The sequence below is a fragment of the Stegostoma tigrinum genome, chromosome 24 (assembly GCF_030684315.1).
Source record: "Stegostoma tigrinum isolate sSteTig4 chromosome 24, sSteTig4.hap1, whole genome shotgun sequence".
NCBI lineage: Eukaryota > Metazoa > Chordata > Chondrichthyes > Orectolobiformes > Stegostomatidae > Stegostoma > Stegostoma tigrinum.
The window spans coordinates 36,756,961-36,829,049 of NC_081377.1; the positions used below are offsets into that span (position 1 = coordinate 36,756,961).

At 42.9% G+C, this 72,089-nt stretch overlaps 1 protein-coding gene across 2 annotated transcripts; it reads right to left on the bottom strand.

Moving 5' to 3' along the window:
* Positions 1 to 22,222: 22,222 nt before the first annotated feature.
* Positions 22,223 to 47,617, bottom strand: zmpste24 (zinc metallopeptidase, STE24 homolog). 2 transcript variants are annotated; one of them, XM_048558144.2, is made up of 10 exons: positions 47,240 to 47,617; positions 42,588 to 42,734; positions 40,506 to 40,592; positions 38,181 to 38,297; positions 34,314 to 34,466; positions 33,819 to 33,960; positions 31,221 to 31,414; positions 30,762 to 30,866; positions 28,816 to 28,959; positions 22,223 to 22,863 (listed from the first exon to the last, which is right to left on the bottom strand). In XM_048558144.2, the coding sequence occupies exons 1-10, from the start codon at positions 47,345 to 47,347 to the stop codon at positions 22,639 to 22,641; spliced, it is 1,422 nt and encodes a 473-aa protein (XP_048414101.1). In that variant the 5' UTR covers positions 47,348 to 47,617; the 3' UTR covers positions 22,223 to 22,638. The 2 variants fall into 2 exon arrangements, with proteins under 2 accessions (XP_048414101.1, XP_048414102.1); XM_048558145.2 differs by lacking the exon at positions 34,314 to 34,466.
* Between the last annotated feature and the right edge of the window lie 24,472 nt (positions 47,618 to 72,089).

A 72,089-nucleotide genomic window follows, 5' to 3' on the forward strand; every position in this document is an offset into this window, starting at 1 on the left:
GTTACAACACAGAGTGAAGTGCCAAGCCCGGATGAATCTGAACTGGACATTCATCAAATCAAATGGACAATGAGCAGTTCTCAAAAATTGGAATAAATTATTGAGATATCTTTAGAGGAAAATCAAAATGACCTAAAAGAGTTATCACAATCATGTGGAGAGATATGTGGGAATAAACTGGGCAGTACTAATGTAATTACGCATGATGCTGATATAGGAAATGCTGTTTTGATTAAGCACCATCCTTACAGACTTCTGCCTCTAAAGTTGGGACAGGTCCAAAAAGTTGAAAGCATGCTCAAACACAACATGATCGAAGTTAGTTGCAGTGAACAGGGCTCATCCATAGTGATGGTGCCAAAACCAGATATAACCCACTGATTATGTGTGGACCATCACAAAAGCAATGCAGTTACAAAATCTGATTTGAATCCTGTTCCACTTTTGGAACACTGTATTGAGAAGGAAAGTCGAGCAACTTATATTTCTAAGTTAGATGATGCGGGCAGGTACCCTTATCCAAAAGAGCAAAGGAAATTTCCATTTTTGTGATGGTGAATAGACTTTACCAGTTTCAAGTCATGCCATTTGGTATGAAGAATGCACCAGGCACATTTCAAACACTAACCAATAAAGTCATTTTGGGATTACCCAATTGTGTTGTATACAGAGACGGTCTGTGTCTTGGATCACAGAGTATCCAACGGGTTCTTTTCAGAGTCGGCTAAATGTAGTTAAGAGCAGGCTTGACAACAGCAATTTGCTTAAATATGGGTATTTATTGAGCAATAATAAAAGAATAAAGGAACATTTATTCAGTAAATAAAAAGAATGAAGAGAGAGAGGAAAGAAATAATAAGCCTCACAGTCCTCTGCAGGTCAGGGACCCCTCAATTGACGTCTGATCTGGAGGCTGAGGTTCTTCCTGGCACCTTTCACAATCCTGGTCCAAGGCAACATCAAGCCATTTGAAAGAATCTGTCTCTCTCTCTCTGTCTCTCTCTGTGTCTCTCTCTCTCTCTCTCTGTCTCTCTCTCTCTGTCTCTGTCTCTCTCTCTGTCTCTTACACGGTGTAACAAACAGCCAGTATAGAAAAGCAGATACAGAAAGCAAGCTGCTTGCACATACAAAAAGCAAGTTTTGATTGCACCTTCTATGGCACATACTAGAATGTTCACAGGATTGATTGAAGGTCATGCAGCTGTCGAATATCATTAACTTTCCCATCCTATACAATCTATTTTCTCATGCAGCTGCCAAATATCAGCATTAAGTTTTAGCCCTTTGGCCCATCCTATACAGTCAGGTGATTTTATTTACTCCAGACAGGGAAGGAACATTTGGAACATCTAGCAGAATTATTTTCTTGATTTCAGGAGGCGGCCTTGTGACAAATATGGCTGAGCGTGAGATCACAAAAGCCCAAGTCATGCTCCGAGGCTACATCATTGGATGTGAACGATGGCCCCATGGTATGTGAAAACAAAGGTTATTGGGGAATTGCCCATACCATTGATGAAGTGGTAAGTAATATACTTCATGGGATTGAGTGGGTTTTATTGAAAATTCATACTGGATTTTAGCAGTGTAGTTGGTCCACTAACTGACCTGTTGAAGTGCAAAAAATTTCACTGGACAGAAGAATGTTAGAAGGCATTTGACAGCTTGAAAGCTGTATTAACCGCTGCCTCAGTATTAGCCACACCTAATTACACAAAGCCTTGGAGGTGGCTATCGATATGGGTGTCAGTGCTGTACTCTTACAAGAAGATGATGTGAAGATAAAAAGACCTATTGAGTATCTTTTATAGAAAATTGAATATTCTTTGAAATAAATATTTGAGCATTGAGAAAAAGACCTTGAATTTGGTGTTGGCGTCACATTTCAACAGTTATATTACCAGTAGCGTTTCTGAGACAATTATATATCATGATCATAAACCTTTAATGTCTTCGAAATATTTTGGGGTAAAAATACCAGACTGTTGAGACGGATGTTATGTTGCAGCCATTTAATTTGAAAATGATACACAAGGCAGAATGAGAGACCATAATTGCCAATTCATTGTTATGGCTTTGATGAAAGAAGACGGAGGTGTTCAGTGGCAGAAGGCATGAACTGTGGTATTGAATGCATACTTAGTGTAATGTATGTGTATGTGTGTGTGGAGTAGTAATAGTGAGAGACTAAATCTTTGAAAATGAAGCCATATTTGTGTATTGATGGTTCATTTTTTTTGAAGGGAGAAGGTGTGACAAGATGTGACTTTGAGAGATTTGTCTGCCATGGGTCAGGAGGACAGGTATTGTAAACCTGGTACTGAGATGTCTGCTCTATGGAAAGCAAAGTAAATAGTGTTGGATTTTTTAAAAATTAGACAAAAGAAACATGAGTGGTTGGAGTTAGGCTCTCACACACCTAAGGTTTCGTTTTGCTTTCAGCTATTGAAGTTGGAATTTTTGGACTTGAAACTGCTTTCTACAGCTGCTGCTGCAGAGAGCTTGAGTTCTCTCTCTCTGCTGCTAGATTCATTCTTTCAGTGTTCCTTTTCCTGAACTGGAAATAGCACATAGCAACTTTTGTTCTGTTGAATTTGCCTTTGCCAAGGATGTTTCTGGAATGTTGCTATATTGGTACAGTTGATGGGTAGTAGTTAAATAATATTTTAAGTATTTCAATAGAGTTAAAGTTATCCCTTTTTTATATCTTAATGATGGTGTAAGAATAAAATATGTTTTGCTTAAACCATAGTAATTTGACCACGCGAGTCTCTTCTAGAATGCAACGCCTTACACTTGCCTGTAAATAAGATAAAAGTTTAAAAACTAGGCTATCTCCTTGATATGTTTCGAGGGGGTTTGGCCTGGTCCATAACAACAGTAAAATCTAACAATGAGATAAATAACTTGTTAATATTTTGTTTTCATAGCTGAGGAAGGAATGTTGGCCAACTGTAATTGTTCACATGAAAAGCAGGTGAGATGCCTCGATTTAATTGCTCACGTTGGTGATGAGGCGATGGCCTAGAGGTATTATCACTAGGCTAATAATTCAGATACCCAGGCAACATGATGAGGATGTTGATTAAATAACATATTTGGAATTCAGAGTCTAATGATGCCTATTGTTGGAAAAGCCTATCTGGTTTATTTTAAGAAAACTGCTGCGCTTAACTGGACTGACCTTTATGCAAATCCAGACTCTCAGCAATCTCAATTGCCCTCTGAGGAATTAGGGATGGGCAATAAATGCTGGTAACATGTAAATCCTATGGTTTTGTTTTTTTTTAAACAGCCTACTTTAGATTATCATCTCCTCTTTCCTCTCCTGTCCTTCAAATTAACAAGCTCAGCATCAATTTTCTTGCAAGAATCTGTTTACACTACATCCATCTGTGTTGCTCTTAGACTGCCACATGAATCCCCTGCCCTATCTTCTGCAAATAAACCCACATTTTCCTAGCTGCCATCAGTTCTGAGGAAGGGTCACTCATCCCAAACGTTCACTCTGATTTCTCTCCACAAGATGCTGCCAGACCTGCTGAGCTTTTCCAGCAATTTCTGTTTTTATTTCTGATTTTCACCACCCGCAGTTCTTTAGGCTTTTACCGCATGAAACTGTTTGGCTAATCTTTGACCGAGAACTAACCCTGGCATCTTCTATACCTCATGGATAGCAATGGTTGTCAAAGCATAGACAAAATAATATTCTTCAGACAAGATGAGATTGCAATGAAGTTGTAACTTTTCCCAGCCTAGTTTTTCATTTCTAAACTGAAAGAAGATGAAAAAGGCAAAAACACATTCAATATCAAATTTCAAACAATGGACGGGTAAATTAAGATTAAAGTGGATTTGAATAAATAGTTATTTTAGGCCTTGGGTCTATACAGCATATATCAGTGAGCTGGTTAGCTGAGAATCCAATGTCATTGCTCCCTGTTTGAACAAAGGCCACTGACAGCTTCCCAGAAGGAAGGAGAGGTGGAAGGAGATGAGGCCAAAGAAAATGGGACTAAACCTGGGCCTGCAGCATGAACTCAGGGGTTGCAGAAAAGCTCCTCCTGGCTCCACATGAAGTTAGCATTAAGATTAAAGCCTATTATTGCATGGATTCTGCTCGTGGCTGACCAACATTGACAAAGACTTCCTTGATGGGATGTTCACCCTCTTGTTGACATACACAAGGGGCCTAATCTCTGTTTAGGGTGGCTACCCAGGATGCCTGATTATCCTTCAGCACTAGATGTATGTCATATTATCAATTAATTTCTAACCAGCTCTTGGAGCCGCTCTAAATTTGTTAGCCAGTTTGTTTTGAAGTTCTATCAGAGTGTGTTTACCAGCGGTCATGGGAAAGGGTTTGTGACATCAGAAGGCTGATTGTGACACTAATAAGAAGGTAATATCCCTCTTTGTCTTTCAAATTTCAATACCCTCTCTGATGAGACAGACTCTTCACAGGTTTATATGCTGAAGAAGAGCGAGATAATCTCGTGGTCATTGACTGGTGAGATCAGCTCACTTAATTGGCCTTCATTTAGACATGTTACTTTGCTTTCTTTTACAGCTTAGAAAAAGCTGGGAAAAACACGAATACGTTCCAAAATACATTACCATAAGTTTAATTTCTTTTTGATTCTCCTGATGCATTATGCATTATTTGAGTTCAAGAGCTGTGAGGTTATGCTGCAGCTCTGTAAAACACTGGGTAGACCACACTTGGAATATTGTGTTCAGTTCTGATCACCTCATGATAGGAAAGATGTGGAAGCTTTAGAGAGGGTGCAGAGGAGATTTACCAGGATGCTGCCTGGACTGGAGGGCAGGTCTTATGAGGAAAGCTTAAGAGAGCTAGGGCTTTTTCATTGGAGCAAAGACGGAAGAGAGGTGACTTGATAGTGCTGTACAAAATGACGAGAGGCAAAGATAGAGTGGATAGTCAGAGACTTTCCCAGTGTGGAAATGACTATTAAGAGTAATTTATTACAAATTTTAAGGTGATTGGAGGAAGGTATAGGGGAGATGTCAGAGGTAGGTTCCTTACACACAGTGGTGGGCGTGTGGAATGCGCTGCTGGCAGTGGTAGTGGAGTCAGATACTTTTAGAGACATTAACTGACTGTTGGATGGACACATGGAGGTTAGTAAAATATAGGGTGTGCAGGGTAGATCAATCTTAGTAGGATAATAGGTCAGCACAATATTGTGGGCGGAAGGGATTCCCCTGCCAACGAAAGCCAACACACCATTAACCTTCTTTATAACCCTATCAACATGGGTAGCAACTTTGAGGGACCTATGGACGTAGACCCCAAAATCCCTCTGTTCCTCCACATTGCTGAGAATTCTGCCATTAACCCTGTATTCTGCATTTAAATTTGATCTTCCAAAATAAATTACTTCACACTTTTTTCTGGGTTGAATTCCATCTGCCACTTATTTGCCCAGCTCTGCATTCTGTTAATGTCCTATTGTAACTTACAACAGCCCTCCAGACTATCCACAACTCCACCAACCTTCATGTCATTAGGACACTTACTAACCCACCCTTCTATTCCCTCATCCGAGTCATTTATAAAGATCACAAAGAGCAGAGATCCCAGAACAGATCCCTGCCAAACACCGCTGGTCACTGAGCCCCAGGCTGAAAACTTTCCATCTACTCCCACCCTCTGTCTTCTATTGGACAGCCAGTTTTGTACCCAGACGGCCAAATTTCCCTGAATCCCATGCCTCCTTACTTTCTGAATGAGCTGACCATGTGGAACCTTATCAAATGCCTTGCTGGAATCTATATACACCACATCCACTGCTCTGCCTTCATCGATGTGTTTTGTCACATCCTCATAGAGTTCAGTAAGGCTTGTGAGGCATGACCTACCCCTCTCAAAACCATGCTGACCATTTCTAATCAAACTGTTCTTTTCAAAATAATCATTAATATAATCTCTCAGAATCCTCTCCAGTAATTTGCACACCGCAGAAATAAGACTGACCGGTCGGTGGTTCCCAGGATTATCCCAATTCCCTTTCTTGAACAAGGGAATGACATTTGCCACTCTTCAATCTTCTGGTACTACTCAGTGGACAGTGAGGACGCAAAGATCATCGCCAAGGGGCGGCAATCTCTGCCCTTGCTTCCTGTAGAAACCTTGGGTGTATCCCATCTGGCCCAGGGGACTTATCTACCCTCATGTTTTTCAAAATTTCTAGCACATCCTCCTTCCCAACGTCAACCTGTTTGAACATATCAGCCTGTTTCACGCTGTCTTCACAAATGTCAAGGTCCTCTCACTGGTGAATACTGAAGCAAAGTATTCATTAAGGACCTCCCCTACCTCCTCTGACTCCACGCACTATGTGGAGATTGTTTAAGGAATGCATACTGCACGTGCACGATATGTTTGTCCCTAGCAGGCAGGGATCATGCGGCCAAGCAAAGGAGCCTTGGGTCTCGAGAGAGGTTAAATGACTGGTTAAGAGGAAGAAGGATGCTTCTATAATGTTTAGGAAACAAGGATTGGAAAAGGCTCCAGAGGGATGCAAGTTACTCAGGAAGGAGCTGAAGAAAGGGCTTAGAAGAACTATAAGGGGGCATGAGAAAACATTGGCAGATAGGATCAAGGGAAACTCCAAGGCTTTTTACACGTGCATGAGGAATAAGAGAACGACCAGAGAAAAGGTACGGCCGATCAAGGGTGGTAAAGAGAATTTGTACACGGAGCCTAAAGAGATAGGCGAGGTCCTTAATGAATACTTTTCTTCGGTATTAACAACTGAGAGGGACTTAGTTGTAGGCAAGGACAGTGTGAAACAGGCTGGTAGGCTAGAGGAGGTAGATGTTGGTAAGGAAGATATATTAGGAATTTTGAGGAACTTGAAGATAGATAAGTCCCCTGGGGCTGATGGGGTTTGTCCAAGGATTCTATGGGAAGCGAGGGAAGAGATCGCAGGGCCTTTGGCGATGATCTTTCCATCCTTACTATCCACGGGCATAGTGCAGAAGATTGGAGAGAGGCAAATGTCATTTCCTTGTTCAAAAAAGGGACTGGGATAGCCCCGGAAATTACAGGCCGGTTAGTCTTACATCAGTGGTAGGCAAATTATTGCAAAGGGCTCTGAGAGATAGGATTTATGATCACTTGGAAAGGCACAGTTTGATTCGTTATAGTCAGCATGGATTTGTGATGGGTAGATCAGGCCTCACATACATTATTGAATACTTTGAAGAGGTGACCAAAAATGTGGATGAAGGTAGAGCAGTGGATGTGGTAGACATGGATTTAAGTAAGGCATTTGATAAGGTTCCCCATGGTAGGCTCATGCAGAAACTAAGGAGGTATGGGATGGGGGAAATATGGCAGATTGGATTCAGATTTGGTTGACCCTTAGAAGACAAAGGGTGGTAGTGGGTGGAAAATATTCCACATGGTGCTCAGTTACGAGTGGTTTACCACAAGGATCTGTTCTGAGTTCAAGAGCTGTGAAGTTATGCTCCAGCTATATAAAACCCTAGTTTGGCCACATCTGGAGTATTGTGTCTCATTCTGGTCACCTCATTACAGGAAAGATGTGGAAGCGTTGGAAAAGGTGCAGAGGAAATTTACCAGGATGTTGCCTGGAATGGAGGGAAGGTCTTTTGAGGAAAGTTTGAGCGAGCTAGGGCTTTTCTCTTTAGAACTCAAAAGGATGAGAGGTAATTGATAAAGGTGTACAAAATGATCAGATGTATAGATAGAGTGGACAGCCAGAGACTTTTTCCTAGGGCGGAAGCAGCTATTATGAGGGGGCATAGTTTTAAAGTGAGTGGAGGTAGATACAGGAGAGACATCAGAGGTAGGTCTTTTACTCGGTGTGGTAGGGGCATGGAATGCGTTGCCGGAGAGGGTAGTGAAGTCGGCCTGATTAGGGGCATTTAAGCGGATATTAGATAGGCGTATGGATGATAGTGTAAGGTAGGGGTGGAGGTTAGATAGACCTTAGGGTTAGGGTAACAGTTTGGCACAACATAGTAGGCCGAAGGGCCTGTACTGTGCTGTACTGTTCTATGTTGAAACCAACCAGGACAACAACAGAATTACTTATGCACCTTTCCAAAATTGCTCTTGGGTGGTCTATAGAAAACTTCCAAAAAAGTGACTGCTGCTTTCCTGTTTCAGACTTCCACCCATACTGACTCATTGGAGAAACCCTTCTCCACGACCTCCCTTTCTGCAGCTGTGATACCATCCCTGATTAGCAATGCCACTCCCCCACCTCTTTTACCTCCCTCCCTATTTCATTTGAAACATGTAGAACCCAAAACAACCAACAACCGTTCCTGGCTCTGTGATAGCCAAGTCTCTGTAACGGCCACAACACCGTCATTCCAAGTACTGATCCACGCTGTGAGTTCATCACCCTTATTCCTGACACTTAGTGCATTGGGTTGACGTGTGTCTACCTCATCGCACTGACTGCCACTTTGCCCTATCAACTGCTTATCCTTCCTCCTAGATTCTCTGCTTGCTCTACCTGCCTGTACACGAGCTACCCCATCCTCTGATCTGTAGCTCTGGTTCCCATCCTCCTGCCAAACTAGTTTAAACCCTCCCCAAGAGCTCTCACAATCCTCCCACCCGAAGTGTATTAATGCTGTGGATCTGGAGTCACATGTAGGCCAGACCAGGTAAGGACAGAGTTTTTCTCCCTAAAGGACATTTAGTGAACCTTCTATAAGTAAGAATAACTGTTTCATTTTTGTAATGGAACATGTAAAAGTAATACATTCCAAAGTGCAGAAAATAACAATCATTTCTTTTAAAGACAGTAGATTTCAAATTCTCCCACTGCTGGAGATGACGGTACTGAAGCTATTTTTTAAAGCTGCTTTGCAGATTTGGCCTTCTCCAATGCAGTTTGCAAGGTACTTCTTTGAGGATAAGGTTGCGAGCAGTGGCATCCCTAGCCAGTAGTCAATACTATCCTTTAACTGAGGCTAAGCTTAAGAGTTAGCAGATAAATCAAAGGTAGAAATAAAAGTAGGATCTTTATAAGGGTGAGATAGAGTCACATAGCACAGAAACAGGCTTTTCGTCCATGCCAAGTTACTGAAACTAAACCAGTCCCACTGCCTGCATTTGGCCCATATTCCTCTCAACCGTTCATATTCATGTACCTGTCCAAAGGTCTTTTAAATGTTGTAACTGTACCCAATTCTACCACTTCCTTTGGTAGTTCAATCCAGGTGCCAAACACTCTGTGTGAAACTTTGTTGAGGAGATCTTGGTTTGTTATTGAAGCCTAACATACAGGTGATGCCCATATAAGTCAATGGCGATGAGAGTGAATTTTGAAGCTGGTGCCTGTGGTGTCAGTCAAGGGGGCTGTTTTGTCCTGACTAGTGTCAAGTTTCTTGAGTGCTGTTGAGCTACACCCATCCAAGCAAGTGGGGAGCATTCCATTACACTCCTGACTCATGTCTTGTAGATGGTGGATAGGCACAGTGGGTGAGTTACTCACCTCACACAATTCCTAGCCTCTGACCTGGTATTGTAGCCAGTGTTTCTATGGTTGATGCAGTTCAGTTTCTGGTCAATGGTAACCCCCAAGGACGTTTCTTAGAATCACGGAATCCCTACAGTGTGGAGACAGGCCATTCGGCCCAACAAGTCCACACCGCCCCTCCGAAAAACATCTCACCCAGATCCATTTCCCAAGTCTAATTCACCTAACCGTGACATCCCTGGGCACTATGGACAATTTAGAACGGCCCTTCTACCTAACCTGTACATCTTTGGGCTGTGGGAGGAAACCCACGCAGACATGGGGAGAATGTGTAACCTCCACACAGAGTCACCTGAAGCTGGAATTGAACTTGGGTCCCTGGTGCTATGACACAGCTGTGCTAACCACTGAGCCACCATGGAGCCCTGTTTTCGAGGAAGTCTAAACCACAGCAAATAGAGGAGAACCAGTAGATGTCATGTTGATGGTGATGGTTCACCAATCACAATGCCTTTGAACATCGAGGGAACAATGATGTATATCTCTTTGGTTGGAGATGGTCATTGCTTGGAATTTGTGTGGTGCAAATTCTCCTTTCCGTTTATCAGCCCAGGTTCCCTGCCTGACAGTATTGCCTACACCCTGTGAACTGCAACAGCACAAGGAAGCTCATCATTCTCATGGGCAACAAGTGTTGGCCTAACGATACTCACTTCCCAATAACACATACAAAAAAATGAGCAGGCTGAAGTAATAGTACAAAACAGGTGAGGCTAAGAATATTTGGAGCAAACCTTTAAGCAGGGTGTCTTGTCTGAATGTGGAGTGGTCTATCTATCAGGCTAACGGCTGGAGCGCCATGGGTCAGCCTTTTGCTTATGATTAGTTGTGTTGCATTATTATCTAAAGGTGCCTGTGCGAGTCAGCATAGTTGCAAACAAAATGAAGAGATCTTCCAAACTTGGTCATCACATGCCAGAATAAAGCTAGCAGCATCAACAGTCATACAATGACAGAGATAACAACAGAAATACATCTGCAGTTTAGAAAAGGTCACACTGTCATTTACTAGGTCATATGTCAGCAAACACCATTGGAGAAACCAATAGGAAAGGATGCATCGTATTCTAGAGGAGCTTAATTTATCTTTTCTCCTGTTTGATACTGCAGTTAATGAAATAGACAATTTTTTTCTTTGAAGTCAAGTTGACTTTAGGGCTCTGTTCCTGATGGAGCAGTGAAACATTTATCCTCTAGTATGTTACTCTTCACGTGCGAGCCTTGTGATTTCCAGTACTTTCCAGTTGTCAACAATTATCACTACCCTTGCCTGCACCATGGCCACCTGTAGAATCTCACAGAACAGGAGATGGTCTTTCTTCCCATCATATTTTCCTGTCACTAACATTTCCCAGTTTTAATAAAGGGTTGAGCACTGAACCATCCTGCTTTGAGAGTTCATCTCCATCAGACATTCAACGTAATGACTTTAATGTGATTTGAGCTGCAATATTCCAGGTTCTGAAAAAATTCAAGCATTCTTTTCCCCCGCTCCTCTGTTAAAGGATCTCAAAACATCACAAGCCAGGATGGAGACTATTCCAGAAGACTTTACTCTGTGGCTGACCAGTAAACCCGCACCAACACAAGCCACCTTGCTTGGTCAGATTGTGCTCGATGCTATTCTCTTCCTCTGCCTTGCTGTCTTTGTGGTTCATGTGGTAAATTTTCTAATTAGACATTTGTCCCATCACCCTTCAAAGGTTAGTGGTCATTCTCTTTTTAACAATGTTCTGACAGCGCTGAGGCTTTCGGGACCAAAATTGAAATATAATGGCTTAATCAATAAAAATTATTTGAATTTTGTGGAAAACAAAAATCATGGTACTCTAGGGTTCCTACAAGTGGATGATGCCTTCAGATGGTTATACCTGCTTAAGAATTTTAAATAGGTACGTACCTTTGAGTAGCTGTTAGCAGCACACAATGTGTCATTGTCAGTGGGATGGGAAAACTGGGCTAATCTCCTATGATCAAAAAAACCAGGGCTCTGGTATTTTTCCAAATAATATCTTGGAAGAAACTGCCAATTACTCCAAGTCGACTAACACAAGTGGTAGTGTTCCCATGTATCTGCTGCCCTTGTCCTTCTAGATGGAAGTCGCCCTGGGTTTGGAAGGTGCTGTCTGAGGAGCCTCGGTAAATTTCTGCCGCACATCACACTAGTACGCACTGGTGGCATTGAGCTTTGGTGGCAGAGGGAGTGAAGGTTGAGGATATGGTGCCAGTCAGGCAGGCTGAGTTACCTTTGATTCTGCCACGCTTGAGTGTTGTTGGAGCTGCACCATCCAAGGAAATAGAGAACATTCCATCACACTCCTGACTTTTGCTTCATAGATGGTGGAGAGGCTTTGAGTCCTTCTTAAAAAAAAAAACACTGACTTGCATTAGGCCTGTACCCTTTTGGATTTAGGAGAATTGAGAATTGGCTTCACTGAAACAGATTCTTAAGGGGACTAACTGGGTTATAAGAGGATTAAATTGTTCCCTCTGTCTGGGAAATCTACAACATTGAGCCGCAGGGCACCATCTCAGGATATGGGGCTGGCCATTTAGGACAAAGCAGGTGAAATTTTATCACTCAAAGTGTTGTGAATTCTTGGAAATCTCTATGTTAAAGGGCTCTTAATGCTGCATCAAGGTAAAGTAGACAGATTTTGGGTCTCTCAAGTAATCAGAAGAAGTGGATAGCAGATGGGGAAGTGCAGTTGAGGCCAAAGATGAGGCAGGATCACATTGAATGGCAGAACACTCTGGAGCCACTGAATGACCTACACCTGCTCTCATTAATGCACCATGCTTCAAAGCATCAACATTTAAGCAAATACAGAATGTATTACAAATATTGGAAGACTGAAACAAGATAAAAGGCAGGAAGAAATTAGACTAGCTGGAAGCAGTGAGGAGAGAAACTGAGATAACATTTCAGGTGATAATGGGAACTGCAGATGCTGGAGAATCCAAGATAACACAGTGTGGAGCTGGATGAACACAGCAGGCCAAGCAGCATCTCAGGAGCACAAAAGCTGACGTTTCGGGCCTAGACCCTTCATCAGAGAGGGGGATGGGAGAGGGAACTGGAATAAGTAGGGAGAGAGGGGGAGGTGGACTGAAGATGGAGAGAAAACAAGATAGGTAGAGAGGAGAGTATAGGTGGGAAGGTAGGGAGGGGATAGGTCAGTCCAGGGAAGATGGACAGGTCAAGGACGCAGGATGAGGTGGTAGGTAGGAAATGGAGGTGCGGCTTGAGGTGGGAGGAAGGGATGGGTGAGAGGAAGAACAGGTTAGGGAAGCGGAGACAGGCTGGGCTGGTTTTGTGATGCAGTGGGGGGGAGGGGAAGAACTGGGCTGGTTTTGGGATGCAGTAGGGGAAGGGGAGCTAGCTTGTGCTTCAAAATCTCCCCCTACTGCATCCCAAAACCAGCCCAGTTCTTTCCCCTCCACCCACTGCATCACAAAACCAGTTCAGCTCATCCCCTCCCCCCACTGCATCCCAAAACCAGCCCAGCCTGTCTCTGCTTCCCTGACCTGTTCTTCCTCTCACCCATCCCTTCCTCCCACCTCAAGCCGCACCTCCATTTCCTACCTACCACCTCATCCCGCCTCCTTGACCTGTCCATTTTCCCTGGACTGACCTATCCCCTCCCTACCTCCCCACCTATACTCTCCTCTCTACCTATCTTGTTTTCTCTCCATCTTCGGTCTGCCTCTCCCTATTTATTCCAGAACCCTCTCCCGATCCCTTTCTCTGATGAAGGGTCTCGGCCCGAAACGAATCTTTCGTGCTCCTGAAATGCTGCTTGGCCTGCTGTGTTCATCCAGCTCCACACTTAAAAACAGAAACCTGAAATGTTATAAACTTTACAAGTAGTAGTGATCCTAACATTGGTTAAAGAGCCAGAATAGGTGAAAAGTGACTGGGTTTACTGGCTGTAGTTTAAATTAAACATGAAAAATGTATGTGTGAACAAGAATTAAGGATTAATTTTAGTGACCTCACACTACCAAAAGTCCCTACTCACTGGCCAGAACAACCTGCAAACTTATGCTTGAAGCTGGGAGTTTGCACCTCTGGAGAGAAGCAGAAAGTAAGTTATAGAATAATGAAAGAAATTTATTAGGAAAAAATTATAAATAGCTTTCAGCATCAAATGTTGAGAGAAGTGGCAGAGAAAAGTCAGGAAAACAAGTGCTTTTAGTTACAAAGCCTGTGCATTACAATTTATATTTATAAAGCACTTTGACATCATTAAGCATCCTAACGTTTTCACAGGAGTATTAGAAAACAAAACACTGACAACTTAAGGAGATCTTTGGTCAGATGACCAAGGCTTGGTTAAAGAGAGAGGTTGTGAGGAGTGGTAATAGGAGGGGGAAAGTGAGGTAGAGAACCAGGAGGGTGAATGAAGGGGATTCCAGAGCCTACGGCCAACATTGGTGAAGGAAATAATCAAGGATGCTCAAGATTCTCAAATTGGATGAACAAAGTAACAGCATAGAAATTATTCATGAGCAGATACAATTCTGAATACAGGAGCAAATTACTGCAGATGCTGGAATCTGAGCTGAAAACAAAAAGTGCTGGAGATCACAGCAGGTCAGGCAACATCTATAGAGAGAAAGCAAGCTAATGTTTGGAGTCGGGAGCTGAAGACGAGTCATCTGGACTTGAAATGTTAACTTGCTTTCTCTCCATGGATACTGCCTGACCTGCTGTAATCTCCAGCACTATTTCTTTATAATTCAGAATACACTGGGTTTGTAAAAGGTAATTAAATAATATCAAAGACAAGAAACCAGGATTTGTATTTTAAAAATAGTAGTCTGAAATCAAAAAATTCCCTATGCTTGCACTGACCATTTCACATCCTCCACACAGGAAAGACATTACAAACTCAACCCTTTAACACCAGATGAAACAAGACGACTGCACTATGGAATCACCATCCAGAAGGTTATACTGAAAAAGATGCAGCTTGTCGAGTTAAAGATTGGCTTGCTAAAAGCTATTCTCAGCTCTCTGAAAAAAAAGAGGAAAGTGAAACATATTCAAAGCCACAACAGAAACTTATTTTGTGCATGTTCCTATTGCAACAATGCTAGTACTGGTTCAGCTGGCACAGACATTAGTGCAGCTGGATCAGACAGATAAAATACTGCAAAGAAATGTACTGCTAAATATTAGAACAAACTTGAAAATATCTAATAATGATTAAAATAATCTACTCTAGTTCCTGCATCTGAATTTTGTTCACTGATGTGCATTTGAATAGATGGTCACTGTTTTTGAAACAAGCACAGGAAGTGCTGAAGAAACTCAGCAGGTCTGGCAGCATCTGTGAAGAGAGAGGAAGAGTTGATGTTTCGAGTCCAGTATGACTTCGTCAGAGCTGTAATTCTGAGATTCTAATTCTGAGATTCTAATTCCTGAAGAGGAGTCATACCGGACTCTAAATGTTAACTCTGTTTCTGTCTCCACAGATGCTGGCAGACTTGCTGAGTTTCTCCAGCAGTTTGTTTCACATTTCCAATTTCTGCAGTATGTTGCATTACAATGACTTTTTAAAAAATTTTGGTTGCCAGAATATGACAAAAACTTGCCTTTTTATTTTGCGTCTTTCATGACCATGAGACCTTGCAAAGTTCTTTACAGCCATTTAGGTTTGAGACTGTTGTAATGTAGAAAACACACCAGCCTCTCAAAACTTCCAGAATCAAACTAATTCTTTAACAAAATAAAAGCAACAATGAATGTATGCCAAATTGATTTGGCTATAGCTAGGTGCATATTTTATGAACATTAATGTCACAGTGAACAACTGTAACAACCAGCATCAGAAACTACAAGAAAACACTCAAGATACTTGGATTATTTTTACCAGAGCAGGGAAGCTTCAGAGAAAATTTGATAATATATCTAAAATCATGATGGTTATGATAATGTGGTGAGACACACAAAGCTATGCCCTTTGGGAAGTCAATATCAACAGATCAATTTAAATTTTTTGCACAAAGTGGTAGAAGGAAATATTCATAGAAAAGGTTGTTGGAAGCATGGAATACTTTATCACAAGGAGAGGTTCAGACCAATCTTTCAAAAGACAGTGATAATAAAATGTGAGGCTGGATGAACACAGCAGGCCAAGCAGCATCTCAGGAGCACAAAAGCTGACGTTTCGGGCCTAGACCCTTCATCAGAGAGGGGGATGGGGGGAGGGAACTGGAATAAATAGGGAGAGAGGGGGAGGCGGACCGAAGATGGAGAGTAAAGAAGATAGGTGGAGAGAGTGTAGGTAGGGAGGGGATAGGTCAGTCCAGGGAAGACGGACAGGTCAAGGAGGTGGGATGAGGTTAGTAGGTAGATGGGGGTGCGGCTTGGGGTGGGAGGAAGGGATGGGTGAGAGGAAGAACCGGTTAGGGAGGCAGAGACAGGTTGGACTGGTTTTGGGATGCAGTGGGTGGGGGGGGAAGAGCTGGGCTGGTTGTGTGGTGCAGTGGGGGGAGGGGACGAACTGGGCTGGTTGAGGGATGCAGTAGGGGAAGGGGAGATTTTGAAACTGGTGAAGTCCACATTGATACCATATGGCTGCAGGGTTCCCAGGCGGAATATGAGTTGCTGTTCCTGCAACCTTCGGGTGGCATCATTGTGGCAGTGCAGGAGGCCCATGATGGACATGTCATCTAAAGAATGGGAGGGGGAGTGGAAATGGTTTGCGACTGGGAGGTGCAGTTGTTTGTTGCGAACTGAGCGGAGGTGTTCTGCAAAGCGGTCCCCAAGCCTCCGCTTGGTTTCCCCAATGTAGAGGAAGCCGCACCGGGTACAGTGGATGCAGTATACCACATTGGCAGATGTGCAGGTGAACCTCTGCTTAATGTGGAATGTCATCTTGGGGCCTGGGATGGGGGTGAGGGAGGAGGTGTGGGGACAAGTGTAGCATTTCCTGCGGTTGCAGGGGAAGGTGCCGGGTGTGGTGGGGTTGGAGGGCAGTGTGGAGCGAACAAGGGAGTCACGGAGAGAGTGGTCTCTCCGGAAAGCAGACAGGGGAGGGGATGGAAAAATGTCTTGGGTGGTGGGGTCGGATTGTAAATGGCGGAAGTGTCGGAGGATAATGCGTTGTATCCGGAGGTTGGTAGGGTGGTGTGTGAGAACGAGGGGGATCCTCTTGGGGCGGTTGTGGCGGGGGCGAGGTGTGAGGAATGTGTCGCGGGATATGCGGGAGACGCGGTCAAGGGCGTTCTCGATCACCGTGGGGGGAAAGTTGCGGTCCTTAAAGAACTTGGACATCTGGGATGTGCGGGAGTGGAATGTCTTATCGTGGGAGCAGATGCGGCGGAGGCGGAGGAATTGGGAATAGGGGATGGAATTTTTGCAGGAGGGTGAGTGGGAGGAGGTGTATTCTAGGTAGCTGTGGGAGTCGGTGGGCTTGAAATGGACATCAGTTACAAGCTGGTTGCCTGAGATGGAGACTGAGAGGTCCAGGAAGGTGAGGGATGTGCTGGAGATGGCCCAGGTGAACTGAAGGTTGGGGTGGAAGGTGTTGGTGAAGTGGATGAACTGTTCGAGCTCCTCTGGGGAGCAAGAGGCGGCGCCGATACAGTCATCAATGTACCGGAGGAAGAGGTGGGGTTTGGGGCCTGTGTAGGTGCGGAAGAGGGACTGTTCCACGTAACCTACAAAGAGGCAGGCATAGCTGGGGCCCATGCGGGTGCCCATGGCCACCCCCTTAGTCTGTAGGAAGTGGGAGGAGTCAAAAGAGAAGTTGTTGAGTGTGAGGACGAGTTCAGCTAGGCGGATGAGAGTGTCCGTGGAGGGGGACTGGTCGGGCCTGCGGGACAGGAAGAAGCGGAGGGCCTTGAGGCCATCTCCATGCGGAATGCAGGTGTACAGGGACTGGACGTCCATGGTGAATATGAGGTGTTGGGGGCCAGGGAATTGGAAGTCCTGGAGGAGGTGGAGGGCGTGGGTGGTGTCACGGACGTAGGTGGGGCGTTCCTGGACCAAAGGGGAGAAAATGGAGTCCAGATAGGTGGAGATGAGTTCGGTGGGGCAGGAGCAGGCTGAGACGATGGGTCGACCAGGGCAGGCAGGTTTGTGGATTTTGGGAAGGAGATAGAAACGGGCCGTGCGGGGTTGGGGAACAATGAGGTTGGAGGCTGTGGGTGGGAGGTCCCCTGAGGTGATGAGGTCGTGAATGGTGTTGGAGATGATGGTTTGGTGCTCGGGTGTGGGGTCATGATCGAGGAGGCGGTAGGAGGTGGTGTCGGAGAGTTGGCGTCTGGCCTCGGCGATGTAGAGGTCAGTGCGCCATACTACCACTGCGCCACCCTTGTCTGCGGGTTTGATGGTGAGGTTGGGGTTGGAGCGGAGGGCTGCCCGTTCTGCGGGGGAGAGGTTGGAGTGGGTGAGAGGGGTGGAGAGGTTGAGGCGGTTGATGTCTCGACGGCAGTTGGAGATGAAGAGGTCGAGGGAGGGTAGGAGGCCTGGGGGTGGTGTCCAGGAGGAGGACTTGTGTTGGAAGCGGGTGAAGGGGTCAGTGGAAGGAGGGTTGGGTTCCCGGTTGAAGAAGTAGGCATGGAGGCGAAGACGGCGGAAAAACTGCTCTATGTCCGACCGTGACTGGTATTCGTTGATGTGTGGTTGTTGTTTCAAAAGACAGTTTCAGGATAAGTTGAATAAACATTTAACAGCAGAGCAGATGGAGAGGGGTCAAGCTTTGGGATTAGTTTGTGATACCTCAAACAAGAGAGTTGCCTCATTAGGTTTACAGTGAGACAATTGAAGTGTAGCAACTGGATAAAATAAATTCTAAACAAGTGTTCAATTCTGAATTACTAGACTACATTTGTACCCTATGAGGAAGGCTAGGACCTGTATTCTTTACAGTAATGAGTCAGAGGTAGCTTAAATGTAACATAAAAGGTGCCAAGGCAACATGATTGGATGCATGTCAAAACAATGTTTCCTCTTGTGAGAGAATCTAGAATTAGGGCTCAAAGTTTAAAAATAAAGGGGTTGCCCGTTTAAAACAGAGACAAGGAAACCTTTTTTGTCTCCCAGAGCAGTGTGTGTCTTGGAATCCCCTTCTTCAAAAGGCAATAGATGAGAATCCTTCATTTTCTTTTAAAACAAAAAGGCAGAAGGAGACAGATTCTTGATTACCGGCGTGGGTGAGTGGAGTGAAAGATTATTGGGGATATGCAGGAGTCTGGAGGTGAGTTAAAAATCAGATCAGCCATGATTTTATTGATTAGCAGAGCAGATTCAAAGGACCAACTGGCCTACTTTTGCTCCTTGTTCGCATTAGTACCACTACAATTCACAAAGAAGCAATTGTTGAATTGAAAGGGAATGAAATCCAATTCTTACACACTATCAGTGAGCCCCATTCTCTCACTCTCCTGACAGGCGTTACTTGTGTAGATATCAGCCAAGAACAAAACTAGATGAAGCTGTGAATCCTCCATCTTTATCACTCTTACCAACACAGACCTATACAGTCAAGACTCACACTTAAATAAAGGCTACTATGTTAAGGTACTGGATTCATGGAACAATAGCCCCAAAAATCAATGCATTCAAGGTGATCAGGGAGGATCTTTTTGTCTTTAATCCAAGAAGATTTGTCTTTAATCCAAGAAGACTAAAAAAAGTAGGGAAGGGGGTGTTCAAAAAGCAAAAACTATGTCAACTTGAAAGTTCTCTACTAGAAACCATTATTTTTAAACCTGGCACCATAAAAATACAACTTGCTCATTCCCAGCAGTAGTTTGACCTGCACACCTTAAGTCCAAATAAGACCAATCAATATGTTTCAAAAGAAAAGTATTGAAGATGTAAATTAGTTAGTGGCACATTGTATAATATATAAACCCAAGTAACAAAGTCACTGACCTGTCATTTCTTCCATTTATTGTAAATTGACACCACAGTGGAACTTAATTTATCACAGCTGTTTCAAAATGAGATTGGTATCACAATTCCAAAACATGCCAATTATCTAATCCTATTAACTGTGTTAATCATAACACTGTTCAAGGAATCCATGCTTACAGATATCAAATACTATATAGATAAAACAGAACGAGATCAAGCAGGATTCCAATATTCATGCTGCATCTCAATAGTGTGAATGACCATACCATTAGTGACCATTGACATTTTTTTCAAATCCATTCCCCACAATAATTTAAATATTCCATTTCTTATCCCATGTCCATTTCTTAATTTAACTTACTTAAACGTTCCATCTCTTAATTTCAATTAAACTTTAATGCTTCATTCACAACATCTGTTTAATGTCATAGCCCACAAAATACATTTTTAAAAAACCTGAAAACAGTGTAACTGCACAGTATGAAACAGAGACAGGGGCTTATCTTTGGGAATGGAGCCTTTCATCAGAATGGTTTCAATCAAATTTTAATTTCCATTTCGTATACACACAGGACTAAATAAAAAGTTTTAGGAATATTACACTGATGATTGGTGTGCGAGATACAGACGTGCAATAAATCCTTTATTTTTTATTGTCAAAGTAACATTATGGTTTGTTCACTATGCAAAAATAACTTACTTCCGATAATCCATTCTGCACAGTTAAGAAGCCAACCTTCAGGCTTTTGAATGGACTGACCACAAGCGAAAGGCTGACCCCATGGCCAACTCAAACAGCGATGACAAACTTCATCTCTAGATTTCTCACATGAAATGTCAAATCTGCAATGCCGTCAGATTCAAACGTTTTGTATCACAACCAAGTGAAGATATTTTATTAAAAATAAAAATCTGGCTACCTCCACTGGTTCTGTGGACAAACAATGCCAGGCTGTGGGGCACCGAGGTGGATATCAAACATGGAATTTTGACTAGCTGTTTTCCCTGGCATCACAGGTCTCCAGTGCGCCACGGTAGAGATGCCAGAATCCTGGGCTACTTGGAGTGTTCCTGTTGCCAACTGTTGCTGATTGACCCACAAGGTTGGAACTGGAATGGGTTTGAAAGTGTTGCTCACCCCAACACATTTGGAACACCCAACTCAAAGCTAGTATGTGAAAAACCGAGAACTTGGGCGAGGTAGTGGAGGGTTGGAATTAGTGATGATGAGCATCACTTGGAATGGAAGAGCGAGAGGAGGAAAAGAAAAGCACATGAAACCCTGCAAGTTAATTTTTGTCACTTCAGCTGATGCAGACATTTAAACAGCAGCAAATAGGAAGTCAATGAAACTTGTGGCATCCCAATTCATGAAACAACTTATGACAGTAAACTACGAGGGTCCACAATCCAGCAGGGACAGCACAGGTGGCGACAACTAACTGTGTGCAGAGTCACATTCAGTGAAATGTGTATAAATCTCTTCCATCCCTGATACTGTACACACCATGAACATTTATTTTATATTCGGAACTGGTAATTTAACAACTGAATACAATTAGCAGCACCCTCCTTGACCTCTTCTGTAGCATATATTAATGCAAACAAAATGGACAAAGATGCTCTGGGCAATACAGAAAGATAACGTATCATACAAATGACTTCACAGGTACCAAATAAAAATGCAACATCACATGCCAGTTAAGGTACAGACCGGGTTCATTTCGATCAGAGTCAGAGTCAATTTACTTCATGTACGGTCACTTGTAAATGAAGGAAATAACGGATACACTTTAACCTTCACTGGTCAAAGCACTCTAGAATTCAAGTATCTCAAACACAATAAAATGAGGGGTATCCATAACCCTGGAGGGAGAAACAAAATGCTAAAACTGTCATCAGTTTGAGCAAATTTTGCCCCAAACTTATTATGGGAACAAAGGAATCAATATAAATCACGATATGAAAAGTTATTACAGTGCATATTTACTTATATCCTACATCTGCTGACATAGACATGAGCACTTTAAAGAAACCCTCCCCACAGGTAATGGCTTTGGTCTGAAAACTGAACAAACCTGAATCTACCTCGTTACATCAACATGGTTTTACAACTGTAATTAATTTTCAGAGTGACTGGATTCTCTCCCCAACCCCTTCTCCTCACCATTTCTTTTCCAAAAACATTGGCTTACAGTGGGATAGAGTTCCATCGGTATTGTCCAGTACCTTTCTAGTGACCATTGCTCATTATGTCTAGATAGCAAGTGTCAGGAGGCCTGCTGACTGGGTTTCCAATGTGCAAACACAGACCCTTTCAGGAAGCAAGTGTCAAGGCATAAACCTTGTTAATTTGGTAGTAAAATGCCATTTGTGGCACTATTAAGCCAACTCCTCACATGTATAGTTCAGGCTGCTCTACCAACTGAGCCATCAGACCCCAAGAACCACTGTGCACTCAATAGCCCCCTCTTGCTCAAAAAGCAGCATGGAAAAGGAGAAATTAAAACACTCTACTATCACCACTCCTTCATTTCAGAAGAGACAAAAGAAAAATCTGGTGACCAGACATGTTTACATTTATTCTTTTCCCAATCTCTTCCAACCCAGACTCATATGGTCTCTCAAAATAGCATTTGAACAGCATTGAACTTGAATGCTACGTCATTTGAAAACTTGAGACCCTTAATAAAAAGGAATTTTTTTAATAAAGAACTGATATAGAGATGTTATCTCACAGTTTGCTGGTATGGAAGATATCTAAAGCAGTAGCAAATATTTGCTACAAGATGCACCAGAATAAAGCTTTATAAAGTTGCACTTTTACTTTGAATGTGATGTACATGAAACATTTCCAAGAGCATTTGGGACAACATCTCACATATGATGCAACTTAGATTCAAAGATTTAGAACCTTAGATATTGTGCTGGTGTGCCTTATACAGATTCACTTGTACCGCATTAAACTAGGCATGTGCTAAATTAAAAACTAATTCAAGTTTCCGTGTAATTTTAACACAACTTAAAATATTACTTTGATCTGTACTGCTGGCAGTCAGTGCATAAACTAAATGCACTCAGATCCTAATCCAGTTCCCATAATACAAACATCCAGTACAGATCTGCACTGTTCATGGAATGAAAAATAAAAAAAAATTGAAACAAAAAAAAACTATCCAATTTCTTAAAGGTGAATGTAAGTTCCTTTTCCTTCTCTCAGTCCTTCTTCTTGTCCTTTAAGGCACGGAGTCTCTCCAGGAGCGGTGGATGAGAATAATGCCACATAGAATACAGCCAGTCAGCAACTGGAAAACCTAGGTTGTCCTTGTTCAGTTTTATTAGTGCAGAGTACAGGTCTGTGGCTTTTCCCAGATCCTTTGCAAATGCATCAGCCTGAAATTCAAATCTCCTGCTCAATACAGTCAGGCTAAAGGATAGCACCTATTAAAAACAAAAGTTTATCAAAAGGTCAGATGCAAACTTAGGAACTCAGGACAAAAGTAAACCATTTAACCTCCGAATCTACTTCACCACTCTTGATCAACTATTGCAATGCCATTTTCCTGCATAATACCCATATTCATTGATGTCATTATTCTCTAGTAATCTACTAAATCTCTGTCTTGAACATATTCAATGATTGAACATCCACTGCCCTCTGAGGTGGGAAGTTCCAAAGATGCGCTATTCTTTGAGTGAAGAAACTTCTTCCTCATTTGTGTTCTAAATCGTTAGTCTCAGGTTCTACACAACTCAGCCAAGAAAAACATCCGTTCTGCGTCCACCCTTCAAAAATTTACGAAGTTCAATCTGAAGCAGTTTCCAATTTAAACAAAACAGTTGCAAGAAGTCTGTCCTGTCCCACCCATGCTCATTTTTGGTGATGCATACAAGTTAAAATTAGAATAGATCAAGGGTCCCTCGAGCCTGCTCCACCATTCAATAAGACATAGCTGGTAGGTTTGTGTTCAAATTCCACATTCTCATCTGCTCCTGATAACCTTTGAATATTCAATAAACCACAGCTTTCCGTGGCAGAGAGTTCCAAAGTTGCCCAACCCTCAGGGAAAGCACTTCTCCTCAACTCTGACCCGAAAGGGCAAACCTAATTTTTAAACAGTGCCATCTAGTTCAAACTCACTCACGAAAAAAAATCCTTTCCAGGTCTGCCTTGTCAAGGCTGTTCAGGATCTTAAAGTCACCCCACACTTCTAAGCTCCAGTGGAAATAAGCCCAGTCTGTGCAACTGATGATCACGTACAACCTGCTCATTCCAGTATCAGCCCAGTGAATCTCCTCTGGGATTTCGGCAACACTTTGCATTTTTATTTTTCCTACCAAAGCGAGCAACTTCACATTTTTGTGCACTCATTCCAGCTATTTACAGCCATCTGAAACCTCAAGTCCATTTCACGACATACTCTCCTACTTATATTTGTGTCATCTGCAAATTTACCTGCCATGCCTTTACTCCCTCATTGAAACCACCGATATGAATTGCAAATGCAGAGGCCTCAGTATAGAACATAGAACATTACAGCACAGTACAGGCCCTTCGGCCCTCGATGTTGTGCTGACCTGTCATACCGATCTCAAGCCCATCTAAACTACATTATTCCATGTACGTCCATATGCTTATCCAACGACAACTTAAATGTACCTAAAGTTGGCGAATCTACTACCGTTGCAGGCAAAGCGTTCCATTCCCTTACTACTCTCCGAGTAAAGAAACTACCTCTGACATCTGTCCTATATCTTTCAACCCTCAATTTAAAGCTATGCCCCCTCGTGCTCACCGTCACCATCCTAGGAAAAAGGCTCTCCCTACCCACCCTATCTAACCATCTGATTATTTTATATGTTTCAATTAAGTCACCTCTCAACCTTCTTCTCTCTAACAAAAACAGCCTCAAGTCCCTCAGCCTTTCCTCGTAAGACCTTCCCTCCATACCAGGCAACATCCTAGTAAATCTCCTCTGCACCCTTTCCAAAGCTTCCACATCCTTCTTATAATGCGGTGACCAGTACTGTACACAATACTCCAAGTGCGGCCACACCAGTGTTTTGTACAGCTTCACCATAACCTCTTGGTTCCGGAACCCGATCCCTCTATCAATAAAAGCTAAAACACTGTATGCCTTCTTAACAGCCCTGTCAACCTGGGTGGCAACTTTCAAGGATCTGTGTACATGGACACCGAGATCTCTCTGCTCATCTACACTACTAAGAATCTTACCATTAGCCCTGTACTTTGCCTTCTGGTTACTCCTACCAAAGTGCATCACCTCACACTTGTCTGTATTAAACTCCATTTGCCACCTCTCAGCCCAGCTCTGCAGCTTATCTTTGTCTCTCTGCAACCTACAGCATCCTTCGTCACTATCCACAACTCCACCGACCTTAGTGTCGTCTGCAAATTTACTAACCCATCCTTCTACGCCCTCATCCAGGTCATTTATAAAAATGACAAACAGCAGTGGACCCAACACCGACCCTTGCGGTACACCAATAGTAACTGGTCTCCAGGATGAACATTTCCCATCAACTACCACCCTCTGTCTTCTTTCAGCAAGACAATTTCTGATCCAAACTGCTATATCTCCCACAATTCCATTCCTCTGTATTTTGTACAATAGCCTATTGTGGGGAACTTTATCAAACGCCTTGCTGAAATCCATATACACCACATCAACCGGTTGACTCTCATCTACCCGTTTGGTCAACTTCTCAAGGAACTCAATAAGGTTTGTGAGGCATGACCTTCCCTTCACAAAACCGTGCTGACTATCCCTAATCAATTTATTCTTTTCTAGATGATTATAAATCCTATCCCTTATAACCTTTTCCAACACTTTACCAACAACTGAGGTAAGGCTCACTGGTCTATAATTACCAGGGTTGTCTCTACTCCCCTTCTTGAACAGGGGAACCACATTTGCTATCCTCCAGTCATCTGGCACTATTCCTGTAGACAATGGCGAGTTAAAGATCAATGCCAAAGGCTCGGCAATCTCCTCCCTGGCTTCCCAGAGGATCCGAGGATAAATCCCATCCGGCCCAGGGGACTTATCTATCTTCACCCTATGAAGGATTTCTAATACCTCTTCCTTGTGAACCTCAATCCCACCTAGTCTAGTAGCCTGTATCTCAGTATTCTCCTTGACAACATTATCGTTTTCTAGAGTGAATACTGTTGAAAAATATTCATTTAGCGCTTCCCCTATCTCAGCTGACTCCACACACAACTTACCACTACTATCCTTGATTGGGCCTAATCTTACTTTCGTCATTCTTTTATTCCTTAAATACCTATAGAAAGCCTTAGGGTTTACCCTGACCCTATCCGTCAACAACTTCTCATGTCTCCTCCTGGCTCTTCTGAGCTCTCTCTTTAGGTCTTTCCTGGCTACCTTGTAGCCCTCAAGTGCCCTAACTGAGCCTTTACATCTCATCCTAACATAAGCATTCTTCTTCCTCTTGACCAGAGATTTTACCTCCTTCGTAAACCACGGCTCCCGCACTCTACAGCTTCCTCCCTGCCTGACAGGTACATACTTATCTAGGACACACAGGAGCTTTTCCTTGAATAAGCTCCACATTTCTAATGTGCCCATCCCCTGCAGTTTCCTTCCCCATCCTATGCTCCCTAAATCTTGCCTCATCTCATCGTAATTGCCTTTCCCCCAGCTATAACTCTTGCCCAATGGTATACACCTATCCCTTTCCATCACTAAAGTAAACATAACAGAATTGTGATCGCTATCACCAAAGTGCTCACCTACTTCCAAATCTAACACCTGGCCACGCTCATTACCCAGCACCAAATCTAATGTGGCTTCGCCCCTTGTTGGCCTATCTACATACTGTGTCAGGAAGCCCTCCTGCACACACTGGACAAAAACTGACCCATCTGTAGTACTCGAACTATAGTGTTCCCAGTCAATATTTGGAAAGTTGAAGTCCCCCATGACAACTACCCTGTCTCTCTCACTCCTATCGAGAATCATCTTTGCTATCCTTTCCTCTACATTTCTGGAACTATTCGGAGGCTAAGAAAAAACTCCCAACAGGGTGGCCTCTCCTTTCCTGTTTCTAACCTCAGCCAACGAGTCCCCAAACATCCTTTCTGCAACTGTAATACTGTCCTTGACCAATGATGCCACACCTCCACCCCTTTTACCATCATCTCTCTTCTGACTGAAACATCTCAATCCCAGAACCTGCAACAACCATTCCTGTCCCTGCTCTATCCATGTCTCCGAAATGGCCACAACATCGAAGTCCCAGGTACTAACCCATGCTGCAAGTTCACCCACCTTATTCCGGACGCTCCTGGCATTGAAGTAGACACACTTCAAACCAACTTCTTGCTTGTTGGTGCCATCTTGCTTCCCTGAAACTTTATTTCGGACCACCCTACTCTCAACCTTTACTATAGTCGAACTACAATTTTGGTACCCATCCCCCTGCTGAATTAGTTTAAACCCACCCGAATAGCCTTAGCAAATTTCCCCCCAAGGATATCGGTACCCCTCTGGTTCAGGTGAAGACCATCTTGCTTGTAGAGGTCCCACCTACCCTAGAAAGAGCCCCAATTATCCAAGAATCCAAAACTCTCCCTCCTGCACCATCCCTGTAGCCACGTGTTCAACTCCTCTCTCTCCCTATTCCTCGCCTCACTAGCACGTGGCATGGGCAACAAACCAGAGACAACAACTCTGTTCATCCTAGCTCCCTGAATTTCAGCCTTAAATCCCCATCTCTCTTCCTACCTATGTTGTTGGTGCCAATGTGGACCACGACTTGGGGCTGCTCCCCCTCCCCCTTAAGGATCCCAAAAACACGATCAGAGACATCACGCACCCTGGCACCTGGGAGGCAACACACCAACCGTGAGTCTCTCTCGTCCCCACAGAACCTCCTATCTCTCCCCCTAACTATGGAGTACCCACCGAATGACTACTGCTCTGCTCCTCTTCCCCCTTCCCTTCTGAGCAGCAAGGACAGACTTTGCGCAAGAGACCTGTGCCCCACTGCTTTCCCCTAGTAAGTCGTCCCCCCACAACAGTATCCAAAACTGTATACTTACTGTTGAGGGGAATGGCCACAGGGGATCCCTGCACTGCCTGCTGGTTCCCTTTCCGTCCCCTGACCGTAACCCATCTGCCTTTTTCCTGTACTTGAGGAGTGACTACCTCCCTGTAACTCCTCTCAATAACCCCCTCTGCCTCCTGAATGATCCGAAGTTCATCCAGCTCCAGCTCCAGTTCCCTAACGCGGTTTTCGAGGAGCTGGAGTTGGGTGCACTTCCCGCAGATGTAGTTAGCAGGGACACTAGTGGTGACCCTTAACCTCCCACATTCTGCAGGAGGAACATTCAACTGCCCCGACCTCCATTCCCATTATTCTAAATTCCCAAAGAGACTGTTAAAAAATAAAGAATAAAAAATAAACTTGTTACCTTACCAATCAGGCACACAGAACCTTTTTTTTGGTTAGAGGAGGAGGATGGGTGGGATACACTACCCGAGTAGTGTTTCGGGTAACGCAACCACACAAATATATTACCTCACTCACTCACCGGTCCCGTGTCTGCTCCTGCTCAGCGTATATCCGCCTATTCACGAGGTAAGCTTTTTATAAATTCAATAACAGTGACTCACCGGCTTCCCGACAGGCTCCTGCTCCAAGCTCCCGCTCGTGCTGCCGCTGCAACCAGAAATGGAAGGCACCGGCACTCGAGGTAAGCTTTTTAAAGATTCAAAAACAGTGACTCCTATAGACCCCTGCAAGACTCCATTTGTCATATCCTACCAATCAGGGACTTATTTATGCATACCTGATTTCTGCTAGCTAATATTTTATCCATACTAATATATTACACCTGCATCAGGAGTTCCCAAAATGTGCAATAACTGTTTATGCAGCAACTTGCAAATACCTTCTGTAATTCTAAGTACAGAAAATCTACTGGCTCCCCTTTAGCCTCGGCACAATAGTCTGTCAAACAACCTCAATAAATTGGATGAATAGGATTTCCTTTTCAAAACCATGCTGACTCTTCCCAATTACCTTGAGATTTTCTAAATGCCTGGCTATAATCTAGTTAATGATTGATTTTAACATATTTCCCATAACAGACATCAAGCTAAATGGTCCATTTGCCTATTTCTTGCCTCCCTCCCTTCATGAAGATTGGAGTTATACTGGTTAATTTCCAGTCCGATGGAACCTTTCCAGAATTTAATGAACTCAGAATATCGCACACGAAACCAGTTTAGTTTAAGTGCAGTGTGATCCCATCAGTTTCCTCCTACAAATAATAAGCAGTGGTAGTAATTAAAATAATTCAAGTCAGTAAGAATATCAGCATTCATCAGAGCTTCACCTTACCTCATTGTAGGGAGAGAAAATGAACTGGAAGATGATCATCAACCCAATAAGAGTAGGCTGGGTATCATAGAAACCAAAAGCAGAGAAAAGCTCCTTTCTGTCCATGAGAACAGCAAACAGGAAAAAGCAGAAGAAAGAGTTCACCTGAAAAAGCATCAGTATTACATACAGGTAAGGCAGACCAATAAAACCACAACATGCTAACACTGCAACTGCTACTGTTGCAGATCACAAAACAGCAAACATCAACATGTTACTCTGCTCTAGACAGTGCTGTATGTTGTTACTTAATTTAGGTTCTATTACATGCAGTGCACTTTCATAAACCTCAACACAAAATGGAGCTTGACACCCTTGACTCTTATGACTGCATTTGTGCACAAACAGCTACAAACCTTCATTCAACTAAAGGCACCAGAATAAAAGTCAGAGAAATTAAAACACACATAGACAACAACTGACTAACTGGAAATATGGCATTTAAATTACATTTGGCTTTGGAATTTAGTATTTTAAAAACATTTTTATTTGCAAGAAACCTGTTTCAGAAATATTATGGGGAAAAGAAAATTATCTCCGCAGTCCAGAAGCTCTTCACCTCACCCTCTCCTCCCTTTAAGATATCTTATCTAAATCACGTTAGCACAGCAAGAAATTATAATGTATGCACCAACATTGGCAAGTGCCAGATTTGATCAAAACAGAATGTTTAATGATGAAAATCTAAAGCAAAAGAAAATCCTAGGAAGATTCAGCAAATCATACAGGAACGACAAAAGGTCAGTGATAACTCTAGTTTTCTCTTTCCACAGATTCAGCCTAATCTGCAGAGTGTTTTAAACCAAGATTTGATCCCTGTCAACTTGCAGTGAATTTAAGAATAAAGGCTACTAAAATCAATCAAGCACAGTTGGGAGCAAGAAGAGATTAAGGCAGATGGTGTAATGAATAAATAGGGTCTTCCAGAAGAAGATGACATTTATTTTTCCCTTCAACATTCTGACATCTCTTCCATATTCACTTGCAGCCAGAAGAAACCATGCAACTCTGTGCAATTTTGAACTCTTCCAGCTGGATATATCCCATAAACACTTCAGGTAACATCAATTTTATGAAGAATTACTTTTGTTTTCTCTTCCCCGCAATAAATCTGACAACTTAACACTAGATAATGGATCTAAAAATAAAATTAAATTAAAAAAAGCTCCAACACATGCAATCGAGCAAAAAATCTGTAGGCAAAAACAATGTTCAATGTGGCATTTCTTGGGATCTTTGAATTGTGTGTGGAGCTGACTGTTTTCAGCTGGGAAAGCACTGGGCTCCTGTTTCTGTTAGATGGAAACCCAGACAGCGAGAAGTAGACTGGATAGAAAAGTCCTCAATGGTGGAAACCTCATTCTATCCAAACTCTCATTTGAAGAGTGGCTACGTGGGGGAGGATGAAAAGCCAAATGTTATTTCAGCAAATCACTACCTCCAGAAAAGGGGAGAAAATATCCCTTCGCAGGTAACAAGGAATTGTTGTCATCTTTGTTTCAGTACATCCATCCAGGTACACTCACACACACACTCACTCACACACTCACTCACTCACACACTCACTCACTCACACACTCACTCACTCACACACTCACTCACTCACACACTCACTCACTCACACACTCACTCACTCACACACACACTCACTCACACACTCACTCACTCACACACACACTCACACACACACTCACTCACACACACACTCACTCACACACACACTCACTCACACACACACTCACTCACACACTCACTCACTCACACACACACTCACTCACACACTCACTCACTCACACACTCACTCACACACTCACTCACTCACTCACTCACTCACTCACTCACACACTCACTCACACACTCACACACTCACACACACACTCACAAATATAAGAACAACTGCATATTACCTGACTAATAACGATGTTTTTCACAGTATGGCCCAACTTCCAATGCCCAAGCTCATGACCAAGCACTGCTAGAACCTCTTGGTTACTGCAGCCCTGCCTCTTATTCTGGAAAGAAAGCATGCCTTACATGAAACTCAATTATTTGAAATTTATGAAATGTAATATCCCAATCTACCCTGGTGAGATGTCCACTGATCAGTCATGTGTTTGAGCCAACATTTCAGACTTTATAATCTGCTCTGGTTGTGCCCCACAGTCGAGAACGGCCATTATTTTCTCCTATTCTGCCAACAGTTTCAGCCAAAGACAACTGATGAAGTATAGCTGAGACTGTACGTTGAGATGGTACTTTCACTCCTCGCTTCACCCCATTCCCCCACACCCCAGGTCTCATTAACATTGCCCCAAGTGTCAAGAACAACCGAATAAGAGTTATAATAATACAACAAGCTGGCTTACCTTTGGTCTTACTTTAGTTTCGGTGTTCTCAGTTTCACTTCCATCTCCTGCAGCTGTCTGTATTTCAATGTTCTCATCAACTGTCCCTTTATTTAATGGGGAATGATCTTCAAGGAGCGTATCAAACAGAACAATACGCTTGTTCTTAAAAAAGCCATAAAAATACGCATTGCTGTGAGATGACCTCTTTGATCCTATTTAAAACATTAAAGATTTAAGGTTTTCATTACTGAGAATTGCTTTATCCACCTCATATTTATATGAAACTTTGGAGAGGTTCTACAGTCAAAACAAAGTCACCCTAAAGTTCCAATCAAATCTACATTTTTGGAATGTTTGCAAAATGAACATTCTTTATAAACCTTATACCAAATATAATGAAAACTGATTGAATGTTTTGGGTCATACTGGGAATGGTTTAAGATAAAGAAATGTAATATGTACAAACACAAGTGAAGAGGAACTGATTTCAGTAATTCAACTAAGTGCTAGTGCAGGTAAACCAGAAAACGCAATTATAGGGTAAAGCAGTAATGCTGCAATCAAGGGCATTCAATCAGAAGATATTGCAAGTGCATAGTAGGCATAGCCCTTTCAGTATAGAGTACTGTATCTAATACTAACACACCCAGGGTGACAAAGATGAAATAAAACAGAAAAATAAAGTTTATGAGAAGTGATAGGATCAAGATTCAGTTATTAGCCTGGAAAATTATGCCAGCTACAAGCAGGAATTGTACCTAGAAGTTCTTAGAAGAGGAGAGAGAGATCACAAGAAAAGATTGGCAGATAGCATTAGATTCAACATCTCTACCCCAGCTAGGGAGAAACATGGGCCTTTTAAAGAGCAAAAGACAGCCTTTAATTGAGGCAGAGGACATGACAAACATATAAAAGTATGTTGCATCGGTCTTCATAAAGGAAGTGGATAACATGAAGATTACACTAAAGGCAGAAGAATGCTCGTGAACACAACAGTAAGCAGAGGAGTCCTATTGGAAAAAACAAAACGAGAAACTGGTTAAGTGACTTGGTCCAGATGCCGTGCATCCCAGGTTGCTGAAAGAAACAAAAGTAAAACAGTAGAGGCATTGGATCATTATTTCTTCATCCTCATTGAATACAAGTGTTGGAGGACTGGATAGTTGCTAATGTTACACTGCTGTTCAAGTGTGACAATAAACCAGGAAACTACAGGTCAACCAACTGATGATTAGCAACAGGAAAGTTATTGGAAAGCACTGTGCGGAAACAAACTCGCTTTTGGAAATGAACAAAAATAAAGTTGCTGGAAAAGCCTTTTGGAATTAAGGATGAAATAGTTGAATTCATTTAGTGGCTTAGTTGTTAAACTATTTGCCACTTGTTTGAAGACTATGTTTGCCTGTATAAGTTGTGTGTTGTTTTTGAGCTTCTTGAAAAGCCTGAAGGCCTCTTTTTGTTCCGATTAACAGTAATAAAGAGAAACAAATCAACCACTTTTGGTGATTAAGACATTTACATTTTTGGTATAGCTTCTGGATAAAGAGACCGAATTTCCAGCACACTCCTCCATCAAAGTCATAACAGTCTACAACGAGCAGAAATACCGAACAAACTTCTCTGCCATGTGAGGGGCTCTATTGATGTGACTCACTGAAAGCCTGGAGCACAGAATAGATGGACAAAGTGGATGTGGTGTAATAAATGGAATCGCAAGGATTTAGTGCCACAAGAACAAAAAAACTTCAAAAAAACAAAACATCTCCACCCAGTTTTTTTGTTTGAGATAAAAATGAACACTTAGAAGGTTAAGCAGCAAACAGAAGAAAACAAAAATTGTATTTACACAGTAGCTTACACAATCAGTAGACTTCTCAAAATGCTTTACAGCCAAGGAAGTCACCATTCTAAGATAGGAAATGAGGTAACCAAGTTGCACAGCAAACCTCCACCAATAGGGATACAATAATGACCAAATAATTAATTTCACTTTTATGTTGTGTGTAGGATAAATATCAGACCTTCACAGCCACCTGAACAGACAGCTGAGTCTTTGGTTGAGTGCATCACCCAAAAGAAGGGATCTGCAGCAATGCAGCACTCTCTCAGTATTACAGCTGGAGGGTCAGCTTTTCATTGTGTGTTCAAATCCTGCAGTAGAAATTAAAACCTGCTACCTTGTGCCTCAGAAGTGAGAATACTACTAATGGAGCCATAACTGAGATTTAGCTTTAACATTTCAGGTTGCGGAGTGAATTTCTGGACAGCCTGAAGGAAGGCCAACCAATTGGAGAAATCTCGCTTTTCATTTCTCCCCAAATGTTGCCTACCTTTCTCAGCACTGTCAGCATTTTATGGTTGTACTTTATATCTTCATTATTTTGCTCTTGTAGGAGTTCACCAAGATATAAATGCATCTTCAGGTTTATTTATTTTCTGACCCTGGACAAGAGCTGAGCATTCCAGTTCGGTTGCCAAGGAGGATTTCACTAAGCAGCAAATTATTTTCTTTAAACAGACTACTTTCAGTGAAAACATGAAAAAACTATATCTTCAAGGTTCATTGATCAAAAGCTGTAGAAAAGACATATTATCTCATTAAGCAAAGTGCCTTACCCTCCACTACATAAACCTTGGTTAAGGGAAAGCTGATACTCTTGGCCATTTCCTCAATACTCTCTCTCAACTCTCCATCAGGAAGCGGAGTGAATTTATCAAACAGTGGTGCAATATAATCAGCATAAATAGTCACCAAAACCTGAAGACAAAAATGGATAGGGGAGAAATGTCAGAAGCACAGTAACATTTCATCCCTTGTCATCAAACCATCACCTGCACAAGCCCACTCCAGCACTCATTAACACCATACTGAGCTGTTTGTTTCAGTACCCACATTCCTATCTGACCCTGATAAGTTTTGATTCACTTGTTGAACACAAACATTTCTGTCTGGACCCCTGATTTTGAACACACCTATCAAATATCTGAGTTCCTAATTCTCTAAATCCTAAAATCACCATCTTCAGCGAAGGACAGAATAGGGAATGGGAAGTCAGATTGGAAACCGGAGGAAAAACAGAATTAAAATAAAGAGGCCTGCTGTGTACTCACCAGAGAAACAATCAATGTGAAAAGCCAAGCATAAATGAAGAAATAATCCCCACCAATTTTAATAATGTACAGAAGGAGTGAGGTCACAGGAAGCAATATACACTGAGTCACTGCAAACTTCTTCAAAGCATCCTTAAAAAAGAATCCTAAAGTCTGCAGAAAAGAAAGACATTGCATTTGTTACAAGCCAGCAATATCAGACTGAGCACTGACTGCCTATTAAAACTTCTTCCCATTTAATATTCATCAATTTGTTAAGTGCATGAAAGTTTAAAGGAGAAAGCTAACCAGTTTGCATGGCTGCAACAATGTGCTCATTCTCAGTCCTCAAAAGAACAAGATGAAGAGAAAGTCAATCAGGACGACAAGTTTTTCTCAGCAAAGAGGTTAGAACTCAGATTTGTGGCAATTGATGGGAAACCCAGAGGAGAGATGAGCAAACATTTCCTCTCATAGACAGTGGTAGGGAACATTGAACTCACAGCTGAAAAGGGTTATAGAGGCAGGAACTTCCACCCTATTTAAATAACACTTAGATAAAACATACATCTACTTGAAACACCATGCCCTGCAAGCTTACAGAGTTGGTGCAGAAATGGTTTTAGGCTAGGCCATTCTTCACCAACTGGAATGGGCATGACAGGTCGAATAGCCTCCTTCTGTGCTACAGGCTACAGTTATTTTAGTAACTTCTAGAAGGATAATCAGGCCAAATGTTAAAAATAGTTACCCTCAAAAACATAATAAACCCAGTTTAAGGCAAAAATGTGATAGAATGAGTTTCATGCAAATCATGACGTTCTAGCTAATGATATGATTCTGACATCAGCAAGGGGCGTGGGGGAAATACTAGTCAATGAGCATGTAAAAAACAAAGTTTTAGACCCTATATGCGAGAGTTGCATTTGAGAACATAGTACATACTAATGTAAATAAAGGAGTGTTACAGAACACAAGGAGGTGAAGAGCCTTATTTAGTGATAAGGAACAATTACTCTGAGGGATGGTACATGCCCGTGCCCATAGCCCAAGATTCTCCAGATTAGTATTGCAGGTAACACTATTGGTTTAAAGCATGAGATATAGCAATAGCATTAAATGAAATTAAGTTAGTTTAGAACTTTAGTGAAAAAAGATAGCAGCTAAACTTAAATCTGCTTGGAGCCACCAGAAACCAAAGGATAAACATGCTGATGGTGCCTTTTGTATTATACAAAAGAAAATAGCATTTTGTCCTGGACTGTCATTCTAGGTGCTACTCCAGCATATTTACATGACAGCACTTAGCATGTACTGATTAGGCAGAGTCAGAATCAGTGATTTTTAGACAATGAGACTGTAAAGTTTATCAATCTCAAAAAGCAGCATGAAACAGAATCAGATTTCCGTACACTACAACAATTTGCAATTTATTCTGTGCTTGGCAAGCTTTCTCACAATTCATCATGGTCAGATGTTTTCTCACTGAAGGGGCTGAGGTCAGGAAGAAAATCGAATGAGGCATGATAAGCTATTTTTAGGCAACTTTCTGGATACATAGGAAGAGATATTTTAAAGAATCCCTATAGCGTGGAAGCAGGCCATTCAGCCCATTGAGTCAACACTGACCATCCAAAGAACAGCCCACCCAGACCCACTCCCCACCCTACCCTGTCCCCGTATGCCCAGTGGTTAATCCAGAATTTCCAGATTTTATTTTAGATATTCAGCATCTACAGGGTTTTGCTTTGTTCTGACTAGAGTGTTTCTGGTTCATTCCCTGGTACGTGCTGAGTTGGCCATCAGTCAGAGCAGTGATGGAGTCAATGCATTCACCTGCAGTGGCCCCAATCTAGGGAGGGCATTAAAAATATCTTGGGAAGTTTCTTTTACTGATAAAACCAGTGGGAAAACAGTGTTAATGCTTTAAGTCCAGTGACCCTCCTTCAGAACAGGTTATAGCTAGGAAAAGGTTGGCATATATGCTGAAGAATTGGGGTGAGGTGGCGTGTATGCGAGCATGCATAGGGATGGACAGAAGATCACTGTGACGTTCTGTCTACAAAAGTGACCCCGAGTTTGCTATTTCCTGCCACTTCAACATAGCGTTGTGTGCCTGGCCAAAATTTCTGTCTCAGGCTCAGTGCAGTGATCCAGCAAAGCTCAGCACAAGCTGGACAAACTACACCTCATTTTCAACTTGGGGACCCTACAGCCTTTGGGATTCAATATTGAGTTCAATAACTTTTGGGCCTGAGCAACTTCTCCCATGTGTTTACCCAAACACCAGCCCAAACCAGGCTTTGTCATCACAAGGACCTCTAATCACAACCAACCCACTATCAGCCATTAATGGTCCTCACTGGCAGCTATTGATTCTCCCAGGCTGATCTTTACCCATTCCTCTGTCTGCCCAACTGTTTTTCCCTCTGGGTTCCAACTACACCTATCTATTTACTCCACTCCCCCTCATTTCAGCAAACATACCAACCCTTTCTAGCCAGAATCTGTCCTGAAGCGGTGGGGAGGTCCACTGGGCACAAGACATTTAATTTTGGTTTCTCTCCACAGATGGTGCCAGACCTGTAGAGTTTTACCAGCAATTTCTGTTTTTTTTCTGATATCCAGCATCTGCAGTTCTTTGGTTTGTAAGGAATTTCCTAAAGTTCTCTCCATCTATCTCCGCTCCCCCGCTTTAAGATACTTTTTAAACATACCTTCTTGCTGAACTTTTGTTCACCTTGCCTTAATATCTTAGGAGGTATAAATAATTAAATTGCACTTGACAAAGGGACATATCACCATGTTAAAGGCACTATATAAATGCAAGTTGTTTCTTTAATGCATTATCTTTCTAGCTGACTGCACCAAACACAGGATTGATATTGCTTACTGTTAACTGTCTCTCCAAGCCTCGGGGCATATTCATTACAGCTTTGCGTAACATGTCAAAAGCACCGAAATGCTGCAGTTTGCTTGCCAGTACAGATTAATAAGCGTCCCATTCAGTGACTATGAGATGGAATCTCAAGGGTTTGGAAGATAACAAATCCGTCTTAAAAGGGAACAGTCAAATCAAGTCAAATCATTCTATTTAACCACAAATGTCAAGAGATATTGTTCATCCATACGTTTTATTATTGGCAGCTGATTTGCAGTGAACAAGAAACATTATTTTGAACTTTCTGAACTGCTAACATTTAAACAATTGCTAATGCCTTGCATTCAAGGATGTCTTCAGGAACATTTGAAGCTACAGTATTAAGCAGCCCTGAACAAACAGCAAAGCCAGCTTGGATTCAACAATAACAGTGAAGCAAAGGATCATTTCTTCCACAGGTTAGTTATGTTATTGGGGTTAGTGTAAGGGAGGCACCTTGGTTCTTTTTGGTATTAGCATGAATGAAGTTTGTATAATATTTAGTTAAGATCAGATTATTTATCATCTTATTGTTCATTTAATTCATTTGGCAGTTTATAGTCTTGACAGTGAATTTTACCTAGAATGGCTCATTGACTATTTATCACTATGTAAAATATTGCAGCACAGTGGCAAGGGATGTTATTCAGACATTAAGTCTTGTTACATGTACCCAGATAATCGGCAGATAAAGGCTCATTCTGGTCTGTAGGTATTATTTTCAAGAATGAAATCAAATCTCAAGGAAATATTGAAGTTTAAAAACATACAACTTGTAACTACAACTTTTTCCTTTTAACAACATTGGCCACATTTTAGCCTCCTTTTCTGAGAGCAGTAGGACAGTGTGTCCATCCTATTTAACTTGAAAAATGTTTCATATGTTAACAATCTATAACCCACGTATGCCATTTGTAGTCTATTCCAAGAATTTTTTTTCACTCAAAGAAATTCTGGAATCCACTGACCTGCTGATTGAAACCATGTTTCTCTTCAATGACAAAGGTGTTGTAAATGCTCCATGGGAGACCTGTGACTGCACTGAATAATGTTGCAAGAAATAGGAACACCAAGGACTGAGTTATCTGTTAATAAATAATTAAAAATGAAGGAAAGCTTTATTTTTCAAACAAAAGCACAAGCTGCACCACAGTGATGATTCTGAAAGGAAATATTCCTCGTATGAAATACTCCACAATTTGTACATAGAACATAGAACATAGAACAGTACAGCACAGAACAGGCCCTTCAGCCCACAATGTTGTGCCGACCATTGATCCTCATGTATGCACCCTCAAATTTTTGTGACCGTATGCATGTCCAGCAGTCTCTTAAATGACCCCAATGACCTTGCTTCCACAACTGCTGCTGGCAACGCATTCCATGCTCTCTCAACTGTGAAGAACCCGCCTCTGACATCCCCTCTATACTTTCCACCAACCAGCTTAAAACTATGACCCCTTGTGCTAGCCACTTCTGCCCTGGGAAATAGTCTCTGACTATCAACTCTATCTATGCCTCTCATTAATAACTTCTAAAAGAATAAAATCACATCTATATCTTCCAACATGCAGCTTTGCAAGTAAGGATTCAGAATTGTAGCTTTATTGTGAGTAGTAATGAATTGAAACTACAAGTTACTCCCTGAAAGTGAAGATGTGTCTGATTTCTTTGAAAAGCAGGCTGATGCACAAAGTGAAGAAAGAAAGGAAACCACCATTTTAATGTTATAGATAGTTGTATGTAGGTCCTCCTTCGAAGCATTTTCACTGTTTGATACAAACAACAGGCCATCTTCGAAATGTACTTCCTTATTTGACCTTTTCCTGCTCCCTTCAGCTAAAATGGTTTGGAACTTGAAGTGTAGACTTAAAGTGAGACAATGATAACATGATAACTAGTTATAGTTTGTGTTCACCATGACAGAGTATAATTGTTTGTCTCCTAAATAGCAATGTCAAATCTTTCACATAAACTTGAGGGGCAGATAGTTTACTATTTCATCCCACATATGGTGCTGGCGATAACTTTTTTTAAAATTCATTCATGGGATGTGGGCCTCACTGACCAGGCTAGCAGTTTAAAAGTCAACCACATTGTGGAGGGTCTGGAGTCACATGTAGGCCAGACCAGGTAATGATGACAGTTTCCTTGCCTGTTATTTCCAGAACTTTTTTTCCCCCATCAAAATCAAATTTCACCATCTACCATCTGGGATTCAAACCCAGGTCTCCAGGACATTACCAGGATCTCTGGATTAATTATTGAGTGATAATACCACTAGGCCATTGCGTCCACCTAAATGCAGCACTTGTACAAATACTGCGCTGGGTTATCAAATCTATCTGATAATACACTGAAGTTTCAGCCAGCTCAAATCAACAACTTTCTAACTCAAAAGACAGAGTGCTGCCTCTGAATAAAAATTAGTTTGTTCAGTGCCTCTTTAATCTCTGCATGATCTTCATTTAACTGGGACTGGCCAAATGACTGTCCTTCTCTGATTTTAGCCAACGTGATTTTTAGACAAAAAGAAAAAAACATTTTATTTTGAGACCTCAGGCAGGGCAAGAGTCAATGGTGGCAGCTGGTGTAGCTAGAGTGTAAAAAATGATTAGAACGGAAGTTGTACGAATCTTCTGAAACAAAATGACAGTGTTATCACAGATTTGCTGGGTTAATATAAAGTAAATTAATTGCAATTAAAATGTGTGGTTTGGCAACGAAGCCCAGCCTAAATATTAAGAACTTTTAAATTTTCTAATCAACCTTATAAGAAAACAGTCATTATATGTTCTAGCAATTATGTTTTACACTCAAATTATGCCCCTGTCCACCACACCCCCTCACTTGAAGCTACCAGTTAGAATGATCTCACCCTCCATGCCCAGATGCTGAGAGTTAAAACTGAACAATATGAACAGCTGAATGGTCACTCCTTCCATGCAAAGCAAGATAATGGGGAGATTATAGACTGGGAAGGAGTTAGGGAAAGGGAAATACAACTCAACACCTTCGTAAAACAACCTGATCAATGATACAATTCCAATTTTTGCATTTTTTCTGGTCAGGAAAATTAGGACCACCGTTCTGAAAGTAATTAAATGAATTTTGCAAGTTTTGAAATATATGATGCTCGCTGCACAGAAGGAAAATACAGGCTATGTCCAAACCACATTATGGAAACTCAATTTGGAACACATTTTTCAATTTAATTTGTGTTACTGCCAGGAAGAAACTCCAAAAATCATTCAACATTGAAAATCTGATATTCTAAGTAACAGAGTGCTTACTTCATATTCAGGTCCTAGACCAAAACGTCCGATAATGTGCCCGGATACACTCCATAGAAAGGGAATTCCACCAAGCAAGAGGATAAGCTGCAAAGACAGAAGCACAGTTACAAGATTTACTTTAAAGCTATATCTCTTGTAACCAGTGGAATGTTTGGTACTAAACCGGTACGTGTAACTAATGGGCTACAGTTGTACCCGAAATACCCAATATTGAAACAGATGAGAATTGTGCCTTGAAAATTTAACACTTTGCTTTGGGGCTCACATTTGCTCCTTGGCTATTTACAAACTAGATTACGAAATCTCACACGCAAAATGGTAATCATTCTTCAAACAGAGCACTGAGACGACCAGGTTATTCAATCCTCAAGATTGGGGCGGCGGTGGGCACTGCAACCAAACCTTTTGGGATTAGGAACAGAAAGAGAGAAAAGAAGAAGTGAGAGGGAAAGCGCCTGAAATCCACCAGATTGTGACAAAATTCCAATTATTTTCGACATATCACTCAGACCTTGTCTGGACTAAACATGGTTCCAGCCCCACAATATGTGGTCATACAGAACCTCAACTTTGCTAGAAGGTGACTAGGAGGGAGTCTTTTTGGCTCTGCTCTTCAGAACTGGGTCATAAGAAACAGACTTGATAAAAGTGACACCATTTTATAATATTACATGAGATATGGTGTTGATTGGTCGAGCAATCATCGGTATGGAGACACAGCAAGAAAAGTTAACTGTTGATCTTAATTCTCAGGTCAGGCATGTATGTTCACAAAGGGGAAATAGCAGCTTTGGCTCTTGTCTTGACCCCTTTTCTTGATAAGATGTAATATATGCCTACATAAAACAAAGTCCTGAGTATTTATGTATGCAGTTTCTAGCACATGCAAATACATTGCACTGTGGGCCTGGATGACGATCTCATGTTCATTTCCTGCATTCCAGCCATATTCAATCGTGAACTGCACAGACAGACAAAAACAACTAACAAGAGGTGGATGCTCCGGAAATATCCCCATTCCCAGTGTTGGGGGTGTTCTGTATATCACTACAAAAGACAGGGCTGAAACATTTGCATCCATCATCAGCCAGGTGTGCCTAGCAAATGATCCCTTTTGGCCTCGTTAGAGACCTGAGAATCACTGAATACAGCAAAGGCTATTGACCCTAACAATATTCCAGTAACAGTACTGAAGAGCTGTGCTGCAGACCTAGCCAAGCTGTTCCAATATACACTGGTTCCAATATGTACCCCCATACAAACTGGTATCTGCTTAACAATGTGGAAAACTGATCGGATATGTCTCATTTACAAAATCCAATCCAACCCATTACTGCTTTGTCAGTGTACCCTTGCTCATCAGCAAAGTACGTACCATTGACAGTGGTTATCAAATGCATTTGATCAGCAAAAACCTGCTCACTGACATTCGGTTTAAGTTCCAGCAGAACCACTCAGTTCCTGACCTCATTACAACCTCTGGCCAATCACTCTCCCACCACGTGTCATCAGGAGAATCAGTCTAACTGAGAGTTGGGCACATACATCCCTGAAAAGTCCAATCCACATAATACATGCACTTACACACACTATCCTGTTCTACCTGCGCTCCACTTAAAATTCAACTTTTGATGGAAGGACAGGAACAGAAGAAAAATTGTTAAACAAGAAGAAAGGACTTTTAGGATAGATGTGAAACACCATGTTGTTTTACCAAACAGATGATGCCTGCAACCATAACATAAATATTTGACGGCACATGGGTACATAACTCCCGATTTTTGAGAGACATTAAATTGCCCTGCCTTTCCTATTTCTTGGGTTTGGAAACAGCACTCTTGAAACATATGGCAAGAAAGCATTTATGAAATCAAGAAGAAAAATGTAAGACCAATTTCCTAATGAAATATAACCATGATAATGTAGAAAAATGCAACAATGCTAATGTAACACTGAAGTTAAAGTATGAGATAACTAACAGAAAATTAAGACTTCATACAAAATAAACATTTAATTGTATCTTTGAAATCAGACAATCAAATTTCCATTTACAAATGTATCATACACAGCACTACTCACTGTTCCCTCAGTCTCAGAATAAAGACCAGACCAGAATCCAAAAGTACTTTTATCTAGCTGGTACAGACGAGATTTCTCAAATGTTTCAGAGTCCATAATCTTTCCCAATTCTTCAGGGACCAGTGTGGTGTCTCTGTACGTCTTGCGCTAAAAAAACGGCGAAAGAGATCATTTGTACGCCATGTCTGCAGTAGAATTAAATTCCATTCACTCTGATTCATGCCTCCCATGCATTATTAAAGTGGTCATTTATAACTCTGGATAGAATGCAAATAAGTCTCATCAGCCACAACTAGTCCAACTCACATTTCAGCAGGGATCCGTTCATAGTTGCCAAAAGCAGAAACCCCAACTACTGCCTCTGTCTTCCCTCCCCAGCAGATATCTGTGCAGTACCATGGTCAAAATCAGGTAACTCAGCAGAGTCCACTGATTTTAGAGTACTTCTGGTCTTTCATAACTTAGGGTCACATCAAACGGTGTTTTCATTCACTGAACACTGGGGGGCGGGGGCGGGGGCGGGGGAGAGGAGGAAAACAAGCCAAACACATCAGCTGCTTTACACTTTTCTTTCCACTTTACAATAAGGAATCCCTAGCAAATCCAAAATACCCATTTTCTCCCAATGGCAGAAGTTAGACAACTTTTTAAATTAATTAAAAATATTACAATTAGCAATTAATTCAGTCAGAGGCCAGAAGAAAATGTAACAGTTTATTTATGGAGACTTGGTGCCATAGTCAAACCCATATTATGATCAATGGCAATTGATAGCGGAGGATAAGTAGCTCACTCGCCATTTTCTTTTTGGGATTGGGGGTCTCTCAATTTCAGGCATTAGTTGCACTCGTGGCGTTTATACTGCAGGAGGCCCATGATGGACATGTCATCTAAGGAATGGGAGGGGGAGTTGAAATGGTTCGCAACTGGGAGGTGCAGTTGTTTGTTGCGAACCGAGCGGAGGTGTTCTGCAAAGCGGTCCCCAAGCCTCCATTTGGTTTCCCCAATGTAGAGGGGGGAAATCAAGCGGAGGCTTGGGGACCGCTACCTCCCCACCCACACTCTCCTCTACAGGATCCATCCCTGCCTCTTTAACTTGTCTGTCTCCTGTCCACCTATCTTCTCCTCTGTCCATCTTCGATCCGCCTCCTCCTCTCTCCCTATTTATTTCAGAACCCTCTTCCCCTCCCCCATTTCCATTACTATTCTTACCTTTAATCAGAGCTGGAGAATCACTGGGATTGGCTTCTCTCCCTGCTCCAGCTCCTTAGTTCTGGTCTCCAAAGGTCTATCCTTGGCCACATTCTATTTCTCATCTACACTCTATTCCTCAGCCTCGTCATCCAAAGGTAGTGGTATTTTTGATGTGTGTGGTTGACACCCAGCTCCACGTCACAATTACCTTTCTCATGTCCTCCACGGTTGCTGAACTATCAGACTGTGAATCAGACATCCAGCATTGGCTGGGCAGGTATTACTTCCAATTAAATATTGGAAATATTAGTAAGTGCCTTTGGCTCCCCCCACTCCAATCTACAGTCCCTAAACACCCACTCCATCCCTCTCCCTGGCAAGCCTGAAGTTCAGACTTTTTGCAATATCGGTGACATAGGATTCTGAGATGGGCTTTGGGCCTCATTAATACCAACTGTAAATAGCTCTGGATAAGCAAACTCTTGATTTTATAATTCACATCTTTGCTTTCATATCCGTCCAAGATGTCATCCCTTCCTATCTCTGTAATCACCTTCAAGTGTCCCTTATTCCAAAATCCTCAGATCTCCCTGCTCCTCTAATTCTGGGCACTTCCAGCACCCCTGATCATAATTGCTCAACCTTCAGTTGCAAAGCTCTGGAATTCTCACCGTAGATTTTCTTTTGTTTACTTTCTTCCTTTCAACACATTTCTTTCATCAAAACTCTATGACCAACAACATGTCAAAGTTTCACATCTTTTAAAGACTGTGGATCAAGCACTATGACTGGGACGAAAGATTTATGGACGTGATCCCCACCAAATACATTCACTCTTCAGCAGAAGTACCCATCTGCAATGAAAGCTCTACCTGACTTCCTCCCTAGTTTAAAGACATGAGCTGATTCAGCCTGATCCAGGAATTCTTGTGCTGTTTTGTTTTTACCTAAGTGAAGATTCCTTGGTCTCTCATCATGGTTAATTTGCTGTCTAACACTCACTGGCTCAAGCTTGGAGATTTCTAATCGACCTGTTCAGAGATGTTATTATGCAACACTGAAGCAAGGACACACACCAAATATAAAAGCATTCTTTTAAGAAAATGCTTCCTTTAGATATGCAACACAACTGTCTTGCTTTCCAAATCATATGCATGCATGTGTGAAAAATTGCAAGTATCAAAACCAACTATAACGTTCTTATATGAAAGATAAGGCATTTGACAAGGATCCACATGGTAGACTCATCAGCTTTGTTAGCTCACATGGAATACAAGAACTAGGCATTTGGCTACAAAAGAGGGAGATGATGTCCGAGTGGTATTATCACTGGACTGCTAATCCAGATAATGTTCTGAGCACCTGGGTTCAAGTCCTGCTACAGCAGATGGTGGAATTTGAATTCAATTAAAAACATGTCTGGAATTAAGAATCTGATTATGACCCTGAATCTTTATGTTGACGTGTGCTAAATCTGGGGTAATCATTTTGAGGTGCTGCATTTTGGAGGTTAGTGATGGAAAGTTGCTTTGCCCATGGCCCGCAGCATGCTGCAAGGATCAGTGCTGGGTCCACTGCTTTTTGTCATTTATATAAATGATTTGGATGTGAATATAGGAGGTTTGGTTAGTAAGCTTGCAGATGACACCAAAATTGGTGTAGTGGACAGAGTACTTGATCAGATGGGCAGATTGGCCAAGCAGTGGCAGATGGAGTTTAATTTAGATAAATGTGAGGTGCTGCATTTTGGTAGGGCAAATCAGGACAGGACTTATACACACTAATGCTAAGGCCCTAGGGAGTGCTGCCAAACAAAGCAACCTTGGACTGCAGGTTCATACTTCCCCAAAAGTGATAGTAATGAAGGCATTTGGTAAGCTTGCCTGTATTGCTCAGTGCATTGAGTATAGCAGTGGGAGGTCAAGCTGCGCCTGTACAGGACAATGGTTAGGCCACCATTGGAATCTAGACTCCTAGTCTCCCTGCTACAAGAATAATGTTGTGAAACTTCAAAGGGATCAGAAAAGATGTACAAGGATGGTGCCAGGGTTGGAAGGTTTGAGCTATGGGGAGAGGCTGAATAGCTCAGGCTATTTTCCTGGAGTGTCAGAGGCAAAGGGGTGACCTTATAGAGGCTTATAAAATCATGGGGGATGTGGATAGAGTGAATTGACAAGGTCTTTTCCAAAGAGTAGGGGAGCCCAAAACCAGGGAGCATAGGTTCAAGGTGAGGGGGAAAAGATTTAAAAGGGACCCATGGGGCAACATTTTTACACAGAGGATGGTGTGTGTATGGAATGAGCTGTCAAAGGGCATGGAGCAGGCTGGTACAATTACAACATTAAAAAGGACATTTGAATGGGTACATGAATATGAAGGATTTAAAGGGACATGGGCCAAATGCAGGCAAATGGGACTAGAATAATTTAGGATGTCCAGTCAGTATGGATGAATTGGACCAAGGGATGTGTTTCCAGGCTGTACATCTCTATGACTCACAGTGATTACCCCAAACTTGACACACATTAACGTAAAGCTAAAAAGTTAGTAATTTGCAGCTGTTCATACAAGATGTTGTTGTTACAGGTTTAGGGCTAGTGATTAGGTGGGCATGGGAAAAGAGCCTTTCCTACACAGAAAATGGTAATGTCCTGGAATTTTCTATCCACCAGTGTGATGGAAATGTGGGCAATCAATGATTTCAGATGGAAATTGGACTGACACCTGAAGAAAATAAACCTAAAGGACTACCCCAGTGGAGGAGGAGGAAGGAGGGGAATGGGGCTGACTGGATTACTCCAGGGAGAGCTGGCATGGACTCGATGGGCTAAATGCACTCCTCCTGTACCTTAATGACTCGACCCCCAAACCCTCCTCACCTCAGGTCGTTTCCAACCCTGGTAATGCGTTACAACAGGAAGACAAGGGAAAGTTTGATTTGTCAAATGGAACACATAGTATACTTCAGTTAAAGCCATCGTATATCAAATGTAATTGCACAGGGAGGAATTGTGTGCGTGACAAACAGGGGCAATTACCTCACTGTCGGCACTGTCCAGCTCATTCAAAAACTGTCAAGCAAGCTAAAAGCTGTGGGGAGATTGGATTTTAGTTTTAAACTTGAGCTATTGATCAGAAGCCTTTTAACCAAGTCTTTACACGTTAAATCAAAAGCTACAAAGGCGCATCAAAATTGATTTGGTAAGGTGATAGTCAAAGCTTCCTGTTAGATTGCTGCACCGTTACAATGTATCGAACGCCTCCATACATTGTATCAAGACTGTTGGATACATTGTTTCACCAAAGGGGTGCGATATGTTTCCTCACCAAACCGGGCGTGGTAACAATTTGTTAAGCTTCTCCAAACGGGGGAGATTTTCGTCCTTTAATGTTCGGCTATTTCTCCCCCACCCCAACCACTGATTCTGGGGAATGTGTTTGAAGGAGACACCACTCACCTGTCTTTGGGCCAGGTAGGCCTCCCATAGATACACGGTCCATGAAAAGAGCAGCACCGAGTAAAATATTTGATTTTCGGTGCTTATCTCTGCAATAAGGTGAATCATGATTCCCAGTCCACTTTCGATTGTCACCGGTACGTGAAAACTATTCAATTTTATTTAAATCTTCTTTTTACAAGATCTCGACCGTTGCTAGACAAAATAAAAAGACAGTTTTTTTTTAACAGAAGGGGCTTTGCTCTGACTGGTTTTTGTTTACTCACTGTTTTAAGCCACCCCCATTAGTTAATTGAATATTTATTGGGTTCTTTTTCTCGATGTATAAACCTCAGTCACTAATAAAGCCCTTGCCGCCAGCTGGGTTACACTTAAATAGATCCGGGCGGACAGGAAGTTGGTGCGCTGGTAAACTTTGTCCCAACGTACGAAGGGACCTTTTCCTTAACCCTGACACAGTCACTGGAGTTGAATTAATGTTCGTCAAACCAAGCTAATTAAACGAACAAGAGTATTTTTTTTTTTCAGAGGGCATGCTTAGAAATCTAAATAATAGAAGAAACCCAAACGGTCAACACAGACTGCAGCAAGTTAAGGAGATAGCTAATCACCACCTCAAGGGTATCTAGTGACGACAAGTAAATGTTGACTAGAAAGTCATACTCACATCCCATGTTTGAATATATAAAAATTGCAGGAGAAAGCCAGTGTACCCTCAAACATGCTTGATCAAACAAAAAAAATCATGATCTTTGGTTGATCTGATGGTCGCCTTAACTCCACGTTTCTGCTTGTCTCCCCACAGTTACATTGCTTAAAAGACATTTGGATCAGTACATGAATGGGAAAGATTTGGAAGGATATGGGCCAGACGCAGGCAAATGGGATTAGTTCAGTTTGGGACCATGATCAGCGTGGACTGATTGGAACTACAGATCTGCTTCCACACTGTATGATTCTATAACCTTTAATTTCAGCAGTCATTCTAACCCAGCACATTTGATGACCCAGCCTCCATTGGCAAAGAGAATTTCAATCATCATAAAATGACAGAGAAAAAGAATCCTCAGCATCTTTGTTTTAAATGAGGGATCACTTATTTTAAAACCACATCCCTTATTTCAAGATTCTCTCCTGAGGGGTAATATCTCTCAGCGTCTACCTTGTGAAGCCCTAAGGGTTATGTGTGCCCTATGATTTCAGTCAACATTGGAAAAGCCTCAAGGGTTCCAATGGGTCTCTCATTTTCCTCCTCCATGGTTGCCCAAGTGGTGGCACATAAAAGGAAAAGGGATGGAGCAAAATTAGTGAAAGGCAGCTGTAGTACCACAGGCATTTGTAATGTTAGTCTTTAAAATGGTATTTCCAAGTCAAATTGTTAAGGGTTAATCACGAAAGGTTAATTGGATATGGCTATAAGCAATGGAAGGAAAATACATGAAAAGAAGGCTTATTATAAAAACAAGAGATAACAAGGTGTAGAGCTGGATGAACACAGCAGGCCAAGCAGCATCTTAGGAGCAGGAAAGCTGACATTTCTGGCCTAAATGTTGCTTGGCCTGCTGTGTTCATCCAGCTCTACACTTTTTTTTGTCTTGGATTCTTCAGCATCTGCAGTTCCTATTATCTCTTATTATAAAAACAGCCTTTATTGGCTGGAAGATAATTGCAGTGAGCTTGGCTGGGGTTGGGAATACCCTGCGTGCAAAGACAAAGAGGCATTTGGACCTTTTTTTTCCACAAAGGAACGCACAGGAAAAGTACACAGAGATGGACATACAGCACATAATATCAGATTCAGAATAGAATGTTTCCCAACTTAGGGGACTTTTCACCATTGGACTGGGGTTCACAGAACCGGAGCCATGGAAACTGAGATAGAGCTCCAAGTGCCAGCCATCACCTGGTACACCCCAATGGCAGACAGCAATGAGGCTCGCTTGTTGAATATGTCTCAAGCAGTTTAAGCTAATAGAGTCACTCATTAGTTTGCATGTGTCTGAATTAGATTAAGCTAATAAATTGGCTTTATATGAAGGTGCATGTGTTTTCATGTATTCCTTTTGAACAGACCTTGAGGAACCTGTTAGGCACTTGCAACCCAACCATACAGAGAGGAGGAAGATAGCACAATGTGGAGCTGGAGGAACACAGCAGGGCAGGCAGCAACAGAAGAGCAGGAAAGTTGGCGTTTCGGGTTGGGACCCCTCGTCAGACTGAGTGAGGAGTTCGCTAACACCTCGCCTGGAGTGCAGGATGTTGCTCCCACCAATTTAACAAGACTGAAACATTCCATGCCATGAATCAGCCCCTACTGTGTAATTTCTTTAACTAATTACCTAATGCATCACAGTAGTAACAGTTTAATTGGTTTTGTGTTTGAGAAGCCATGAGAAGTCTTTAATTGAAGTTATCATGTTGCTGGCACATTTGAAAATGTGACCAATAGGTGAATGGAAAAACTAGGATCATTGGCATTGGCAGCTGTGTAGGAAATTGTAGAAACATGTGATGAAACATGTGGCCTCACTAGTCTTTTGAAAGAGCTTATAAAGCAACAACTGAATTAGAAATTGTCTAGAATAGTTTGGCCTACAGTGCCCATTTGTGCACTTTACAAGTGGATAGAGAAAATAGAAAGCTGTGTGAATTGCAAAAAGAGCTGCAGGGTTAAAATGATTACCCATTGAAAAGAATTTCTCTATTATGTATAATGGAAACAAAGGTTGCAAGTAGACCCATCATTATAACTGGGCAAACTGAATATTAATATCGAAAGATATAATGAACTTCTCTCTTAATAGAACAAAAATAAAAACATGTCAGACAGCAATCTGTGAACTGACAGCAGCTAGGACTGTTATGTTGCAAGACAAGGAGGTAACTTTGAAAATGTAGTAAACAGCAACAGTTCCATCCCTGTCTGGTGAGATAAAATCAGTGTGTACTCTCACCCATGAGCTGGAATGAGTAGACAAGGGATTGGGACCCTTAGGCAGAGACAGGAAAGAGATCAACAAATCCTTTTACGCCAGTGAATTTAAAGAAGCTCTCTGTGAGCATTCCCATGACTATTACAAGGAGAGCATCCCTTGAAACCAGTATTAAAACAAGGAGTAGCCATAAGAATTGCAAATCTTACCTGATTGAAAAATTTAAAAACTTTTTTTTATAACTGCAATAGAAAAAATGTTGTGGAAAAATGTTTTGGCTCGTTCTGAAAACATAAATAAGTTTTTGAAAGACATTCAATTTGAACTCAGTTTGGAATGAGAAATGTTTTGTCCGTATTTTCATACTTTCCATGTATTTATATTTAAACACGTGCCTAAATGACTACCGCCCAATAGCTCTGACTTCAGTGATCATGAAGTGCTTCAAGAGGCTGTCCCACGTCAACTCCAGTGTCCCAACCTGCCTTGATCCCCTACAGTTTGCCGACTGACATAACAGGTTCACAGAAGATGCCTTATCCCTAGTCCTGCAGTCATCCCTGGAACATCCACATAACAAAGACACCGACGTCAGACTCCTGCTCATTGACTACAGCACCACCTTTCAGCACCATTATCCCCTCCAGACTGATCTCAAAACTGCGTGACCTTGGTCTCAGCTCCGCCCTCTGCGACTGGTTCCTCAGCTTTCAGACCCAGAGGCCACTATCAGTGAGGATAGGTAACTGCACCTCTTCCACAATAACACTCAACACTGGAGCCCCCCAGGGATGTGTCCTCAGCCCCCTGCTGTGCTCCCTGTACACCTACAGGTGTGTTGCCAAATTCCAAACAAATGACACTACTGTAGCGGGATGGATATCTAACAATGACGAGTCAAAATACTGAAGGGAGATAGAGGGCTTGGTGACACGTGCGATGAAAACAATCTGTCTCTCAACATAATTAAAGAACTGATCATTGACTTCAGAAAGAAAGAAGGAGAACACGCCCCCAACTACAATGGAACTGAGGTTGAGAGGGTGAAGAGGATCAAGTTCCTCAGAGTGATGATAACCAACAACCTGTCCTGGACTTCCCACAGAGATGTGACGGTCAAGAAGGCACAATAGTGCTTCCTCTTCCTCAGGCGGCTCAGGAAATTTGGCATGCCCATAAGGTCCCTCACCAAATTCTACAGATGTACCATTGAAAGCAAACTGTGTGGGTGCATAACAGCCTGGTACGGCAACTGCTCTGCCCAGGACCATAAGAAACTACAGAAAGTGGTGAGCACAGCCCAGACCATCACAGAAGCCAAGCTTCCAATTAAAGATAACAAAGTCTGGAGCTGGATGAACACAGCAGGCCAAGCAGCATCTTAGGAGCACAAAAGCTGACGTTTCGGGCCTAGACCCTGATGCTGCTTGGCCTGCTGTGTTCATCCAGCTCCACACTTTGTTATCTTGGATTCTCCAACATCTGCAGTTCCCATTACCTCTCGTCCAATCATAGACTCTGTCTGTACAGCTCGCTGCTGCGGACAGGTGGCTAACATCATCAAAAACTCATCGCACCCTGGTAATGACCTCCTACAACTTCTTACATCAGGCAGGAGAGACAGAAGCCTGAACACGTCGACAAACAGATTCAGGAACAGCTTCTTTTCGTCCATTATCAGACTGATGAATGGACTTTAGCCTCAAATTATGTAACCTGTGTGTTTCTAAGTCTTTTTGATCTGTACATCCTTTGCTTGGTGTAATGTGCCTGTACGGCTCATAAACAAAACTTTTCACTGTATTTTCGTACACGTGACAATAAAATCAATCAATCAATTTTTGAAGTTGCTCTTTTTGGAAGTATTTATAAAGTTTTCTTTAAGACAATAGAAATCTAAATTACCAGTTTGAAATTATCAGCAGATTTTGTCAGTTTTAAACTGAATAGCTGAGAATACGACATGACATCACCTGGTGACTTAGGCCTCTCTCTTCTCAGACCGACAGAGTTAACACTTCCTGGCAGGGATAGTAGGAGCTGCAGATGCTGGAGAATCGGAGGTAACAAGGTGTAGCACTAGATGAACACAGCGGGCCAAGCAGCATCAAAGGAGCAGGAAGGCTGACGTTTAGAGTCTGGACCCTTCTTCAGAAATTGGGGAGGGGAGGAGGATTCTGAAATAAATAGAGAGAGGGGGAGGTGGATAGAAGGTGGATAAAGGAACAGCTAGGTGGAGACAGGTCGAGGAGGCGGGGATGGAGCCAGTAAAGGTGAGTGTAGGTGGGGAGTTAGGGTGCGGGTTGGTCAGTCAAGGGAAAATGGACAGGTCAAGGAGGCGGGGATGAGGCTGAAAGGTAGGAGGTGGGGGTGGGGTTGGGGTGAGAGGAGCGGAGAGGTGGGAGAGAAAATGGACAGGTCAAGGAGGCGGCGACAAGCTGGGCTGGTTTTGGAATGAGGTCGGGTTTGGGGACAAGCTGGTTTAGCTTTGGGATGAGGTTGGGAATGGGGAGATTTTGAAGCTTGTGGAGTCCACATTGGTACCATTGGGCTGCAGAGTTTCCAAGTGGAATATGAGGTTCTGTTCCTGCAACCTTCGGGCGGCATCATTATGGCACAGCAGGAGGCCCAGGATGGACATGTCGTCCAAGGAGTGGGACGGGGATTTGAAATGTGACTGGGAGGTGCAGTCATTTGTCACTTAGCGAATGTAGGTCTTCCGCAAAGCAATCCCCAAGCCTCCACTTGGTTTCCTCGATGTAGAGGGGGCCACTTCGGGAATAGTGGATACAATATACCACATCAGCAGATGTGCAGGTGATCATCTGTTTAATGTGGAATGTTTTCTTGGGGCCTGGGATAGGGGTGAGGGGGGAGGTGTCAGGGCAGGTGTAGCACTTTCTGCAGTTGCAGGGAAAAGTGCCAGGGGTGTTGGGGCTAGTGGGGAGTGTGGAGCAGACAAGGGAGTCATGGAGGAAGCAGTCCCTCCGGAAAGCAGATAAGGGTGGGAAGGGAAATTTGTCCTTGGTAGTGGGGTCGGATTGCAGGTGGTGGAAGTGGCAGAGGATGATGCATTGGATCCAGAGGTTGGTGGGGTGGTACATGAGAACAAGGGAAATTCTGTTTTTGTTGTTATTGCAGGGACGGTGTGTGAGGGATGAGTTGTGGGAAATGCAAAAGATGCGGTCGAAGGTGTTTTCGACCACTGTGGAGGGGAAGTTGCGGTCCTTGGAAAATGAGGACATCTGGGATGTCTGGGAGTGGAATGCCTCATCTCGGGAGCAGATGCGATGGAGGCAAAGGAATTGGGCATAGAGAATGGCATTCTTGCAGGAAGGTGGGTGAGAGGAGGTGTATCCTAGGTAGCTGTGGGAGTTGGTGGGCTTGAAATAGATATCGGTTTCCAGCTGGTTACTAGAGATGGAAACAAAGAGGTCCAGGAAGGAGAGAGATGTATCAGAAATGGCCAGGTGAACTGAAGGTTGTGGTGGAAGGTGTTAGTAAAGTGAATGAACTGTTCGAGCTCCTTGTGGGAACACGAGGCGGCGCCGATACAGTAATCAATGTAACGGAGGAAGAGGTGAGGAAAGGGCCAGTGTAGCTGCAAAAGAGGGACTGTTCCATGTATCCCACAAAGAGGCACGTCCAAGCTATGCCTGAATCTTGAATCTTCCTTTTAAGGGCAATGTTTAAAACTACCAAATCTGGACGTAATTGCTTCTGAAGTTGGGATTGATAAAATTATTTGATACAAGTTGATAGCTCAAATTCAATTGAATTTTAAGGTGCAAATAAATTCAAAGGTTTAAATCTTGGTTTAAAACAAGAGCCAGCGGAAAAAGTCTATGTGGTTTTAATTTGTATCAGGAAAAAATAGGATACATTGTTTTGGGAGGAAATTAATTGACTACTAATGAAACCCATCAGTCCAACAATGTTCCTGGGGTTGTATGCAAAATAAATCCTTGAGGCTGTTAGTGTCAATTTTGAATTCGGGATAATTTTGAAAGAAGAAAAGTTGAGTGTAATCTAACAAATTGCATTTGAGAAAATTAGATCTACTTTTTTGTGAGAAAGACCAAAAAGCAAAATTTGGTACTGTTCAAAACCAAACAGTGATACGGGGGCTAAGTGATGGCCTAATAGTATTATTAGAACATAGAACTGTACAGCACAGTACAGGCCCTTCGGCCCATAGTGTTGTGCCAAACTTTTGCCCTAAACCTAAGGTCGATCAACCTCCACCCCTACCTTAGTCTATCATCCATATGCCTGTCTAATAGCTGCTTAAATATCCTGAATGACGCCAACTCCACTACCCTCTCTGGCAGTGCGTTCCAAGCTCCTGCCACTCTCTGAGTAAAGAACGTACCTCTGATGTCTTCCCTATATCTACTTCCACTCACTTTAAAACTATGCCCCCTCATAATAGCAACCTCCACCCTAGGAAAATGTCTCTATCTGTCTACTCTACCTATACCTCTGATCATTGATCAGTTTGTACACCTCAAAATTGCTGGACTGTTAATCCAGAGACCCAGGGACCCATGTTTGAATCCTGCCATGGTGGAATTTGAATTCAAAAAATAACCAGAATTAAGAATCTATGACGACCGTGAATCGATTGTCAGGAAAAACCCATCTGGTTCATCAATCTCCATTCAGGAAGGAAACTGCAATCCATACCTGGTCTGGCCTACGTGTGACCCCAGACCTACAGCAATGTGGTTAACTCTTAACTGCCTTCTGGGCAATTAAGGATGGGCAATAAATGCTCCCTGGCCAGAGACACCCTCATCCTGTGAATGAATTTTTAAAAATCTTTGATTATCTCTTAACATAGCTATTACGAATACATGCCCTTCTCTCCCTGTTTGTACAGTAAGGTTTCTCCAGAGTTCCTGAATCAATTATAATGATTATCAATGGGGGCCACACTTAGAATTAAAGAATAGTAACAAGGAAAAAGTGACGCAGTATCAAATGGAGATGGGATTGACTCATTTAGGTGTAGTTCAATAATCAATGGATTCCTCTCAGAGATATGTGAGCCATTGACCATGTGATTTTTTTAAAGAAGGAATTGGATTGGATGTTTTGGCCACTTTCAAAACACTGGGACCAGGTGAAAAGCATACATTGGCATTCTCCACCAACTTTTGATCTTTCAAAAAGGTCACCTGAAAGTCAAAAGTGTGTGGCATGATCTTGGAATACCGATGGAAATGTTCAGAGGTGGTTATTACATGTGAATTAACTAACAAGCAGGAATGCATGGCAAAAATGCACTAAAGAATGGGTCTGAGAGATGTACACCTACTTAACAAAATGGTTATTGTGGCCTGGAAGATCACAAAAACAGACCTGAAATAATAAAGCATAGATGCATAGAGAATCTAATTTTAAAACAATGGGAGCGGTATTGGTGAGAAGGAAGTAATAATTACGATTGGAGACTAAGGGGGAAATACTGAAGATGTACCCACAAAATGAATACAAGTGAAGGATGAACCAGAAACAATTTTAGGTCCATGCCTGTCCTGCCAGCGATTAAGAATGAGCCAATCTTAAACTTTATCACTGACCCAGGTTCGATTCCAGCCTCGGGTAACTGCCTGTGTGGAGTTTGCACATTCTCCCCGTGTCTGCATGGGTTTCCTCCGGGTGCTCCAGTTTCCTCCACACAGTCCAAAGGTATGCAGGTTAGGTGGATCGGCTATGCTAAATTGCCCATAGTGTTCAGGGGTGCGTGGGTTAAAAGGGGATGGTTTGGGTGGGATGCTCCAAGGGGCAGTGTGGACTTGTTGGGCCAAAGGGCTTGTTTTCACACTGTAGGGAATCTAATCTAATCACCTGTACAATCAGTTTGTGACTAAAGAACAACATTCCATGCTAATGCAAAGTCTTGATTATTTGTTTTCAAGATATCAGGGGGTCAAGTATAGTGTTAGACTTAAAAATGACATCTCCAAGTCAAATTGTTAAGGGTTAGTTGGGCATGGCTATAAGCAATGGAAGGAAAATATGTGAATAACAGGCTTCGTGTAAAAACAGCCTGTTTTGGTGGAGAGGATAACTGCAACAACCTTAGCTGGGATTGGGAACAGATTGTGTCAATGACGCAGAAAAATCTAGAGATAGCAAGGTATGGAGATGGATGAACACAGCAGGCCAAGCAGCATCAGAGAAGTAGGAAAGCTGACGTTTCAGGCCTAGACCCTCTTCCAGCATCAGCAGTTCCCACTATCACAGAAACACCGAGAACTGTTTTCTCATAAAAGAATGAAATGGAATTAGAATTAGCTTTATTGTTAGGAACAAAAACAAAGTTGCTGGAAAAGCTCAGCAGGTCTGGCAGTATTTGTGGAGGAGAAAAAAAGAGTTAATGCTTCGAATCTGGTGACACGTTACATGTTCTCGCATGAGAATAGCAAAAGATTTTTAAGTTGCCACTCAGCGCCATCTTCGTTGGAAAGGTAACCAGGTACAAATTCTTATGTTCAAATTGCCAGGGAAAAAAATAGAAAAATAAGTAAATAAAAATTACAGCCTGCACACCAAAATTACAAAATCAAAGGAATAAATTAGAACATTAAAGAAATATAAAGTTCAGAATAACAATCCTTCCAATCTAGTCCATCCCGGGAGTTGTACCAGATGCGCGCCGAGACTCAACTCCAAACAGCACCGGGCTTCCTGAAGCAGTGTGTCTGCTCAGGAAAAGTACTCAGCAATGGGAATAGAGAAGATAATATCAAATTCAGTATAGGATTAATATTGGGAACATTTCTCAGCTCGATGGAGGGGGCAATCTTTGACCGTTGGACTCAGTTTCACGAAACTGGGGCCATGGGCTGTCACCATCGCACTGGGGTATGTGAGACTGGGACCATGGGCTATCACCATCGCACTGGGGTTTGTGAGACTGGGGCCATGAGCTGTCACCATCGCACTGGGGTGTGTGAGACTGGGACCATGGGCTATCACCATCGCACTGGGGTATGTGAGACTGGGAACATGGGCTGTCACCATCGCACTGGGGTATGTGAGACAGGGCCCATGACCTGTCACGATTGCACTGGGGTTTGTGAGACTGGGAACAGTGGGCTATCACCATCGCACTGGGGTTTGTGAGACTGGGGCCATGGGCTATCACCATCGCACTGGGGTTTGTGAGACTGGGGCCATGAGCTGTCACCATCGCACTGGGGTTTGTGAGACTGGGGCCATGAGCTGTCACCATCGGACTGGGGCTTCTGAGACTGGGGCCATTGGCTGTCACCATCGCCCTGGGGTTTGTGAGACTGGGAACAATGGGCTGTCACCATCGCACTGGGGTTTGTGAGACTGGGGCCATGAGCTGTCACCATCGCACTGGGGTTTGTGAGACTGGGGCCATGAGCTGTCACCATCGGACTGGGGCTTCTGAGACTGGGGCCATTGGCTGTCACCATCGCCCTGGGGTTTGTGAGACTGGGAACAATGGGCTATCACCATCGCACTGGGGTTTGTGAGACTGGGACCATGGGCTATCACCATCGCACTGGGGTTTGTGAGACTGGGGCCATGAGCTGTCACCATCGCACTGGGGTTTGTGAGACTGGGGCCATGAGCTGTCACCATCGGACTGGGGCTTCTGAGACTGGGGCCATTGGCTGTCACCATCGCCCTGGGGTTTGTGAGACTGGGAACAATGGGCTGTCACCATCGCACTGGGGTTTGTGACGCTGGGACCATGGGTTGTCACCATCGCACTGGGGTTTGTGAGACTGGGGCCATGAGCTGTCACCATCGCACTGGGGTTTGTGAGACTGGGGCCATGGGCTGTCACCATCGCACTGGCGTTTGTGAGACTGGGAACAATGGGCTGTCACCATCGCACTGGGGTTTGTGAGACTGGGGCCATGAGCTGTCACCATCGGACTGGGGCTTCTGAGACTGGGGCCATTGGCTGTCACCATCGCACTGGGGTTTGTGAGACTGGGAACAATGGGCTGTCACCATCGCACTGGGGTTTGTGACGCTGGGACCATGGGTTGTCACCATCGCACTGGGGTTTGTGAGACTGGGGCCATGAGCTGTCACCATCGCACTGGGGTTTGTGAGACTGGGGCCATGAGCTGACACCATCGCACTGGGTTTTGTGAGACTGGGACCATGAGCTGTCACCATCGCACTGGCGTTTGTGAGACTGGGAACAATGGGCTGTCACCATCGCACTGGGGTTTGTGAGACTGGGGCCATGAGCTGGCACCATCGCACTGGCGTTTGTGAGACTGGGGCCATGGGCTGTCACCATCGCACTGGCGTTTGTGAGACTGGGAACAATGGGCTGTCACCATCGCACTGGGATTTGTGAGACTGGGGCCATGAGCTGGCACCATCGCACTGGCGTTTGTGAGACTGGGAACAATGGGCTGTCACCATCGCACTGGGGTTTGTGACGCTGGGACCATGGGTTGTCACCATCGCACTGGGGTTTGTGAGACTGGGGCCATGAGCTGTCACCATCGCACTGGGGTTTGTGAGACTGGGGCCATGAGCTGACACCATCGCACTGGGTTTTGTGAGACTGGGACCATGGGCTGTCACCATCGCACTGGGGTTTGTGAGACTGGGAACATAGGCTGTCACCATCGCACTGGGGTTTGTGAGACTGGGGCCATGGGCTGTCACCATCGCACTGGGTTTGTGAGACTGGGGCCATGGGCTGTCACCCACGCACTGGGGTTTGTGAGACTGGGAACAATGGGCTGTCACCATCGCACTGGGGTTTGTGAGGCTGGGGCCATGAGCTGTCACCATCGCACTGGGGTTTGTGAGACTGGGGCCATGAGCTGTCACCATCGCACTGGGTTTGTGAGACTGGGGCCATGGGCTGTCACCCACGCACTGGGGTTTGTGAGACTGGGAACAATGGGCTGTCACCATCGCACTGGGGTTTGTGAGGCTGGGACCATGAGCTGTCACCATCGCACTGGGGTTTGTGAGACTGGGGCCATGGGCTGTCACCATCGCCCTGGTGTATGTGAGACTGGAAACAATGTGCTGTCACCATTGCACTGGGGTTTGTACGACTGGCGCCATGGGCTGTCACCATCACACTGGGGATTGTGAGACTGGCAACAACGGTCTGTCACCATCAGACTGTGGTTTTTGAGACTGGGGCCATGAGCTGTCACCATCGCACTGGGGTTTGTGAGACTGGGGCCATGGGCTGTCACCATCGCACTGGGGTTTGTGAGACTGGGGCCATGGGCTGTCTCCATCGGACTGGAGTTTGTGAGACTGGGGCCATGGGCTGTCTCCATCGGATTGGGGTTTGTGAGACTGGGGCCATGAGCTGTCTCCATCGGACTGGGGTTTGTGAGACTGGGGCCATGGGCTGTCACCATCGGACTGGGGTTTGTGAGACTGGGGCCATGGGCTGTCTCCATCGGACTGGAGTTTGTGAGACTGGGGCCATGGGCTGTCTCCATCGGACTGGGGTTTGTGAGACTGGGGCCATGAGCTGTCTCCATCGGACTGGGGTTTGTGAGACTGGGGCCATGGGCTGTCACCATCGGACTGGGGTTTGTGAGACTGGGGCCATGGGCTGTCTCCATCGGACTGGAGTTTGTGAGACTGGGGCCATGGGCTGTCTCCATCGGACTGGGGTTTGTGAGACTGGGGCCATGAGCTGTCACCATCGCACTGGGGCTTGTGAGACTGGGGCCAGGGGCTGTCACCATAGCACTGGAGTTGTGAGGATGGGGCCATGGGCTGTCACCATCGCACTGGGGTTTGTGAGACTGGGGCCATGGGCTGTCTCCATCGGACTGGGGTTTGTGAGACTGGGGCCATGAGCTGTCACCATCGCACTGGGGCTTGTGAGACTGGGGCCATGGGCTGTCACCATAGCACTGGAGTTGTGAGGATGGGGCCATGGGCTGTCACCATCGCACTGGGGTTTGTGAGACTGGGGCCATGAGCTGTCTCCATCGGACTGGGGTTTGTTAGAGTGCAAACAATAGTCTGTTACCATCGCACTAGGGCTTGTGAGACTGGGAACAATGGGCTGTCACCATCGCACTGGGGTTTGTGAGACTGGGGCAAAGGAAACTGAGATACAGATTCAAACACCAGCTGTGGAGTCCCTGATGGCAGAAGGCAGTGCGGCTCACTTACTGAATATGTATAAAGTATTTTACGCTAATAGTTTTATTCATTGCCTTGCATATATCTGAATTAGATTAAGCTAATAAATTTGCTTTATAATAAATTGCATGTATTTTTTGTATTCATTTGAACCAGATCTTTAAGAACCCATTGGATACTTTCAGGCTGCCAATATCATTGGTAATGGTGATGTGAGGAAGGTCTGAGCAAAATGTTCAGGATGGAAAAGGAAAAGATTAAGACTGAGGGACGAATTCCCTAACACCTCAGCTGGAGTGCAGGATGTTGTTCCCACCAATTTAACAAGCCTGAAACATTCCATGCCAACAGTCTGTTTGTCCTCTAGTATCAGTGAACCATCCCCAGTTGTCACATTATGTACTTGCTTTGTCTAACTGACTAATGTATGACAGCAGAAACAATTTAATTGGCTTTAAAGTTGGGAAGCTGTGAGAAACAGCAGTCTTTAATTGAAGTTATTATGTCACTGGCATATTTAAAAATACAACTGATAATTTAATTGAAGAGTTAGGATCATCAGCAGTAGGAGCTGTACAGGAAATTGCCATGGAGCTAATTATGAGCATTGCCTTAATCTGTCTAATTCAATAGTAAATCCAACTTGGGAAGATAATTTCTCATTTAAAAATTGCATTTATGTCATCTTCAGAGTATCAATCACTCTCTGACAAGAATGATTATCCATCGGGAAACTACGTGTCATTGGTCATGGGTGGGTCCTGTAGGTCCATGTGATGAGTCCAGTTCTAGAGCCAGATCTCCGACCACATATTTGCCTGGTATTTCCAGAAGGTGGAATTGGTGCTTGATCTTAAGGTCGCCAGCATTCCTTCTTTTGCTTCCTTTTCCTTATTTCTTCTTGTCAATCGGAGTCCTCAAAGAATTGTGTCCCTTCGTACAGGAGTTTGCTCTAAATTAGTTTCTTCTGAGTGAGCCTCTCCTAGGCATTGATGTCAATGCCGTATTTCTTGAAGGAAGCCTACTGGGAGTCTTTGAAATGCTCTTTTTATCCGGCTCTCATTCGAGTGTCTTCCTTGTCCTAGGCAACGATGATTTGCTTTGGTTTTTTCAACTCAGGCCACTGAAACTCATGGCCAACCCAGCAGAATTGGTTTTGGATGATCATGGTCTTGGTGCTGGTGGTAATAGCTGCTTCAAGGACGCTGATGTTAGTACACCTGTCCTCCCAACTGATGTGGAGATTCTATCACAAACAGTGTGATGGCATTCACAAGGACATTGAGGTAGCATCTATACGTAGTCCAAGATTTGGAGCCAAATAGGAAAGTCAGAAGGATGACTGCTTTATACACAAGATGTCCACGGTCATCTGGAGGTGACACTCACAGAACAGATACAATGTTGACTCTCCGCATCGATGTCAGCATTTAGTAAGAGACAGCCTCCTTGGGAAGGGAAATGTTCCATGTTTGGGATGACGTCTCCATTGATCTTAAAGATAGACTGAAACTTGACCTGGGTCTGTTTAGTAAAGCATTTGGGTACTCCTGAGGTTGAGGCTGAGACCAATTCTTTGGTCTACTTCTGTGAATGCATTAAGTGAGGTGAGAAGATTCTGTTGTGAGAAAGCAGAGATGAAATTTTCACCCACATACTGAAGTTTCACAAGTGAGGTCAATGACATTTTCTTCTTGGATTTCAACAAAGTTGAAGTGAGGTTGAAAAGAATTTTGTCCATCCTATAGACAATGTCCACACCACTGGGAGGTTTGTTCTTGACAAGATGAAGAATGGTGGTATAAAGATGGAGAAAATCTTAGGGATGATGGCACACTTTTGAACCCTGTCTTGATCTCAAAGTGTTCTGTCATGTGACTGTCAGTGAGGGCCATCACCGACGTCATGTTGTGGAGGAGACGGAGGATATTGATGAATTTCCCTAGGCAGCCGGCCTTTTGACAGGGTTTTCCGTAGCACTTCCTGACAGACTGAGTCAAAAGCCTTGGTCAGTTCGATGAAGGCCAAGTAAAGTCATTGGTGTTGTCCCTCGCATTTCTCTTGGAGTTGCCGAGCAGTGAAACTCATATCTGTCGTTCCATGGTTTGATCGGAAGCCACACTAGCTTTCCAGAAGGATTTCCTCAGAGTTTGGAAGAAGTTACTGAACTAGGATTTGGATGATGATCTTCCCAACAATGGAAAGTAGGGAGATTCCTCAGTTGTATCCAAAGTCCACTTTGCATTGGCAGCATCCTTGAGATCAATGGGAATTTCTTCTTTGTCCCAGATTTTCGCCTATCCATGGATTGGCACTTTGCTGTGATGAACAGGTTCACGTGCTCCATTTCTTTATGCTCTTAGAACAGAACAGGAGAGCATTTCAGTAGCTGTCTTCATGATTGAGCAGGCCTCCTCAGGGTCCATCCTGCTCATCCTGCACAGGGAAGTGGCTAGAAAATGTGCTGAAAATAGTCTGTTCCATCACCGACCTGGCTGGAAAACTGCACCTGGATAGTGTGGAGCATCTGGAGCTGCACTAATTAAGGAAAGTGGACAGTGTTCATCGTATTCCTGACTTGTGCCTGAGGGTGAACAGGCTTTGAGTAGTCAGGAGATGAGTTAATCACCACAGAATTCCTAACCTCTGGTTCTTTCAGTCTCAGTATTTATATGACTGTTTCAGTTCAGTTTCTGGTTGATGGTAATCCCCAGATTGTTAGTGGGCCATTTGAATTTCAAGGGGAGATGTTTAGAGTTTCTCTTGTAGGACATTGTCATTGTCTGGGATTTGTCTAGTGCCAATGTTACTTGCAGTTTATCAGCCTAAACCTGAATATTTTCCACACCTTGCTGCATTTAGACATGGACTGCCTCAGTATATGAGGAATCGTGAATAGTGATGAACATTGTGCAGCCACCAGTGAACATTCTCACTAATGACCTTATGATGGAGGGAAAGTCATTGCTGAAGGAGCAGAAGGTAGTTGGGTTAGGACACTACCCTGAGGAATACGTACAGCGATGCAAGCTGAGATGACTGCTCTCCTACTATCGCAACTAACTATCTTTGTAAAGGTATGACTCCAAACAATGGAGAGATTTCCTCTGACTCCCATTAGTATCAATTTTTCAAGGCTCCTCAAAGTCAAGGTCAGTCACCTCTCACCTCAAAAGAGCTAGGGTTCAGCTCTTTTGTTTGTGTTTGGACCAAAGCTATAATGAGGTCATGAGTTGAGTAGCCCTGCCAGAATCCGGAAAGAACAGAAGTGAACAGGTAAGTGCTGCTTGACAGAACTGTCGGTGATAACTTCCATCACTTTACTGATGATTAAGAGTAGATGGATGGAGTAGTAATTGGCCAGATTGGATTTGTCCTGCTGTTTGTGTATAAGACATAATAGGCAATTTTCCACATAGCCATGTTGATGCTGGTACAGTAGCTGTACTGGAGCAACTTGGCTTGGAGTTATGGTTAGTCATGAAGCACAAGACTTCAGTACTATTACCAGAATGGTCTAGGAGTCCTTATGCTTTGCAATATTCAGTGACTCCAACTTTTGTTTGAAATCACATGGAGTGAATTGAGTTGGTTGAAGACTGTTGTTTGTGATGCTGGGGACTTCAGGAAGAGGTTGAGATGGATCTTCCACTCAGCATTTCCAACTGAAGATTGTTCTGATATGCTGAGATCCCCCGTCATTGAGTTTGGGGATATTTAGGGACCTTCCTCCTCCTGTAAGTTATTACATTGTCCACCCCATTTACATCTGCCTGTGACATGACTGCAGAGTTTGGGTCTACTTGGATGGTTATGGGACCGCTTACCTATATCTGTCCTATGCATATTCTGCAGGTTGGCTTCACCAGGTTGGCACCTTGTTTTTGTTATTGTTAGGTATGCCTGGCGCATCTTCCGGTCCACCCTCCTCCACTTTTTGTTGAAAAGCCTGATAACCCCGAGCCTGATAACAATGGTAGATTGGAGAATATGCCAGGCCTTGGAGGTTATATGTTGTGATTGACTACAATTTTTGAGTTGCTAGATCTTGTCAAAATCTGTCCTACTTAGTGTAGCCTTAATGCCACACAAGACAACAAAGGGTATCCTCAATCTGAACATGGGACTTTGTCTCCACAAGGAATATGTGGTGAGTATTCCTACTGATACTGTCATGGTCAGATGCATCCGCTACACGTAAATTAGTGAAGACGAGGACATGTGGGTTTTTCTATCTTGCTGGCTGCCTCACCAACCACAGCAGACCCCGTCAATCAGTTATGTCCTTTTAGTGTGAGCCAACTCCATTCATAGTGGTGTTACTGCACCACTCTTGATGATATTAATTATTCCTTGGCATCTCTAATTGATTCTGGATCTGAATAGTATTTGCTACTTAGTGATGACTATTTCTAAAACAATCTGATCTTCCCACAGTTTATGTTTTGGCTCCATTCCATGTCAGTCAGTAGGTGTATGAGATTGCTTACTATGTTGTCACTGAATCAAATCCTGAAACTTACAATGTAACATTAAAGTAGCATTGCTGTAGTAATATGGTCACCACACAGATTAGAGCACTTCAGTAAGATGCCTCACAGTCACCTACTTAAAAGCAAGCAAGATTGCAGAGTAAATACTTGCCTTGCTGCCAGTGACACCCACAACAAGTGAATATATAAATAAATGTAAAATGTGCATAATACGCCAAAAATATCCCACAGTGCTTCTCTAAGTTGTATCAGAGTACAGTAGCAGATGCACAGGGGATGTACCTTCAGTATATAGCAGAGTAATCTTTTCAAAATGCACACATTTTCCCTATTGCATTTTAACTAGTTATACTTGATCTGGACAAGCAGTCAAGGCAATTAACCATAGCATGTGTATCCATATTCTCTGTACAGATGGTAGACAGAAAAAGATAGAAGTGATCTATGGTCCTAGTTCATTATCAACAAGCCAATCTCCTTAAAAACTGAAACAACTGCGGATGCTGTTAATCAGAAAGAAAAACAGAAGTTGCTGGAAAAGCTCACTTGGTCTGGCAGCATCTGAGAAATTAGAGGTAATCTAATTATAATCAATAATTAATAATTAATATCATTAGAGGTAACATTTCAGGTCTGAAATGTCTTTTCCAGCAATGTCTGTTTTTGAAGCCAATTTCCTTAATTTCTGTAACATTAAATATTTCAGCAAGTCTGGCTTAGAGAAGATCTGCTATTAAGGTTACTGCTATTTGTTTCAATCACCATCTGGATGCGTATTTCTTGTTATCTTTTAACCTCCTCCTCTTCATTGAATGGCCACTCTTTGTGATGAGTTTAGACGTTTAGTGTTGGTAGACCATTCCCCCTTTTCTGTCCCATGTTTACCCTGTCATCCCACAACCTACTTTGTTCATCCCAATATTTATATCATGGCAGGCTCTCCTGTTATGATGCCACTTGAAACTCATGATTGAATTACATAGAACTGCAACTCACAGCTGGGTATTCATTACAGTCTATTATCTGTTCCAAAGTACACCATGGGGAATTCTCCCATTCCATTGTGCCATGTGTTCTGATTCCAAAGGGTTTTGAATATTAGCTTATCCACGTCAAAATCATCTTCTTCATTTGAGGGAAAATATCAGTCTATTCTGATTTCAATGTAATTGTCTCCATGTTTCCTAGAATAGAATTAACAAGGCATGGAGCAGAGACACTGAGATCAGTGTGCTAATATTTTAGCTGGCAACCATTTGTCAGTTGATTCTCTCCTACCTTTCTTGCCAAGTCCAGCATTTGGCATGGATGAATAAGTTGAAGCTGTTGCATGGGTAACTGGTTGGCACAGTTATCTAGATTATATATTTGGCATCCCTTACTGTTTACATATTAACAAAACCACCTCACTCTTCTAAAGGCAGATGTGAATATTCTCAACAATATAATGTTGTGTGGGTGTAACGAAGGGAGCCTAAGAGTTTGGCAGAGTCAATTCTGCCGAATTATATTGCCTCTTGCTTTTTCTGATGTTTTAAGAGTATTGGAAAATGACATGGTTGAGAAATGATTGAATATTGCTAATTAATTACTCCCACCTGCTCCTATAGCTGACATACAACTCCCACATAGATAATAAGATCAGTAATAACCTTCATCATTACTGATAGCTCATTATTAATGTTCACTTGAAAACAACAAATGCTGAAGATCACAGTGGGTCAGAAGGCATCCATGGACAGAAAGCAAGCTAAAGTTTCAAGTCCAGATGACTCCTCATCAGAGCTGATGTGAAATGTAGAGGGGCAGCATTTATGCAATAATTGCAGGTGAAATGCTGCTTCACCTAGAAAGACTCTTTTATCGGATTGACGGAAGTGGGGGCTGTAGTCTGGCAGTGGAAGAGGTGTAGAGGGCTGGTGGAGAAAAGGTGTTGACTGTTCAGGTGAAGTGACTGGAATGTGAGGTTGGCAGAACAATTATGACGAACTGCCAGACTTGAAAAATCAGACAGCCCTTCTGGGTGGTAGATGGGAGAGAGAACATGGTGACAGAAATATGTAACAAGCAAAGCTGAAAGAAAGGGAAGAAATAGGAGAATGAATTAAGTAAAGATAAAAGAAAGGGAAGAAATTGGAGTTGGTTCAAAATTTGAAGATGTTGAACTCGATATAAAGTCCAGAGGCTGTATATTACCTAGTCTGAACATGAGATGTTGTTCTTCCAGTTTGCACTGTGATTCATTGGAGCACTGCCAAGGATAGACAAGTGGGCATGTGAGCAGGACACTGTGTTGAAATGACTGGCTACAGGAAGGTCGGGGTCATGGTCTCACACAGACCAGAGATGTTCAGCAAAGCAGTCAACCAGACTGCGATCGGTTTCTCCAATGTAGAGCTGGTCACGTTGGGTGCAACAAATACAATGCACAAAACTGGAGGAGGTGCAGGTGAAATGCTGCTTCACCTAGAAAGACTCTTTTATTGGATTGACATCTTAGTGCAGGACTTCTCACATTTTGGGTCATGACTCCCTGTGGAGTTCCAAGACAAGACGTTCGTTGGGGAGCTTGGGCTGAATGCTAAAAGTTGTAAGGCCTCATTAAATCATCACTTTTGTTTTGTATTGATGGGTGTGGATTAATGGCAGATGTTGGATGTTTGAGTGCTACACCAAAAAAAATGACGAAAGGTAACTTTTATTCAGGAAAATCCTGCAGTTAAACACCTCACTTGACCTACATCCTTGATCAGAAATTAAAACCACCCCAAGCCTTGCTCAGGAGTTAAATACTGTAAGTGTTTCTGTAGGAGCTGAAGCTCCCCCACCCTGGGCTCAAACATAATCTGAGGCATTAAAAGAGGGCACACTAGAAAAGTAATTATGAAGCACTGCTCTAGTGTCACATTTGCTGAATTAGAATTAGAATTAGAATTAGAATTAGAATTAGAATTAGAATCCCTACAATGTGGAAACAGGCCCGTTGGCCCAACAAGTCTGCACCAAACCTCAGAGCATCCCACCCAGACCTATCCCCCTAATCTACACCTCCCTGAACACTATGGGCAATTTAGCATGGCCAACCCACCTACCCTGCACATCTTTGGAATTGATAGCACCATTATGGATTCATGTCTCCAAGAATCTCGACAGATAATTTGTTGTGCATACTTGCTTCACTGTTGAAGAAATTATCTTTTGAATGTGACATTATTTGTCAATGATAGTTGTAAAATATGCTACCATTTGAAGAATGCGTGTCTCAGTCAGTAATGCGCAACCTCTGAGTTACAGGGTTGTGTGTTTAATTCCCAGGATTTAACACAAAAGGTGAGGTTGTCAATGCTATACTGTTGGTTGTGTTGTGTCTTACAGGAGCTGTTAAACTAAGTTCTTGACTGCCCTTTCAGATGGATATTAAAAATAAAAATTGGTTTTTGAAGAACAGCTGCAATGATGCGCAGCAGCCTAGACAATATCTATCCTGCTATTGACATCACAAAAACAAATTATCCAACCATTATCACATTGCTGTTTATGGGAACTTGCTCTGTGTAAACTGGTGACTGTGTTTTCTGCTTTACAACAGTGACTACACTTTGAAGAGATCATTTAACTGTAAATTGCTTTCAGAAGTCTGAAGGTTATAACAGACACTATATAAATGGAAGTCTCTCTTTTGGAGAGACTACCCATTCCTTCCCATTTAACATACTTCGCAAAAACAGTTAAACTAATGATTCATCTTAACTATTGTTTGTGGACTTCTGCTTTGTTTCAATTACACTGTAGTTGCTTCTTTACAGTGACTGTACTTCATAAATAATTCTATGCTCCTGATTTCCATCTTTTTCTGGTCATACAACATCCACCTTAACCAGACCACATGCAAAACCTGGTTACATTATTTAAACTGGGTAATGATAGGAGAGCCAGGAGCATGTGTATGAAATAAGTAGGTAAGAAGACCCATCACTGGTTAAAAGACATCTTATTTTACAACTCCTCTTCAGACTCCAGTTAGATTGTAAGGCAATGAGACAAAGTCACTGTAAGCCCTTCAAAAGAAAATTGCACAGATTGCTGATCATTTTCTGCCCTCTTCCTTTAGATTGTGTAGTGAGAGATTAGAAATGTGGGAACAGGAAGAGGCCGTTCAGCCTATTGAACCTGCCATGCCATTCAGTACAATCATGGCCCACTGAACACTTCAAATGCCTTTTACCCACTCCATCCCCGATAACCCTGTATGTCACTGGCAATCAGAGTGTCCCTCAAATATACTCAAAGGCTGAGCTTCTATAGGCCTCTGAAGCTGAGATTTCCACACTACACAAGCCTTAGAGTTAAAAAAAAATCCTCACTTCAGACCTAAACAGCATCCCCCTTATTTTTTTATTGTTCCCCTTACTTCCAGACTCCTCAGCCAGAGGAAGCTATTTACCTGAATCTTTAAGTAGTTTGGAAGCTTTAATGAGATCATTTCTCACCTTTGAAATGTTAGAGAGTACCGGCTCAGTCGGCCCAATGTCTTTTCATAGGACAGTCCTGTCCGCAGTCCCAGGAACAACTCTGATGATTCTTTGTTGTACTTCGTCTATGGCAGTAATGTCTTTCCTGCACGCAGTACTCTAGGCGTTGTCAAACCAAGCTCCTATTCTTTTGGAGAAATTCTTAAATCTGGGGCAGAGTAAATGTTGTATGTGGCTGTACCATGCCTGAAGGAGTTGATTGTGACGGACTGGATTCCTCAATATCTTTTCATACATATATATCATCATCATCCAATGACCATCAGTTTCTGGTGGATTTTTCTTTTGTTGGGTAACAGTTCTCCCTGGTTTGAAATGTGTATCATAGAAGCATAGAATCACTACATTGAGGAAAGCAGGCCATTCAACTTATTGAGTCCATGCCAACCCTCTGAAGAGCACCTACCCAGGCCCATCCCATCCCTGTAACCCTACATTTCCCTAGTCTGCATATCCGTTGGATGCTATGGGCAATTTAGCATGGCCAATCCACTTAATGTGTACACCTTTGGACTGAGGGAGGAAACCGGGCTGCCTGGAGGAAACCCACGCTGACACTAGGAGAATGTGCAAACTCCATACAGTCACCTTGGGGTAGAACCACACCTAGGTCCATAGCACTATGAGGCAGCAATGCTAACCATTGAACCACCATGCCAAGTCCATGGTGTAAGTGTGATCTTGGCCACATGTATGCTAATGCACTGCTGTTTAGCTAACAGGAGTTGTTCACTTTACCTCCTATACTCATTCTTACTACTTATAATACTATTTACTTACTATCTGTTGCTAATTATTCTGTACTATCTCCTTTCTTTAAGAGAAATTGGTTGTTACATCTAACTTCAATCCGGACTTCTGCGAATTGAAACTGCAAATTTTCCAAACTATAGATTCTTCCCCTAAACAAAAGTAAACCAACTCCCAATTCTCCTAAACTGAAAGCAAGTTATTGATTTTCAATATTTACTCTGTTCAATTGTAAAACTCTCACAATGCAAACAAATACGCATTATTACTCCAAGAACTCTCTCTCTCATATTTGTCGAGAAGAAAGATACTGGCCAACCCCTTAGCCTGTACCGTAGAAAAACACCCATGATTCAAACAGCTAGGCTTCAACGCTTCCAAATTGCTGTAGATTTTGTCATATAACTATGAACAATGATATGAAATCAAATAAAGATTTATGAATGACTTTAAAATACAAAATTGAATCAACAAATACCCGCATGCCATGGTTGAAATTGAAAATTGCTCTTTACTACCAAAGCAGATTCACCTGAAAGCTAGGGTAACAAAGTGTGAAGTTAGATGAACACAGCAGGCCAAGCAGCATCTCAGGATGCTGTGTGGCCTGCTGTGTTCAGCCAGCTTCACAATTTGTTATCTTGGATTCTCCAGCATCTGCAGTTCCCATTATCTCTGATCTCCTGAAAGCTAGTCTTGGTTTGACTCTCCACTTACAACAGAATGGAACATTTTGAAAACAAGATGTCTGATGATAAGGCTTTAAAGAAGACATAGAGGAAATTTGTGGGAATTACATGAATGACAAAGGACTTCAGTAATGTGGAGAAATAAAATAAACTTGGATTGCTCTCCTTAGGGTGGAGAAAATTAAGCAAATATTTTATAGAAGTCTTCAAAATTACTACGGCTTATTGGCAAGATAAATGGGGAGAAATTATTTTTACTGGCAGGAGGGTCAGTGGCCAAGGGAGACAGATTTAAGGTAAATGGCCAAAAAAAAGGAAAATGAAGAAATTTTTCTAATGGAGTGAGTTCTGATCAGGAACATGCTATCTCAGAGGCTGGTGGAAGTAACATCTGAAAGTTAAGTCAATAATAATGTAAAGGAAGGAATCATTTCAGAGCTACGGAGAAAACAGGAATGGAGGACAACAAATTGGAGAGCTAGCACAACTGAGATGGGCTGAAAGGCCTACTTAGAGGATCAAAGAAATGTACAGCATGGAAACAGAGCCTTCAGTCCAACTCATTCATGCTGACCAGATATGCTAAATTAATCTAATCCTGTTTGCCAGCATTAGGCCCATATCCTTCTCACCCTTCCTATTCATATACCCATCCAGATGCCTTTCAAATGTTGTACCAGCCTCCACCACGTCTGCTGGTAGCTCATTCCATACACACTCCAACCTCTGTGTGAAAAAGTTGTCCCTTAGGTTCCTTTGAAATCTTCCTCCTCTCACCGTAAACCTATGTCCTCGAGTGTTGGACTCCCCTACCCTGGGAAAAACACCTTGTCTATTCATCCTATTCATGCCCCTCACGGTTTTATACCTGCTATAAGATTAGCCCTCAGCCTCCGACGCTCCAAGGAAAAAAGCCCCAGCCTATTCAGCCTCTCCCTATAGTTCAAACCCTCTAATCCCAACAAAATCCTTGTAAATCTTTTCCGAACCTTTTCAAATTTAATAACATCTTTCCTGTGACAGGGAAACTAGAATTGGATGCAGAATTCCAAAAGTGGCCTCACTCCAATGTCCTATACAGCCAAAACATGGCCTCCCAACTTCTATATTCAATATACTATTTACATCTACATGCTAAGTTGTAGCATGTAGCCCAATTTCAGGATTGGGAAGTGAGAAAGCTCCTCGGGAGAAAAAATAGTGAAAGGAGCAGGAAGAGGGGCTGAACAGACAGAAGAATCTTAAAGGGCAACAAGACACAGGCAATAAAATGCTGGCCCAGCCACCAGCAGCACCCAAGAATGAATAAATAAAAG

What these genes read in the sequence shown, in the direction of transcription:
- zmpste24 (XM_048558144.2), bottom strand. Translation starts at nt 47,347, where the DNA reads ATGATTCACCTTATTGCAGAGATAAGCACCGAAAATCAAATATTTTAC. An exon ending in GTCTAGGACCTGAATATGAA is followed by an intron (nt 38,298 to 40,505) that starts GTAAGCACTCTG and finishes ATTTATTAACAG; the next exon opens with ATAACTCAGTCCTTGGTGTT. An exon ending in TCACATTGATTGTTTCTCTG is followed by an intron (nt 33,961 to 34,313) that starts GTGAGTACACAG and finishes TTTTGTCTTCAG; the next exon opens with GTTTTGGTGACTATTTATGC.